This window comes from Castor canadensis, chromosome 7 (assembly GCF_047511655.1).
Source record: "Castor canadensis chromosome 7, mCasCan1.hap1v2, whole genome shotgun sequence".
NCBI lineage: Eukaryota > Metazoa > Chordata > Mammalia > Rodentia > Castoridae > Castor > Castor canadensis.
In genome coordinates, this window is record NC_133392.1 from 19,034,634 (window position 1) to 19,106,722 (window position 72,089).

A 72,089-nucleotide genomic window follows, 5' to 3' on the forward strand; every position below is an offset into this window, starting at 1 on the left:
AGTACGCACTGTATAGCTGGGTTTTTAAATGTTTATTTAATGAATACAAGAGAAGAATGTTCACCTGATTCAATTTGTGAATCCTCTATTCCCATGAAAGATATAACCTAGACATTTATATGAGATAACTGAAACTTTCCCTTTGATAGCATAGAAGACAAGTCCTTGCCTGGGCTCCTGTGTGTTCATTTGTCTTGGATTAGTCCAGTTAGAGTGATGACCAACATAACTGCTTTGTTCTACATATATAATCTGGCACTTTCTCTCTTCTTCTTCCAATTTAGTGGAAATGTTACAGAAATGGTAACATGTGCAAAAGTCCAGGTCTTGTGGATAAGTATCAAGAAGTACACCACCCAAGGTACTCTGTTGCCAAGTCTGGCAACCAAATCAGACTAACTTAAGTAGAAGGATTACCTAGAAAACCACTGGATAGCTCAAAATATTGACAAGAGTTTGGAGAATCAATCCCAGGAAATGGGCAGAAATGAGGCAGACTGGGCACTATGAAGATCCCAGGACAAGAACAATCTTTCAGAACCACTGCCACCAGTCATTACAGGGCTATATACTTGCTAGTTTGCACATAGAGTTTAAACTTCAGCACAGCTACCAGGATTAATCTCTGATTGCCTCTGTGAAAATGTGTCACATTGTTGACATTCAAAGTCCTGGGTGGGAGCATCTGATGGACCAGGTTGGTCATATAGACCTGTTCTACTCACCATAGGACTGGGGTATAGACCAGGAGCTATAATAGATATGGAGGGAAGAGGAGCCTTGATTCCAAACTACCATGCTTCTGAAAAATAGGAAGAATGCTATAATGCCCTGCAGCCAAAAATCATATCTTGTACAGGAAGTTCATCTTGTCTTTTCCCTGTCTTTTTGCTTCTCTAAGTTACTGCAGTGGCCTGTCCCAGCCAGAATAAGGCAATAATCTATTGTAAACTGACACAGAGACATGTTCTGCTCAAGAACTGAGGCTACATTTTGATGGACATAAACCATCTGGAGTGATCTGGTTATATATCCTGCTCTTATCTGATGCTGGCCTTTGAATTCTTGTCATGGTCACAGCAGAACCTGGTAACAATAATGGTAAGGACTTCCTGAGAGATGAGAAATCCATGATAGAGATATTGTACATTGATCAGTTCAAATATGCAGAATGGGATATGAGCTGTTGAAGTATTTGCACCCATCATGAGAAAACCTCTTGTTTGGTCTTAGGCACTGAACAATTTATTCCTTTCCTTCATTCATGACACAGAAGATCTGTTTTGCCAAAGGAGGAGAAGCAGCTAGGGTCCAAAGTAGCAGCCAGATGAAGAATGCTTTGAAAATAAACGTGCTATAGTTGACAAAAGCATTTATCACTTAGGAGTCAGTCAGTGCTGAGCTGGAATTACAGCCCACAAAACCTCTAGATCAATCTTGGCCTGGGCACTTAGCTTCCTTAAAGCTTAAGTTTCCTCATCTATACAGTAAGGATAATGGTTTCCCTTAAAGTGAATGATTAAGGATTAAAAATGGTCCATTTAAGCCCCCAGCCATGCACTGGCTCTGTCAGTGTTTCATCCTTTCGACTCACTTGTGCTTCCTTGATCACCAAAAAGTAGAGCAGTCAACATACCCACCCAAATGTAAAGCACAGAGTTGTTAGAAGCAGCTCAAATAAGTCAAAGTATAAATGGTATAAATTGTGAAATGGTGAAATAAAATTATCAGCATGGAGGAGAAAGGGCATCAAACCCACACAAAGGGAAGACGTAGCTCTGGCATCAGCATAATCCCTGTGTCAATGCTAATGTCGTTTAGCATTAAAGACATCTAAGATGAGGACAGGAGAGGAATACTAAAGATGAAAGAAACAATCTTTTATAATGCATATACTGTGCATCTAGCTGCCTACTTTACACATAGTATCAAATTTAAACTACATAACAGGTCCCATGAAGTAGGCACATTATAGCTCTCACTGAACAGATAATGAAATTGGGGAGCAAAGAGGCAATGAGATCCTATTAAGGTTCCTCCTAACCTCAAATTCCTTGCTTCCCAGGAAAGTGGAAGAAAATCAGCCAAAGAATTCACAATCTTTTCTACTTAAGAAAATGACCACTCTAAGGCAGGAATGGCTTTGTATCATTGCAAATGTGAAGACTGGGTCTGGTACCAAGAGTGGTTCCATCAACTCTATTGAGAACAAGCAGCAGATAGCAGAGACCATTTGAACAAACATCAAGGATCCACTGTATTCTTGTGGATGGGAAGGCGTAGGAACACTGCCTCAGCAAACCCAAGAGGCTCCATTCACGTTAGTGTCATTGAGAAAAATGAACCAACAATTAGAGATACAGCAAGAAGATAGCTGCATGTGCTTTTAATATCACACTCAGACATTGTTTAACCGGCTCACCCAAATATTATTGAATCATCAAGGATAGGAATTGACAAACTATGACTGCCAGTCATATGTTGTTGTAAATAAAGTTTTATTAGAACACGACCACATCCATCTGTTCATATGTTTTCTAAGGCTGTTTTCATGCTACAGTGTCAGAGTTGAGTAGTTTCAACAGAGACTATATGTCCTTTAAACAAAAAATATTTACCATATGACTCTTTGAAAACTTTGTTGATCCCTAAACTAGGAGAGTGTGGCCATGTTTGAATTTTCTGCTTACTATTTTCATAGGTCCTAGATACTCTGAAGTAATATATCTTCAGTCTTATTTCCCTGTAAGGCATTAGCTAGTTGTACATCTATTAGCAAATTCATTTCTGTATCTCCTTGACTGATTAAATAAATTTCCTTCCTCTAATCTACTTTAAATATATTTACCATCCTATTGGTACCCTTATTAATTAATAAGTTAAATAAAAGTTTTAATTTACTACATATATGTGTATACATATATATATATATATATATATATTTATATGCATGTACACACGTACACACACATATATATATATATATATATATTTGACATGGGGTCTCACTATGTAGCTCATGCTCCAACTCTCTCTCTCTCACTCTCACATACACACACACACACACACACATATATTTGAGACAGAATCTCACTATGTAGCCCATGCTGCAACCTACTATGCAACATTATTTCCAAGTATGCCTGTGGGTTTCCAGAGATTAGCAGGTGAGTCAGTAAACTAAAAGGGGAAGATCTGTCTTCAATGTAGTTAGGCAGCATCCAATGGTCAGGGGCTCAGATGGAACAAATAACATAAGGAAAAGAGAATTTTATCTTTATCTTCTGGGGTTGGTATACTTCTTCTCCTGTCCTTAGATATCAGAGCCCTCTGGGCTTTGGACTCCAGAACCTAATTGAGCAGCTTCCCTGGGTTTACAGGCCTTTGGCCTTGGACTGAGAGTGGCACTATTGACTTTCCAGGTTCTGAGGCCTTTGGACTTGTACTGAACCACACTACCTGCATGCCAGGGTTTTCAGCTTGCAATGGCCTGTGTGGGAATTCTCAGCCTCCATGATCATATAAGTCATTTCCCCTAATAAATTCTCTCCTTCTTGGTTCCATCTTCCTGCTGAATCCTGACTAACAGACACCACTGAGTACAACATGAATAGCGAGGGTAGCAATTCTGAATCCATACCATCTACGTGTGTTAACTTACAAAATGGGGAAATTAAGATAATAGCAATACTGGCCTCACAGAGTGGTTTTAGTGAAAAAAAAATGTATTCAGCACAATAATTGGTGCTTAATACTTACTCATTAAAAGTTAGCTCTGATTATTAGTAATGGAATTATCTTATGTGTTAGTTGTTTCTTTGGTTCTAAGTAACAGACACTGGACTTTACCAGCATTAGCAAAGAAAAACAAAAAAGGAAATGAAAGCATCTAGGAAAAGCAAAACGACTGAGCCCTAAGTTCTGTTTCCTCCACATGGGCTAAGACTCAGGTATGAAAGAGCCTATTGTGTCTAAAGACACATGTGACTTGTTTTTGCTTCCATATACCCTCTGATCAAGCAGGGAATTGGCCTCATCTATTCCCTTCAAAGCTGACTAACTTCCTCATCTTTGTGTCCCCACATGCCAAACATAATGCCAACACATGGTATATACTCAATAAAACTTTATTGACCTAAATTATCAGCATGTTAACAGGGATGGTAAGTAGATGTGACAGGCAAAAAAAAAAAGTCATAATCACCTATGAAAATAGTCAGGTGCAGCTGGAGGCCAGGTTGGGACTGGGCTCATGATTGGCAGCCTAAGGCAACTTTTCTTCTTGGTAACTATGAGATGAAGATAACATTCCAAACAGCCTAAGTTTGCAAAAGACACTGCCTGCTTTTAGTCATTGGATCTTCCTCTGCTTCTGGGGAAGCTGGGAGATAAGACCTGTTCCCCTTGAGTCCCTGGGGGCACCAAACTGGTCAGTTTTATTGCATTACAGAAGCTGCCTACCTCAATTGCCTTGACAAGGCAGGCCAGGCCTGCGTATATGTCCCAATCTCACTAATCTCTTTAGTTCCATCACCTGGACATTTTATTTAAAATTGATTTTAAAATGTCTGAGTAATTGAGGTTTATATGTAGTTGCCTCTTTGCAACAGAGGTAAGCTGAGGCTGCTTATGCCCTCATTAAAGGCTGATTAGGAATGATTGCATTACCATAGCCCTCAATTTGTGCCATTCCTAAGGGCTCCTGTTAAAGCACAGTCTGCACTTAGTGGACTTGAGTGACTGGAGAGCCAGAATGGTACAGCTTTGGGCTTTGAGTCCCTATGCATCTTCTGCAGGTGGTCAGATCTGGCAGGAAACATACCATTTTCTAGAGCTTCTTAAGGGATCCATTTCTGGGACATGTATAATCCACCAGGCTCTGTTGAAGATAAAATATTCTCCTCCTTTTTTTCCCAGAGATCTGGGACTCTCACTTGAGGGAGTTGCAGGAATAGTTTTCAGGCGAGAAGTTTGATGTATTTTGGTGCTGGGTTTTATAAACTTGGGAAAATCCTAGAGCTCCTTTTCCCTCGATTTTTTTCTCATTGTCCCATGCACACCCTATATGTATGTTGTGGGATTTGCTCCTTAACAAAAATTGGTCTTCAGATTTGTTGTAGGTAAGGCCCATCAAGGAGCAAAGGAGACCAAGAGAAAGGACTGTGATCTTAAAAGTACTCTCAATTCTTCATATTTTGGGGAATTTGGGAGGAATAGAGTATGGGAGTTGAAAGTAATATGGGGACAAAAGCACTGGCTTTGGACTTAGAAAGAATTAGGTTTACATCTTGGCTCAATCCATTAAAGGCTGAGGAGTTCATGAATAAAATCCTGACTCTTCCTTTGGTTCATTTTCTTCATATGTGAAATGGAGATATGAAAGCCTACTTCTCAGAACACACGTGAAGCCTGGGGATAATAATGTGCACAAAGGGCTGAACAGCCAATATGAGGTCACCTAGAAAGAAACCCTACTTAGACTTTAGAACTTTTTGTTTTGCTTTGGATTCTCCACTATGGATCATGACCACTGAGTTCTACAAAAGGGCATCAGAAAAATTCAGGGATAAAAAGGAAAGCCAAGAAAAGCAGGAATCAAAGACCTCCAACCTCCCTGCAGTATACTCCTTGCTTTCTGGGGCAGCCCATTTTTGTCTATTTTATGTATTTTCTATGTTATATTTCCTTTGGAAAAACCTACACAGCTTTGAAAAGAAAAATGAAGTATGACTACTCTATTAGAAAAGTCAGACCCAGCTACTTAGGAGGCAGAGGCAGGAGGATCACAACTTCAAGGCCAGCCCAGGCAAAAAGTAGTGAGACTTTGTCTCAAGAACAAAATAAAAACAAAAAGGCCAGGGGCATGACTCAAGTGGAAGAACAGTCACCTAGCATGTGGAGGGCTGGGGTTCTATGCCCAGTACCAAAAAAAAAGAAAGTACAAGAAAGAAAATTCATAGAATCCACAAGGTAATAAAGAACTCCCTTTTCTTATCACACTTCAATACCCTCTCTGTATTCCAGGTGACAGAAATTCCTTTACATGTATTGAAGAAATCTCACAATCTGTCTGAACTAGTGTATCACTATGGCTTTTGCTACAGAGAAAGGGAGAAGCATACAGATTTGGATCATGAAGGACAAAGCCTCCAGAACTTGGAGTTCTCCTCTTTTAGGCTAAGTCCCAGACTAGCAGATCTCCCCCTGTTCTTGGTCTTCACAAAGTTGTCACCTTGTACTGTTCTAGGCACTGGGCAGGAATCCAACAAGTGTAGTCAATAAAGAAGTCTCCATTCCAAGCAGAGCAGACCTTGGTCCTTGCTGACTTGTGCTACTCCGCCCTGAGAAACCCAGGCAGTGTATGTTCTGTGCTGAATGTGTCAGAGAATGAACAGTCAGGTGGATTTATTAGAGGAGGGAGGACCTTATAAAGGAGAGCATGATTGAGATGGACCCTGCCAGAGATCAGGACTTGGAATGAAAAAGAGAAGGCCAGCTATTCTTGTTAGAACCCAGAATGATAGCAAAAATGACAGGTGAGACTGAACAAAGTGTGTGAGAAGGAAGTGATGTGCATGCTGGGAGTGAATGAGATTCAAGAGAACTAGGAAAAGGTATCCCCCTGGATGGTGCTAGAAAAAGCTGGCTCCATTCTTTCCATCAGACAAATACAGTGACCATTAGGCAATGCAAACAGTGATTTTCTCCACCCAGGATTTAGCCAGTGATCTTTGTTTCTTCACAGAAATGAAAAAGAGGTAAGTAGTGGTGAAATAGTAGGCCACTATTTATTGGATACCTAATATGCACCAGACAATTTTCTAAACACTTTGTGAAAAGTAGGCTCATTTAACTCTATTGGTACATTCATAAAGAACTCTATTGGTACATTCATTTATTCATTCAAGATAAATATATACAGAATTCAATTGTTCAGGGCTCTGTAACCACAATAAATAAAAGACCTCAAATCCTCATCCTTGTAGAACTTATTTTTTCAGGGGAGAGAAGACAATAAGTACATGAATTAACATTTGACGGTGTTAAGAAATCTGAGCTAGATTTGCTTATTCTTCTCTTGGAGAAGAGGAGACTAAGGCATTAGAGCATCTGCTAAATGCCCACTGTTGTCGAGAGCCAACATGGTGGTCTTAATTTTATGCTTTTAACTGTTAGGCCACTCTGCCCTTCTCATTCTCTTGGTATCACTGGAAGTTGTCCACTTTTTCTTCTTGAAATCCCCCCATCCTTTAAGTCAAAGAACCAGCCAACACCCAATGAATACATTTAAGAAAAATAGCAAGTCTAGTGCATGCCTGAGGGTTGGCTTTGAGCTGTGTAGAGCCTGCCTTTTCCCACAGCCCTGAATACTATTCCTGTCTTTTCAGATAAAACCACATCACCACTCATCCAGTTTAGCTCAGCTTCAGGTATTAACAGATTGCTGTTTCTGGGCCACTACCATGTCACTGTGACTTAATGAACTCATTTCATGCCATTTTTCATTCTCACTTATTTGAGACTTTGAGTATTTCTTCTCCTCTTCCCCCACTTTTTCTTAAAGAAACATGCTCATAATCCAAAGCAGAAGCAAGCACAATAGGGTGCAAATCTATAGTGTTAGGAACAAAGAGTTCCCACAATACAAGCTCAGTGGTGGGAGCTAGCTTCCCTGTTAAGCATCTTTAATGAAAGTTCACTTTGAGGATTCCTACTGGCAGAAACCATGGTGGAATTTCCTCTACACGTGAAGGGGATTGACCCCCACCCCAACCCCATAATACAACTGGGACACAGAGTGCCTCTAAATTAGTCAAATGATTTTTCTAAAGTGCCACTTAAAGAAAAGGGCACTTTTTCTCTTTCTTTCAATTTATACACAGGTCTCCAAAATAAACCAGTTTGGCAGCAGCCAGGTGGTAGGCCTAATGTGCACATTACCTGTGTACGTCAGTGTTGGGAGAGAAGAATTTTGCCTATCCTCTCACTTGTTATTTTCCTTTGTTTAAAATGCAATATGCACATTGAAGTTATCTTCTTCCAGAAAACGATCACAAAAATAAACACGAAAGAAAATTCTCCCTCCTTTTAGCACTCTTTTTGGGAAAAGAATATAGACATATGTCATATATGTATATGAAAAAATGGTAAGATAATCAATATTTTAAGAGCAAAAACTTTGTGTTGGAGTCAACACAGAACATACACAAATCAATGTTACTGTCTTTGAAAACTGACCTCCTAACTGTAAGAAACAAGCCTGCAAATTGTGCAATTTATTTGTGCGTGCGTGTGTGTGTGAAGAAAGAGCATTGGATGAAATAATTGAAGTCAAAAAGGTGTTCCCAGGATCTCCCAAACTACCAGATGCACCCCTCTCAGCTGAATGCAGATGGTCCAAAGGAGGACATAAACCCAACAAAACACCCCACTTAAGCCCCTCCACATACCTTCAGAGCCACCCAAGTTGCCAACACATTTCCTCAACTACAGATGGAACAAAAGTTCAGCAACTCCTCTTCCTGCCTTTCAAAGCTTCTAGGGCACAATTCAACCTCCTTTCCTCCTTTCTGAACTTCCCTTCATGAATGCAACTTCTCAGATGATTCAGGCTTCAACTGCCCACAGTTGAAGATATCACTGTCATCCAAATTCTATGTATATTTTTCTACTTCTGTATTCTGAATCACTCCCATTATCCCCATTCCTGAAATATCTTTCCTCTTCACCTGTGTCACTTTTACCACCTATCAAAGTCACATGTGATTACACAGTGATCAAACCTTCACACCTCCTAGAACTTAAGATGAAGTCTCGCCTATGCTGTCCAGTTCTGTCCCCCTTCTCAGTGGTATCTTTGCAGCATTTATTTGTGGTTGTATCTGTGTCTCTACAGATTGTAAACCCCAAAGGACAGAGACTCTTCTTGGCTTCTCCTGTTCTCTTAGCATGTTTAGGAATACTCAAAACACATTGACTTACCTGAATTGAAAGGTCAAGGACAACCCTCAAAATGGTAGCCTTGAAAGGGCAGAATTGACCCAAAGGTCCATCAATGGGAGAGTGCATGATTAAGTAGTCCCACAAAATGAAATATACAGCAGTGAAAATAACTAAGCTACAGTTGTATGTATGACTCATGGGAATATCATATTAACATTTTAAATGTCCCAAAAGATTATGTACAGAATGAGATACTTTATATAAACCTTATAAAGCAATTTAAGTAATAGATATGTTTTATGCATACATAAATATTTAATAAGCTGGGTACTGGTGGCTTACATCTGTAATCCTAGCTACTCAGGAGACCGAGATCAGGAGAGTCACAATTCGAAGCCAGCCTGGGCAAATAGTTTGCAAGACCTTATTTCAAAAAAACCCATTACAGAAAAGGGCTGGTAGAGTGGCTCAAGATGTAGGCCCTGGGTTCAAACCCCAGAACTACACACACACACACAAAATTTAATAAAATGATATAGAAAGGGAAGCAAAAGAAAGAACACAAAATTTAGATTAGAGACAGCAAGGAATAGATTTGAGAGATATCATATATTTATTGGCAAGATCATAGCTTTTATTTTTGGCAGTAGATTTGTACATGCTTATAAATTCTTTTTAATTTAACTAATTAAATAATAAAATAAAGTGAGCCATGCATTATCCAATGATGAGTGTCATGAGCCACCGATTCTGATTAATCTGATCATATGCACCTGAGGTCTATTTAAGCAACAGAAACAAAAACAATAAAGAAAAAATAAATTCTTGGCACCTTGGCACTTAGCCATCCATGATCAATTGGAATATAGACTGTCCTATCTGTCTATGGAATATCTTCTCCTTTTGTTCTTCAGGAGAAAGGAAGAGCAGGGGTGATCTTTTTCAAATTTTCCTCCAAAGTTATCTCCCCTCATCTGGTGAACACACATAACATTCCACCATCTACCTAATATGCACATCTGCAATGCACAAGTGAACACAAGATCCCCAATAAGAAAAAAGACAGTAATTGAGACACCAAGGAGTACATTCATGCATTTATTCATTGGGCAAATATTTATGTATACTGTGCTGCACACTGCATGTAGAATGGTCTTCAAAACCTACGTGAATCTTATCCTCCTAGAGCTTAGAGACTCATGGAAAAGAAATGCAATGCACCTAGAAACACATCATGACTATGAAATTATGCACTGTGAAAAGCTCAGTGAAGAAGAACCGAGCTGCGTGCCAAGAGAGAACAGCAAGGGCATTGTCTTTTTTATTGTTTGCAGCAGTGTTTTTAAGAGAGGATAAGCAATGCAGAGAACAGCCAACATTGCTGGGCAGGGACCTGCAATTCTCCCTCTGTGTCCTGCATGGGCATGTCTGTTTGTTTAACGAGTGTATATCAGCAATGGCTCAACCAAGGCATTGGGACAGGCTTGTAAAGTTCTCTCATCAACCTTGCCAAGAAGGCTAATGTCCTTCATCTCCAGTATTCTGATTCCAGCTTCATGTAGCTAGAGAGGTGGGAGAGGAGGAGAAGGTAGAACAGCAGACTATAAGGCTGTGTCAGAGGAAGGAGCCCAGATTTGTAACGGGTTTGATGGAAGAACCAAAGCAGGGTTTTATGCAAGAAAGTACATGTTCTCATTTACATCCTTAAAATGATCACCCTGAGTATTGTAGGAAAAATGGAAAGAGCAGGGGCAGAAGTAGAAGCAGAAAAACCAATTATGTGTATAGAAGCCTAAAGAGGGGTGATGGTGTCCTGGAGTGGGATAGTATCTGTAAAGATAAAAGAAAAAGTCAGGATTGGGTTATATTTTAGAGGTAGAATCAGGAAGACTTTTCTAAAAGATTAAAAGCAAGAGTTAAGGTAAGAAAGAGAAATCAAAGATAATTTCTAAATTTTTTGCTTAAGAAATTGGTGTTTTGGGTTACCACAAACAACTTTCCTAATCTAGAACAGGGATACCCCTGAACCTGTTTGCTGTCTTTCTTGATTACTAATCCTCAGCTGCTTCTCCATCAAATTGGGACCCACTGCTACAGTTCTGTTCTTCTGCCCGAACCACTGAGAAAGAAACACGACGTACAGGGTCCTTCTCACTCCCTCCATGCCCTCCATGACCAAATAAATGCTAAGACACCTTCATGTTTCCTGGCTTAAAAAAAAAAAAGAAATTGGTGTTTTATGGTACCATTTTCTGAAATTTAAAAACTAGATTTGGGTAAAAAGAGAGGGTAAAAGGACATTGTAAAGCTGTGTATGACTTTCAGTAAGTTAAATCTGACATACTCATTAGATATTCAAATGGAAATTGAAGTAAAAGGCTGGAAATTTTATTTGGAAATTTTGGAAGTAATCAAAGACAGAGATATGGGAGTTAACTATATTTAAAGTCATGGTACTGGATGGGATTACCTAAGTGGAGAGGGCAGATAGAAAAAAGAAGACCCAGTCAGCTGGACATGGTGGTTAATGCCTATATCCCAGCTATGCAGGAGTCATGCAGGACTGAGACCCTATCTGAAAAATAACTAAAGCAAAAAAGATCTTGGGGTCATGGTTCAAAGGGTAGCAAGTGTGAGGCCTTGAGTTCAAACCCCAGTGGTGCCAAAATAGAAAAGAAAGAAAAAAAAATGAAGATAGAACCATCTGGCATGCCAGTGTTTGGAGACTGGTCATATTAGGCAAAGGCAAGAATGGACTGAAAAGATGTCCTTGAGGTAGGAAGACTTGATCTCAGCACCTAAAGGATTTCAAGTAGAGTGGTCAATTGTCAAACTATGCTGAGAGATCAAGCAAAGTGAGAAAAGAGACATGCCCACTGGTGGGTTAACATGCACACCATCAGTTTGTCTTCATGGAGTGTGAGAGCAGAAGACTCAACTGAAAGAATTCAAGAGGGAAGAGCAGATGAGGGAAGAGAACTCACTGGCAATGACACAGAGTGGGACATTTTACAAGCAACAATGTATATCTTTAATAAGTTTATGGCATTAAAAGTGTTTGTGGATTAAAACAGACTTAAGAGACATATTCAAATGCAATACATGAAAATTATTTGAATTGTTGTTCAACTAACCAACATAAAAAGACATTTGGGGGATAATTGAGAAAATGTGACTCTAAACTGGGTAATAGATGATATTAAGGAATTCTTGTTAAGTGGGTTAGGTATGAGACTGTTATAATGATTATGAAAGAAAATGCACTAATTTTTAAGAGATGAACTGAATCTTTAGGAGTGAAATGTCATGGGGTCTGATATTTGCTTTAAACTGTTAAAGAAAAATAATTTTCAAATGAAGGAAAGATGATCAAAATTCTATGACTTTTAAGCCTATACAATGCACACATAGGGACCCATTATGCAGTTTTACTTTCATGTGTGTTTGAAATTTTTCATAATAAAAGTTATAAAACATATGTAACAGTGAGAAAGTGCAGAGAAATAGAGAAGCTAGAGGAGAAGTTAAGTTGAGGGAAGTTTTAAAATTGATTTTGAAAGAGAAATACAAGCTCATTTCCACAATGACAATGACCCAAAAGAAGGAGAGACTGATGATACAGGAGAGACAAGGAACTGGCATGACTGCCAGCTCCTAGAGGAACCACAGGGGACTTGATCAAGCTCAAGAGCAGGTGCTGGCCTCTGAGCTCTAGGAAGAGATGAGAGACAGTGTTAGCACAGAGACAGGTGAGCCAGTGAATTTGGTAGTGGGGAAGAAAGTACAGACTGGTTCTGCATTCTTGGTGGCCCATGCTAGGAGCTGGTGGTCAGAGAATGAAATGCTTGAAGTAGGGAGTTCAAGAGTTTGAACATGGGAAAATGACACGGATTAGAGAAATCCAGCACTAGAGATCGAAGGGTCAAGGAAATCCAAGACACTGGGGCCTTCTAGGATGGTGACAAGAGGTAAGGGAACAGATTTCTTTACTGTAAGATTTTTTTAAAGTGTTGCATGTGGTGATTTATTTCATAACATGTTTAAGGAAAGAAGCATATGGTGCATTTCTCATATTTATTCACCTATCTCTTCTCTCAGAATACATGTATTCTGAGGCTCATAATATATGAATCTGGTCCAAGGAATATTATTGGAGAGGGAGGAGCACCAGAGCAAAGCCAAAGTCCTATCCTCACCTTCCTTCTTCCTTCATCTGAGCAGCTTAGTTCACTTGGTTAAATGAACAGCCATTCTATTTCCCAGAAAAATCTCAGCTGCTCTCCCAAAGCAATCTGGGCTGCTTTTGCGGCTTCAGAGTTTGAGATGAGTCAAATAATTTCCAAGACCAACATCTGACTTTCCCTTTCTGAAGCCAACATGAATACTGGGTTTTTGAAGATACAGCCACCATCAGTCATTCACAATTATGGAACTCTGGGCTGCTTTGTACTTAGAGACCTGGGTGCAGTTCAAATAAACAAAAAGCAACTCACTCCTTCTTCTGTTGCTGCTGCTAATGAAAAAGTTTTAAACTGAACTTTTTTTGGTTATTTGTTACTGTCATTTGCCATTCTCTGTGCCCAAGATGATGGGTTTGTCACTAAATTCACTTCTCCCTAAGACTTTCTGGGAACTGACATTCATGTGCAGTCTAGCCACTGATCAGAATAAAATTCCAGCCACCATCATTTTATGTCCAGATTAATTTTAATTATTTCTAAACAATAAGTGAGCAGTAGTCAAAACCAATGAAGAAAGAGGATGAGATAACATTACGAAGAATCAATAATTCCCTCATCCATCCCTGACTTATCTTCCTACTGTGACCTGCCACCTCCCAAATTAGAATGAATTTTGCTGCACAGTTTTTCAAGATGTCAAATTGGCTCAATATGACCATCTTTCATATCATTGTGAACTATACACTAAGGTTATATTTTTATTGGAATTCCTCTTTTTTTAATGTTTCCACCAAAGAAGAGCTATGGAAAATATCTAATAAAAATATTATACCTCACTGCACAGCTTATAACTATTAGTGTTTATCAATAATTTATGGGAAATAACACCAACAACACTGATTTGTTCAAAAGGTTTTGTTTTTCTAACATTATGAGAGAACATCGTCATTTAAAAAGCAAAACATCTGTCTGTCTGTCTGTATACCTATCTTGTTAAGTTATTAGGTGTATGAGAGTTGGGTGTCCATGGCACGAGCCTGTAATCCTAGCTACTCAGGAGGCAGAGATCAGGAGGATCTTGGTTCAAAGCCAGCCCGAGGCAAATAGTTCACGAGACCCTATCTTGGAAAAAAAAACACACACAAAAATAGGGCTAGTGGAGTGGATCAAGGTGTAGGCTCTGAATTCAAACCCAAATACTGCAAAAAAAAAAAAAAAAGAGTGTATGCAAAACGATACTGAACACAGAATTAAGCACAATGCTCTTGAAATCTGGTATTACAATAAGTACAATAGACTTCAGTGTGAAAACAAAGATCTATGGAAAGATCTACTTAGATTTCTCCACAGGGAATATTCTAAATTGGGCTCTTTAAAAATCAACTTTATTGATGTAAAATTTATAAACAATAAAAATCCCACATTTAAAATATGCTATTTAATGAGCTTTGAGAAATATTTAGCTATGCGACCACCACCACTATTGGGACATGAAACATTTCCACCACCTTGGACAATGGCTTGGGATGTCTTTCCCACCTCCACAGGAAGCTCCTGTTCTGAATTCTGTCCTCACTCTTTTGCCTGCTGGTTTTGTATGCTTTTTACTTTATGGAATTAAATAATACACAGTGTCTTGTGCCTAAGCTTCATCAGCTCATCATGATTTTTTGAACTTCACCTGTTTTCTTAATTTTTATGATTAAGTCCATGACCCATTTTGAATTTCTTCAGAAGTTGTGAGGGACTGACTGAGGTCATTTCCCCCATCCCAAATGAATAACACAGTTTTCTTCCTAGCTAGAAAATTTTAGTGTCTTTGTTGAAGATCAGTTGAGCATATGGATGGTCTATTTCTAGAAACTCAGTGGTTTTCCATTCATCTAAGTGTGTATTCACCAATGTCACATTGCCTCGATTACTGCAGAGTTGTAGTAAGCCTTGAAATCAGGAAATGTAGGTTTTCCAACTCATTTTTTCTAAAAATCGTTTTGGATTTTTTTATATCTTTCATAGTGTCAAATGATTTTTAGAATCAGCTTGTTGACTGAGGGGAAAAAAAACTAAGAATTATGATTGCGACTTTGTTGAATCTGTACATCAATTTGTAGACAATTGATAATTCAGCCATATTGTTTTATCCAATCCATGAACATGATGTATCTTTCCATTTATTTAAATCTTCCTTAATTTCCATGTTTTTGCAATCTTAGCATTGAGCTTTTGTACATATTTTACAGTATTATAAATGCAATTTTAAAAATTTTATTTTCTAATTATTTACTGTCAGCATATATATTTTGATTCTGAACCCTATGACCACACTAAATTCACTCATTTTTTCACATACCTATTTTATAAAATTATTAAGTGTTCTTTACATAGACATTTGTGTTATATGTTAACAAAAGCAGTTTTATTTCTGCCTTCTAATATCTATACTTTAAACTGGTGAGAGTCTACAATGTTGAATAAAAATGATAAAAGTAAACATCTTGTCCTGTCTCTAAACTTAGAGAGAAACCATTCAGTATTTCACCATTTTTGTACGGTATCTATTTTCAAACATGACCTAAGTCAGGTTGATTTTGCCCCTTGATACACCATGTTTTCATTCATATTGATTGCAAAATATTCTCTACTTAGGGTTTCTTTAACACACCGGTTACTTAGCAGATATTTACAGATATTAGGTGATTTTTCTAGATATTATATTGATATAAATTATTAAGCTAATTTTGTAGTGGTCAGATACTATATTTTAAAAGATTTATGTCTTTCAGAAATTGCTGAGACTTGTTTTATGCCCAAGTATATGGTTAATGTGAACACTGCATGGATATTTGTAAAGAATGCACTTTCTACAATTGAGTATATCTCTGTAAGTCTTTTACTTGGGTCAAATTGATTTACAGTGTTTTTTAGATTTTTTTTATAACTATAGCATTATACTACTAAGAAAGGTATGTTAAAATCTCCAGCTATGATGATGGATTGATTTGTCCATTTATCTTCATGAGTTTTGCCATTTTTATTAGCTGCATGTATTTAAAATTACAGTGTCTTCCTAGTGAATTGTACCTTTTATCATTATGAAATGTCAATTTCCATCCATTGTTCTATGGTATTTATTATTCTCTGTATATAGAATCTGGGATGTCAGGCTTTTCTGTATCTTTCAGCATTTAAAAATGCCATTCCATTGTCTTCCTACTTTCATTGTTTCTAATGAGGTGTACAATCATCCTTAGTTCTCCTGAAGGATTGAGCTTTGTTTGTCTTCAAGATGTTTTGTTTCTTAACAACAGAATGAATGCTGGTGAGGATGCAGGGAAAATTGAACCCTCACACACTATCAGTGAGAATGTAAACTATGCAACCACTATGAAAAATTATTATGGTGGTTCCTCAAAAAACTAAAAGTAGACCTGGTTCTTTATGACCTTATCATACCACTCTTGGGCAGATATTCAAAGAAGTATAAATCAGCAGACAGGAGAGATACCTGCACACTATGTTTATGGCAGCTCTCTTTACAGTAGCCAAATTGTGGAATCAGTTGAGATTCTCAACAACAGATGAATAGATAAAGAAAATATGGTATATAAATACCATGGAATATTACTCAGCCATAAAGAAAAATGAAATTAGGTCACTTGCAGGAAAATGGAAGGAACTGAAGACCATAATGCTGAGTGAGATAAGCCAAGCTCAAAAGCCCAAATATTCTCACTCATTTGTGGAACCTAGACCTAAAGTGATGATGACAATGGTGTATGAATGTATGTGGAGACTGTCTGTGGGGCATCAGTGGAAGGGGGGAGGGGGAAAGGAATGATACTGAGGAATGAAGAGGATGGAAGTACACTACATATATACCTATAAAGACATTATAGTGAAACCCACCAAACTCTTTGAAAGAGGGGGTAGAGGGGGATGAGAATGTAATGGAGAAGGTGAACTTATTTAAGGTACATTGTACACATGCATGGAATTATCACAATGAATTCCCCTTGTATGATTAATGTATAATAAATGAAAAATAAAATAAAATAATTTGAAGATATTTTGTTTCACTTCAAATTTCTGTTATTTGAGTCTTTGTTTCTTTGGTGTGATTTTCTTTGTATTTATTCTGTGTATGTTTTTAATCATATACAGGAAATACTTGGCCAATAATTTTCAAAATTTTTTCCTTTTGCTTCTTGCCCTTTTTTTTCTTCTAAGAATCCAACTGCATTTGATGGTGCTCTCAGTTGTGTTAGGCAGACTTTTCACCACTATGTCAAAATACATGAATGAAAGAATTTAAAGAGGAAACAGATTTATTTTACCTAACAATTTCAGGGTTTCAGTCCATCTTGGCAGGGAGAGCATAGAAGATCAGAGCAGCTCGCATTATGGTTACCAGGAAGGAGAGAGAGAGAGAGAGAGAGAGGGAATACTTGTCTAACAGATTTTCTCTTTTGCCCTGTTTATTTCAGCAGGACCCAGGACTATGTGATGGTGTTGTCCACATTTGGGGCAGGTCTTCCCCTTCTAGTTAATTCTTTCTGGAAGCATCCTCACAGACACAGCCAGAGGGGTACTGTACTAATCTCCTAGAAGTTTCTCAACTCAATCAAGTTGGCAATCAAGATTACCCATCACATCAATATTGTCTCAAAAGTTGTTGGTGCTATGTTCATTTTATTTCAGTCTTTTATTTTAGACTCTGTTTAGGCAGGGCTAGAGTTGTCTTATTCTTAGTGTGGTCCTTCCTTTTAAGGTAAGGACTGTCTGATGACTTAACTAGATGCTGGAGTGTTAATGAGGTCCCTCTACTCTAGCTAGACTTGATCTTCAACCTCCCCTTGCACTAATCTCTCATTCTCAATCCATGTAGCAGTCACTTTCCCTTATGTTTCCATACAATCTCACCCTGTACTTGTTCAGCCTTCAATCAAGGATACCAAGGAACTCCCACAAACCCCCATGTTCACCTTTCTCCTCTCTGGTGTTTCTTCCTCTAGAATTGGTTCATTTAACAAGCCTGAACTCTGAGTTTTGTCTTCTTTGCACAGTAGAACAGCTGTTCTCTGCCTGGAATATAGCTTACTGTGTTAAGGTCAGAAAATTATATCCTCATGGAGAGCTGGGTGATCTTGGAGCTCACCTTGCAGGTTTTCCTTATCTTGGAGATTTCAGTCTTCCTGCCTATTGTTCATGTCTAAAAACAGCTGTCTTATATGTTTTATTCCATTTATTTTGCATTTTTTATGATAGGAAAACTGATCTTCCAAGTGGAAATTTCATCCAATTTTTGTGTGTGTGTGTTAAAGCCACTGAGTCTGAAGAAGGTATTTCAAACATTGTTGTGCGTTTACAATTTACTTCTTCAAATTGTTTTAGTATAAACTCTAAAAATGCATAAGATGAAGTGGTGAAAGTTTTCTTAGCATTAGAAGGAAAATTGGGAAGCATTTTTTATTTGCTTCTGCAAAGTGGCTGTGTTTCCACATTCGTATGCCTTATGCTTTGAGGCAAGATAGCCTATAAATGTCCTATATAGTGACTCATTTTTTTTCAGTTGTCAAACTTTTCTAGAAGTTCTAAGATTGCATTATTCTAAACAGACCGGATGTACTATTTCTACAACTTTTTCTGGAGTTTCAATAGCATTTTCTCTCTTTGATGGTACAAGCTTCTCTTTCTTAAGGCCAGTGCTTCTTCCTAAATTTTAAATCCAGAATGTCATAGAAGGGATGAGTAGTTATTTCTTTTGATCATATTGTTTGAATAAAAAATACCAATATTCTTAAGTATCTTTCAAAACATAAGAGGAAAGCCAACACTCTGACAAGAGTTTCCTTGTGCAGTGTGTGTGTGTGTGTGTGTGTGTGTGTGTGTGTGTGTGTGTGTGTGTGTATGTGTATGTATAAGTCCCACAGCATGCATTGATGGGCATGTATCAGGACATGTCCTTTAGGATGGTTTCATCCAGAAGCTAATTAGACTCTCAGCTAACTATTAGTCATTACACAATGGAGGGAAAACCAGAAAAAGTCAAGAGAAGCTGGGCACGATCATCAGGCCAGATGGTCAAACCGGAAGGTTGAGCCACCTGAACACACTGTGTTATTTTATTGGCCATTAAGCAAAGTGAAAATTTGCAGTAATATCTAACAACATGTTTTTGTTCTCCCTCATTTACAACCACCAGGCCTAAAATGTGTCAAGCAAAATTTCAATTTAGAATGAAGACTCTGCTCCAGGAAATGTCACTAAAGGTTTTTGAAGCAGCTGTCACTGCCACTGCAGTTTTATGAGAGCAAGATTACAGAATTCATGAAGCGTTCCCCACCTGATCAGATGTGTTTGTTATATGTGATATCTCTAGTGCTAGACTTTTTTCTACTTTACCTCCAGGAAGGAAACCATGGACATTTCCACCAATACCATCTTTGCTGAAGAATTATATGAAAGAAGTCACTCGAAGCTTTCATATCACATAGGTCTGAAATAGAACCCAAAGCTCACCCCCACCTTTGGAACTGCCACTGATGTCTGTGCAGGCACCAGAAAGACAATCTTGGGTCTTAAGTTATATATCCTAAATCTTCCTGAAGTCTTTCTCTTTCCTCGGCATAGAGAACACTCATACTCTTGCATTCTTTTCATGTTGATGTTCCCAAGAGGATGCTATGCATTAGCTTCAGAACTGCTGGGAAATGTCAAGAGGGCTCCTAGGATCTGAATATCATCAATGCTTGTTCTGCTCACCATGCAGTGTGTTTTGATCTTCCTTGCTTCCAGTACTACTGCTTTTCAGCTGCCCCTTCTCCTCACTTGAGAACTGCATGGGACTTTACCAGCTTGTCATCTCAGTCACTTTCATGTTCAAAGTGAATCTGTAGTCCCCTTTAAGTGGCTTTGGGTCCTAACATTGGAGGAACTTCTAATAAGTCTGAAAGACTGGAAAGTTTTCCTTGTTTTACACTTTCAGTTTATAGCCTTGGAAATGTAAAGCTCAGTCCAAAGACCAAGAGATTCCAAGTGTCAAATTGTCAAACGAAAGAACTTTCTTAAAGTATCAGCCAATTCTTCCTCCAAAATGTAACATGACTAAGTATATGAGTTTGGTATCTGGCTAGAGTTCTACCTGGGTGCGTCACTTAGGCTATCATCTCTGCCACTATGTTTTTTTTTTCTTTTATTATTCATATGTGCATACAAGGCTTGGTTCATTTCTCCCCCCTGCCCCCGCCCCCTCCCTTACCACCCACTCCACCCCCCTCAATACCCAGCAAAAACTATTTTGCCCTTATTTCTAATTTTGTTGTAGAGAGAGTATAAGCAATAATAGGAAGGAACAAGGGTTTTTGCTGGTTGAGATAAGGATAGCTATACAGGGCATTGACTCACACTGATTTCCTGTGAGTGGGTGTCACCTTCTAGGTTAATTCTTTTTGATCTAACCTTTTCTCTAGTTCCTGGTCCCCTTTTCCTATTGGCCTCAGTTGCTTTAAGGTATCTGCTTTAGTTTCTCTGCGTTAAGGGCAACAAATGCTAGCTAGTTTTTTAGGTGTCTTACCTATCCTCACCACTTACTTGTGTGCTCTCACTTTTATCATGTGCTCATAGTCCAATCCCCTTGTTGTGTTTGCCCTTGATCTAATGTCCGCATATGAGGGAGAACATACGATTTTTGGTCTTTTGGGTCAGGCTAACCTCACTCAGAATGATGTTCTCCAATTCCATCCATTTACCAGCAAATGATAACATTTCATTCTTCTTCATGGCTGCATAAAATTCCATTGTGTATAGATACCACATTTTCTTAATCCATTCGTCAGTGGTGGGGCATCTTGGCTGTTTCCATAACTTGGCTATTGTGAATAGTGCCGCAATAAACATGGGTGTGCAGGTGCCTCTGGAGTAACCTGTGTCACAGTCTTTTGGGTATATCCCCAAGAGTGGTATTACTGGATCAAATGGTAGATCCATGTCTAGCTTTTTAAGTAGCCTCCAAATTTTTTTCCAGAGTGGTTGTACTAGTCTACATTCCCACCAACAGTGTAAGAGGGTTCCTTTTTCCCCACATCCTCGCCAACACCTGTTGTTGGTGGTGTTGCTGATGATGGCTATTCTAACAGGGGTGAGATGGAATCTTAGCATGGTGTTAATTTGCATTTCCTTTATTGCTAGAGATGGTGAGCATTTTTTCATGTGTTTTCTGGCCATTTGAATTTCTTCTTTTGAGAAAGTTCTGTTTAGTTCACTTGCCCATTTCTTTATTGGTTCATTAGTTTTGGGAGAATTTAGTTTTTTAAGTTCCCTATATATTCTGGTTATCAGTCCTTTGTCTGATGTGTAGCTGGCAAATATTTTCTCCCACTCTGTGGGTGTTCTCTTCAGTTTAGAGACCATTTCTTTTGATGAACAGAAGCTTTTTAGTTTTATGAGGTCCCATTTATCTATGCTATCTCTTAGTTGCTGTGCTGCTGGGGTTTCATTGAGAAAGTTCTTACCTATACCTTCTAACTCCAGAGTATTTCCTACTCTTTCTTGTATCAACTTAAGAGTTTGGGGTCTGATATTAAGATCCTTGATCCATTTTGAGTTAATCTTGGTATAGGGTGATATACATGGATCTAGTTTCAGTTTTTTGCAGACTGCTAACCAGTTTTCCCAGCAGTTTTTGTTGAAGAGGCTGCTATTTCTCCATCGTATATTTTTAGCTCCTTTGTCAAAGATAAGCTGCTTATACTTGTGTGGCTTCATATCTGGGTCCTCTATTCTGTTCCACTGGTCTTCATGTCTGTTTTTGTGCCAGTACCATGCTGTTTTTATTGTTATTGCTTTGTAATATAGTTTGAAGTCAGGTATTGTGATACCTCCTGCATTGTTCTTTTGACTGAGTATTGCCTTGGCTATTCATGGCCTCTTGTGTTTCCATATAAATTTCACAGTAGATTTTTCAATCTCTTTAATGAATGTCATTGGAATTTTGATGGGAATTGCATTAAACATGTAGATTACTTTTGGGAGTATCGACATTTTTACTATGTTGATTCTACCAATCCATGAGCATGGGAGATCTCTCCACTTTCTATAGTCTTCCTCAATCTCTTTCTTCAGAAGTGTATAGTTTTCCTTGTAGAGGTCTTTCACATCTTTTGTTAGGTTTACACCTAGGTATTTGATTTTTTTTTTGAGGCTATTGTAAATGGAATTGTTTTCATACATTCTTTTTCAGTTTGCTCATTGCTAGTGTATAGAAATGCTAATGATTTTTCTATGTTGATTTTATATCCTGCTACCTTGCTATAGCTATTGATGATGTCTAGAAGCTTCTGAGTAGAGTTTTTGGGTCTTTAAAGTATAGGATCATGTCATCTGCAAATAGGGATATTTTGACAGTTTCTTTACCTATTTGTATTCCTTTTATTCCTTCTTCTTGCCTAATTGCTCTGGCTAGGAATTCCAGTACTATGTTGAATAGGAGTGGAGATAGTGGGCATCCTTGTCTGGTTCCTGATTTTAGAGGGAATGGTTTCAGTTTTTCTCCATTAAGTATAATGTTGGCTGTAGGTTTGTCATATATAGCTTTTATAATGTTGAGGAACTTTCCTTCTATTCCTAGTTTTCTTAGAGCTTTTATCATGAAATGATGTTGGATCTTATCAAAGGCTTTTTCTGCATCTATTGAGATGATCAAGTGGTTTTTGTCTTTGCTTCTGTTAATGTGGTTTATTACATTTATTGATTTTCGTATGTTGAACCACCCCTGCATCCCTGGGATGAAGCCTACTTGGTCGTGGTGAATAATCTTTTTGATGTGTTGCTGAATTCGGTTTGCCATTATTTTGTTGAGGATTTTTGCATCAATGTTCATTAAGGAGATTGGCCTACAGTTCTCCTTTTTGGAGGTGTCTTTGCCTGGTTTTGGGATAAGTGTAATACTGGCTTCATAAAATGTGTTTGGCAGTTTTCCTTCCCTTTCTATTTCGTGGAACAGTTTAAGGAGTGTTGGTATCAGTTCTTCTTTAAAGGTCTGATAGAATTCAGCAGAGAATCCATCAGGACTTTTCTTTTTGGGGAGACTCTTGATTGCTGCTTCAATTTCATTTTGTGTTATAGGTCTATTCAGGTGATTAATTTCCTCTTGGTTCAGTTTTGGATGATCATATGTGTCTAGAAATCTGTCCATTTCTTTTAGATTTTCAAATTTATTTGAATATAGGTTCTCAAAGTAGTCTCTGATGATTTCCTGGACTTCCATGGTGTTTGTTGTTATCTCCCCTTTTGCATTCCTAATTCTACTAATTTGGGTTTTTTCTCTTCTCATTTTAGTCAGATTTGCCAGGGGTCTATCGATCTTGTTTATTTTTTCAAAGAACCAACTTTTTGTTTCATTAATTCTTTGTATGGTTTTTTTGGTTTCTATTTCGTTTATTTCAGCTCTTATTTTTATTATTTCTCTCCTTCTATTTGTTTTGGGATTTGCTTGTTCTTGTTTTTCTAGGAGTTTGAGATGTATCATTAGGTCATTGATTTGGGATCTTTCAATCTTTTTAATATATGCAATCATGGCTATAAACTTTCCTCTCAAGACTGCCTTAGCTGTGTTCCATAGGTTCCGGTAGGTTGTGTTTTCATTTTCATTGACTTCCAGGAACATTTTAATTTCCTCTTTTATTGCATCGATGATCCATTCTTCATTAAGCAATGAGTTGTTCAGTTTCCAGCTGTTTGCATGTTTTTTGTCTTTACTTTTGTTGTTGAGTTCTACTTTTACTGCATTGTGGTCAGATAGTATGCACAGTATTATTTCTATTTTCTTATATTTGCTGAGGCTTGCTTTGTGCCCTGGTATATAATATATTTTGGAGATGGTTCCATGGGCTGCTGAGAAGAATGTATATTGTGTAGAAGTTGGATGAAATGTTCTGTAGACATCAAGTAGGTCCATTTGATCTATTGTATATTTTAGATCTTGGATTTCTTTATTGAGTTTTTGTTTGGATGACCTATCTATTGATGATAATGGGGTGTTAAAGTCTCCCACAACCACTGTGTTGGTGTTTATATATGCTTTTAGGTCTTTCAGGGTATGTTTGATGAAATTGGGTGTGTTGACATTGGGTGTGTACAGATTAATGATTATTATTTCCTTTTGGTCTATTTCCCCTTTTATTAGTATGGAATGTCCTTCTTTATCTTGTTTGATCAATGTAGGTTTGAAGTCTACTTTGTCAGAGATAAGTATTGCTACTCCTGCTTGTTTTGGGGGGCCATTGGCTTGGTAAATCTTCTTCCAGCCTTTCATCCTAAGCATATGCTTATTTCTGTCGGTGAGATGAGTCTCCTGTAAGCAACAAATTGTTGGATCTTCTTTTTTAATCCATTTTGTCAAACGGTGTCTTTTGATGGGTGAATTAAGTCCATTAACATTAAGCGATAGTACTGATAGGTATGTGGTGATTCCTGCCATTTAGTTGTCTTAGTTGTTTGAAGGTTTGATTGTGTGTACCTAACTTGATGTTACTCTCTACTGTCTTGCTTTGTCTTATCCTGTGGTTTGGTGCTGCCTGCCTTTTCATGGTTAAGTTGGGTGTCACTTTCTGTGTGCAGGATCCCTTGCAGAATCTTTTGTAATGGTGGCTTTGTGGTCACATATTGTTTTAGTTTCTGCTTATCATGGAAGACTTTTATTGCTCCACCTATTTTGAATGATAGCTTTGCTGGGTAGAGTATCCTGGGGTTGAAGTTATTTTCATTCAGTGCCCAGAAGATCTCACCCCATGCTGTTCTTGCTTTTAATGTTTCTGTTGAGAAGTCTGCTGTGATTTTGATGGGTTTACCTTTGTATGTTACTTGTTTTTTCTCTCTTACAGCCTTCAATATTCTTTCTTTAGTTTCTGAACTTGTTGTTTAATGATGATATGTCGTAGAGTAGTTCTATTTTGATCTGGTTTGTTTGGTGTCCTGGAGGCCTCTTGCATCTGTATGGGAATATCTTTCTCTAGATTTGGGAAATTTTCCATTATTATTTTGTTGAATATATTACGCATTCCCTCGCTTGCACCTCTTCTCCTTCTTCGATGCCCATGATTCTCAAGTTTGGTCTTTTGATGGAGTCAGTGAGTTCTTGCATTTTGTTTTCACAGGTCTTGAGTTGTTTAATTAATAGTTCTTCGGTCTTTCCTTTAATTACCATTTCATCTTCAAGTTCTGAGATTCTGTCTTCTGTTTGTTCTGTTCTGCTGGATTGGCCTTCCGTTTTGTTTTGCAGTTCTGTTTCGTTCTTTTTTCCGAGTTTTTCCATATCCTGACAGTTTTCCTCTTTAATGTTGTCTATTTTTGTCCTGAGTTCATTTATCCATTTATTCATTGTGTTCTCTCTTTCATTTTGGTGTTTATACAGTGCTTCTATGGTTTCCTTTATTTCTTCTTTTGCTTTTTCAAATTCTCTATTTTTGTTGTCTTGGAATTTCTTGAGTGTCTCCTGTACATTTTGGTTGACCCTATCCAGTATCATCTCTATAAAATTCTCATTGAGTACTTGTAGCATGTCTTCTTTTAAATTATTCTTGTGGGCTTCATTGGGTCCTTTGGCATAGTTTATCTTCATTTTGTTGGAGTCTGGATCTGAGTTTCTGTTCTCTTCATTCCCCTCTGGTTCCTGTACTAATTTTTTGCTGTGGGGAAACTGGTTTCCCTGTTTCTTCTGTCTTCCCGTCATTGTCTTTGGTGTTGTTACTGTCCCTGTACTGTGTGCAATTAAGTATTTTGTAGCTTGTAATAATAACAATGGTAATATTTAGAATGGAAGGGTGAGCTGAGATGGAAAGCAAGAAGTTAAAAAAAGGGGAAAACAAATATACAGACAAGAGGGAGAAAGCAGAACAAGGTATCTGACAAGAGAGTTTCAAAGGTATAAACAGGGAGTGTTAGTGTACTAATCGACAGTAAGCTGAACAGACATTAGAGAGACAGAGGGAGGATTGAAAATCAAAGATAAAAAAATAAAAAATAAGTAAATGAAAGAAATATCTATATATAAAAATGAATTAAAATAAAATGGAAAATAGAAAATTAAAAAAAAAAAAACCAAAAAACTTCCAAGTTTATATGCAATGCAGTTTCAGTCTTAATAATTTGGGTGTCCATCTCAATCTCCAGTCCTGGAGTTGGTGCCTCAGATGTTGTTCTGTAGTTGTCTCATCAAAGGGGATGCATAAAGTAGAACAAAACTACACACTCACACACAGACACACACACACACACACACACACACACACACACACACACACAAAGCCCCACCAAGTGTCCCCAGTTCAAATGCAATACAGTTTCAGTAAGTTTTTCAGCTTGCAGGTGTAATTCGGTTGTTCTCTCATCAAAGGTAGGGAGAAAAAGAAAAAAAAGCGTCTGGAGACAGTTCTGAGAGTGGTATCTGCAACTGTGGCTTGCCTGCCTGCTGCTCTCAGCCTGTAGCTGGCTGCGTTATTTATGCAGATCTCTGGGGTGAGCTAGCACTCACCTGGTCCCACAGGCTTTGTTTGCTCAGAGTTCTCCTGTGCGGGAGCCTCTGCTACAGGCTTTCCCCTTTCCAAGCACTGGGAAAGGTGACACTGCCCCCGCGTTGTCAGGCCTGCGTGTTTATTTACAGTTCACGTGGGAAGTGGGTCTTCCCTCCTCTCCTGTGGAGTTTTTCTCCCTCCTCCACTCTCACAAGCATCCCCACTCCTGGTTGCTGGGCGCGCGCCCCGCTCCCGCCAGAGGCTCTCCGGCCCACCCGGCTTGTTTATTTACAGTCCCGGGAAGGATTCCCTTCCCCCAATCTTCAGCGCTCAGGGCGCCCCACCCTCTTTCCTGCGTGCCTTAATTGTTCTTATTGCTTATTACTCAGTTTCTCTTTTTTTCCCTGGGTGGATGTCAGTCTGTCCAGGGTGCTATGCTGCTCTGGCCCAGGCTTGTCTGTGGGAGAACCGCAGTACTGCGAAGCTCACCTGGTCCGCGTCTTCCCAAGCCGTATGGGCGCTGGCCACTGGCGGCCCCGGGGGCCCTCCTTGTTTCTCCATTTAACGTGATGTGGAGATTCTCTGCGCCAGCTGGAGGTGTGGAGGGGTCAAAGTTATGCCTTTTCTCAGTGATTATGCCTGCAAAGTGTGTCTCCAGCATCTCTCCAAGATTTCACTATAGGAGGGTCGCTTTCTGCTTCCTACCTCTAGCTGCCATCTTGGAATCTCCCTCTGCCACTATGTTTTTATCAATAGAAATCTCAGTTGAAAATAATTGAATTAGTAAGTGGGCAAATGCATTGGACAGACAGTTCTCAAGAGAAGAAGTACAGATGGCAAATAAATACATGAGTAAATGTTCAATATCTTTAGCCATAAAGGAAATGCAAATCAAAGTGACATTATGATTCTATCTCACCCCAGTCATAATTGCTAGCATCAAGAAAACAACAACAAATGCTGACAAGGATGCAGGGAAAAGGAAGCCTCATACACTGTTGATGAGAATGTAAATTAGTGCAGCCACTGTGGAAATAAGTATGGAGGTACTTCAAAAAACCAAAAACATAACCACCTGCTATACTGATCTTGGATTTATACCCGAAGGAATACAATTTATCACACACTAGAGATACCTGCACATATTTGCTTATCACAGCAGTATTCACAATATCCAAATTATGAAATCAGCCTATGTGCCCATAAACAAATGAGTAGATAAAGAGAATGTGGTATACATATACCACAAAATATTATTTAGGCATAAAGAACAAATTGGGTCATTTGCAGGAAAATGGGGAAACTGGAGATCATCGTGTGCAGTGAAATAAACTAGACAGATGCAATATGTTTTCTCTCACATGGAGAAGCTAGATCTAAAGGCAAAAAAAAAAAAAAGAAAAGAAAATGAACACGAACATAAATGGGAACCATGGAGGGAACCAGTAGGAGGTAGCAGGGGGACAAGAAAGGGCACAGGAGGGAGATATGATTGAAGAACATGGAATGCATGTATGAAAAAGTCATAGACTCATTTTTTTAAAAATTGCAAGAAAGGTTTCTTCTTGAAAGGGTGGTGGTGGGATAAGAAAGAATAGTAGAGGGGGCAAATATGATCAAAGTATACTAAATGCATGTATGGAAGTATCATAATAAACCTCTGCATTATACAATTAATATGCACTAATAAAAATATAGGAAAAAATTCTGGTTTGAACAGAGAATGATGAAATGAATACCTAACTATAAATTCAGCCCACACCTGTAATACCAGCTACTCAGGAGGCAAAGACAGGAGGACTGCAAGGCCTGAGGACAGGGCAAAGTTAGCAGGAGATCCTATCAGAAAAAACAAAAGCAAAAGATAAGTGATAGACTGCTTACCTAGAAAGCATGAGGCCCTGAGTTCAATCCTTAGCACTGCAAAGTAAATAAATTAATTAAATTTTTAAAAATCACTTGCCATGTTGAACTATGAAATGATTTTTCATACTAGTGCCATCTTCATTTTCTATATTAAAGTTTGTGCTTAAGTTCTGTAAGCATTCTGGTCTAGATAGTGTGATACTCTTTGGAGTGACACCAAGATGAATGAGATGGTGCCCTACCCTGTAGTAGGGAGTCCACACAGAACTCAGTGGTCAAAACAGTCAGAGTACTCATCTGTCTTTAAGTAGATCCTTTTGGCTGTATAAGAAATGAATCCTCAGACAGGAAAGCCCTCTGCTAGACCACATCCATTTTGAACAGGCAGGTGTTTCAGACCTCCCCACCTCCACTCCAGGAACTCCATGCCCTAAACAGGTTTTACAACATCTGTCCCTTGGAGGTGGGGTGGTCTTGAAAATTTGCTTGAATTCAATTTTTAGTACAAAGTTAAATTGAGTACCTCTTTGCCTTCTAATTCTCTTCTAGCATTGTGCCGACTGACCAATTTACTCCAAAGCAGGGACTTATCTCTGCTTTCTCAGAAAATAGAGGCCAACAAAGGATGCTCCGAATCCTGAGGATTCCACAGGCCCCTTCACTAGGGAAAACAATGTAGATTAAGAAATTTCAAGTCCTCGCCAGATGTTAGTGATAGGCACTATGGTTAAGTGTAGAAATGAATTTTTCATGAAGCTCAAAAAGCTTAAGCCCAAAGATCCCTTACTTCATGACCTTGGGAGGGGTCCTACCAATGTCCCATAATCACTCTGTATTCTTCCCTCCAAAAGGCTACCCAAATTTTGTGTGTTTCTCTTCCCACAAAACCTGAATCTATACTTGAACATATGTAAAAACAAATCAATGAGATAGGTTTTGTCCTTAAGCAGTTTAATTTTTAGTGAATGAAAGGAGAAAAATAATATAAATTTTTTATAAATTCAACAAAATATGGCATTTTCCAATTGTTCATCTTTTTTTGGTGAGTTTTAATCTAATGCTTAGAGATGTGGTTACAATTATCAATGCTTAATTTAAATTACAATAGACATTTAAATTAAATATTACCTAATACATGAATCTGGAAATAATTCTTTTTTTCAATGCTCAAATTTCATGGAACAATTTTACTCAAACTTTTCTCTTGCAACTTTGACGTCAGTGTCTTAATCATCACTAGAACCCCTTTTTGAATCATCAACCAAAGTTTTCTTGCACACTATGTTCACTGCTGACTAAGTCATTTCAGCTACAGAACTTTTTGTGCATAATTCTGTCACTGGAAATTTTATCTCATGCCACAAGGACCCACTAGCATAATATATGAATATGTTTTCATTTATTCTGTAGATCTATATTTGAAATTCCTACAGTTATAATGATTATGTATCTTTTGAAATTACTTTTTAAAAAATTATAATGATATCCACCATCTGCAATATGAAGTCTTTCCTTCTGTGAATACTTACTCACTGAGTTGAATTCCTGATTCTTGCAGATGAACTTTCTAAACTTCTAGCATGAAGGTTCTTTCAAGTTAACATAGTGATTGTCAGCCATAGCTGAATGTTGGGATCACCCAGAGAGCATTAAAAAGATATTGATGCTTGGGTTCATCCCCAGAGATTCTGATTTAATGGGCTGGGAATGCAGTCTGGGCACTGGGATTTTTGAAAGTTCTCTAGGTGATCCTAATGTGCCACCAAGTTTTATATCCATTGTCTTCCCCAAGCAATCCTTTATCATTCAAAATAAAGTAACCAGGAGCACAGATGTCTTAACATGAAAAAGTTCATAAGGGCTCAGATATGCTGCCTTTGTTCTAAGTGATAATTTAGAGAAATATGAATACCACTTATATAGGTATACTTGTATATATGCACAATATATGCATGAAATATATTAAGTATGTTTAACAAATATTTAATATATGTGCATATGTTTGTAAAATGAGGGACAGTTCCTACTTTAAAAGTTATACTTGCTCATTAAATGCAGGTTAAAGAAGAACAGACTTCTTGTTTCATTTGAGGAGTCAAAGACTGAATGGAGTCTGGTATGACTTTGGGAGAAGTCAACGTCATTGGATTCACCTGAATAAAGAGTGTATATATATATATATATATATGTACATATATACATATACATATACATATGAATGTATGTATATATATAAAGCAAGCCATGTGTCCAGCTACTAGAGGTTATTAACTCTTCAAGATTTCTTGACTAAAAGTGTTTATTTAGCACGGAAGGATAGACCAACATCTGGAAATGATCATACAAGCATCCAGTATGCTATTTTCTGCTTAACCATGACATAAATGCAATTTCCTGCCTGGACAGGTCTGAGCTCATGGGTAATGTCTTCCTCTGACTGTTGGGTTATTTGGCATTTTTCTCTTTTTCTTCCCCTTTGTTTTGGTTTGTAAGATCAGTTGTTTAGCAAATTGATAAAAACAGAAGAGTTGATCCTAAATATTGCACAGTAAAAGTTACAATAGCCATAGTCACTCTAAATCTGACAGCAGATGTTCCTAGTTGAAATTCATTTAGAAAGAAGAAAAAATGAAAACAAATGCTATGTATCGATTTTCTTTGAGACAAGAAATAAGGATAAAAGTGGATATAGTTCATGATGAATCTTGATTTTCAACCCAATTGGCTTTGTCAGCAAAAAATACAAAAATAATCATAATTTTTATGGGTTCACTTTTTCAAGAAGTGAAAGAAAGCCTATAATATAAAAGTAATGAGTGTTTGCAAAGCATTTTCCTTTTCTTAAAGTCTCTATCCAGTCTTTCATGATATTCTTACTAGTTTGTGAGATGATCATTCAAATATTATTACTCTCATTTCTGGGAAGACATAGAGGTCATAGAAGTTGAGTGACCAAAAAAAAGAAGTTGAGTGACTTTCCCAAGGTCATCAAGCAGGAAAAAAACCTATCAACTTTCAGTTCTGTGCTTTTCTGCCACCCAAAATAGATCCCTACAACTCATGCTCTCCTTCAAGCAGGAATGCCAATTTAATGGGTACTCAGAAAGGTCACCTGTCAAAATGATGAGAAAATGTTGGAAAGGATTTTGTCAATAAATTAAGAAGTTTTTTATGTTAAAATTTTTATGCACTTATAAAGGAAATTTCAGGAAATACAGAAGACAAAAGAAACTTAACATCATTATAATTCTATTAATAATACACTTTCACTCAACTTTTTATATATCTTTTAGTCTTTTACTTTTGATTTACAATAATTGTTTAATGTGGAATACTATACTGTTTCACTTTTAAGATAGTACAAGTTTTTCTCTTTGTTTTTACACAGAGTACACAGCTCTCTAATAGTAGCTCGTATTTATGAAACGTGGACCACCATATTATTCTCACAGTGCTACAGTCTTTATTAGATACCAGGATGACCTTATTCAGAAAGGGTTTTTGTATCCATTTTACAGATAAAGAAACAAGCAGAAGAGGACCTTACCCCCTGGGACCTATGAGCCCCTAACATACTACAAAATCTTCATAATCAAGTGGGTGTCCTTTGGGTTATTCAAACATTCACACACAGTTGAACACTTAGAGTTTTATGGTGTTGCCTATTCTAATCAACTCTAAAAATAGTATCTTTGGACTTCTAATGCTTTCCCAAAATGTTTCTTAGGACAAACCTTAGAATTCCTAGGTTGAGGAACATTTTAGTGTGATTTCACTGCCCCACACTCTATGCTCCCAATTGGAAGTCAGAATATTCATCCTACAGTGTTTTGCCTACATTAAAGTTTAGGTTAATATTTCCTTACAGGTGAAAAAATATTAACTATTTATCTTAAAAGAAAATATTCTGGCACATTTTGGAAGACCTAAGTTGACAGCACTTCACTTTCCCCCATATACATACTTTCATCTTCTTTACTTAAGAATTTTCTCAGGCTGGGGAAGTGGCTCCAGTGGTAAAGTGCTTGCAGAGCAAACATTGAGGCCCTGAGTTCAAACCCTGGTACACACACACCCACAGAATCTTTAAAAACAATTTATTTTTCTCTCTGTCTCTCAACATGGTGGGCACAAATTGTTCAATAGCCTATAATCTGCAATATAGCCTTTTGATGCAACTTGGGGCAATTATGTACACAGTGTCACCTCCAGTCTCCAAGACCTTAATTTTAGTTGACACAAAAGAATAACAAAACAATTGTCTAGGGAACCACGTGTTCAGAGCAGGGCAAGATCAAAGCTTCCCCATACACTCTTCACTCTTCCCTGTCTCTGTAACAAGCGCAAATTTTCTTTCCTCCCATTCTCCTTCCAAAACAGCTGAGTCATGTTACTGAATAATTAGGAAGCAGATGCCAAGTAGTTTTAGAGATTTCTTTTTTTTTTTTTAATTAGGGTGAGTGGGAGAGAGAGGTGTGTATATCACATACATTAAGTTCCTGGGAAACTCCATAGTATAACAGCAGCTTTTCACCCTAAGAAGTTATTAGATTAGTAGCTCAGGAGATTTTCCTAGAGGCATGTAGCCTTTAAGAAGTGCAGATTAGGCCAATTCAATTGCAAATTGGAAAGTGTCTATTACACCACAGGAGAAAAAGGGTTGTTTGGGAGGTTTTCCTGACTGTCTTCATTACTGAAAGCACACTAAGTAGGACCATTATGATGATTTAGCATCCCAGGGCAGCCTGGGAAAGGTAAGCACCCTGTGCCTCAGCAAGGGCATGGTTTTGCACACATGGAATGGCAGCTGAAAAAGAGGAATTACTTCAATGCAGACTGATGTCAGTAATTTTGCAGTCATTTGGATAGTTACAGGGAGGGGAGGAGGACTGAGTCACTAAGAGTAGAAATGAAAGGTAGGGACCAAAAAGAGAGCCCAGGATCTGTTGCTGCTTTGGGGGTTGAAGGAGCATGTATAGAGCAGATTACAGTCACGGGTGATGGCCAGAGTCAAAAGGAAAGGAGATATGTAGAATTTTGGGCAAGGTACAAAAGAGATGGAGCCTAGAGGGTGAGCCTTAGTATGGTGGGGATCCCAGGTGTGCACCACAGTGTTTGGCACAAGTTCATGACCTCCGTAATTCCTCTACCCTTCATTCCTTGGTTTATAAACTTTTATTCATCCTTCAAGCATCACATGTCTTAAATCTCTCTTTCTCAAAGAACCCTTTCTTGACCCCCAATGGACAGATTTGCTTCCCCACATAAGCCTCTCTGTGGATACTGTATGTACTTCCATGTCTGTCCAGAGGTTTTCATTGTCTTTCATCCCTTCTAGACTGCAAGCCCCTGAGTGCCAGTTTCATATGCTGCTGTATCCCCAGGCTTGCACAGTGCCTGATGCACAGGGCTTTAAAAATACTTGCTAAGTAGGTAGAGGGGTTGATACAACTCAGAAATTCCCTCTAACCTGAGCACAAGATTGTGAGTAGCCCAAGGGGAAGTCTGTGGGGCTCATTTCCACTCCTTGGGTCCTGGTTTGTGCCTGGAACTGGCAGAGCTCAGTGAGGTTCACTGCATCAACCAGAACTTGTGAAAGCCAGGGCCAGACACAGGCAAGTGGCAAACTCAGGCAGTTGATTCTACCTTCTTTCCCTTTTGTTTTAAAATTCAAAACCCAGGTTCTTCCCAAAGACAGAGGATTTGAGAAGTTCTTGAGACAGTTCTGATGAAGTCTATAAAAAGGGGAATTGGGAAGTGACCTACCAAAATATTTTAGAATAGGCATCTTTATAAAAATAACCTTTCCCTTAGCAAAGCTTTGCCCAGATTGATTTTGCACAACTCTCTGTCTTGCAGAAAAAAAACTGTACTGCAAAAATTGTTTTGTGGGTGTGTACATTCTAACATATTTGTTTGATGATATAATTAAAGACCAATTGATATTCATCGTTTCTAGGCTAAAGCCTAGATTTTAGTTGGTGACTTGATCAATATTATAGAGAGAACTCAGGATAATCTAGAGAAAAACAAAACTTGGTTCAGGGTAATCAATTCACATCACGGGAGAGCTGAAATTTTTAGCACTTTGTTTAACAAAGAAGAGCCCTCATATCTTCACAAAATTTAATATGACTCAGACCTGAGTTAATAATCTACACATTAGCCAAGGTTTGGATGTGAGATACAACATCTGTTATCCCTTAGCATAATTTTATACTCAGAAATGTGCCTAATTAGTTAAAGGATGAGTAGTCTGGCATTGATATTTCCAAGGAAAAATCCTGAAAGGGAAGTAAGACGTTTGCTTTGAAGGAGAAAGATCTAATTATATAATGTAAGAAAAATACTTAGGGCTCCTTTAGGTATGAGCCATAATCCTGTGTGCTTGGATTTTTATTGTTTCAATTTTTAATTAACTTATTATTGTTAATAATAGAATTAATCAGTTTGGATGATCTTATAGAAATTCAAACAAATAATTCTACAAAAAGATTTCCTTCTTCATGCCAATCTCATAAAATTTTAGTTGTCTTGAGACATTTAGTTGTTTTGAATTTGTCACTATAACGAGAATACCTCAATGATTACTTTCTCTGTACATATGGGAATAATTTTTGAGGGAAAATACTTAGATTTAAAATCATCAAATAAAAGAATATGCAAATTAAATTTTAATAAACACTGAAATTTCTCTCCAAAAGAGACTTCATCAATTCCAATAAAAGTATCTAGAAATTTTCACCATCACCTTCTTCCACCATCCTCCTTCTTCCTCATCTTTCTAATTTATGAGGAAAAACTGATATTTCATTGTTGTTTAATTGGTATTTCTCTGATTATTTAAGTCATTTTGGCCAATTGTGTTTCTTTTTCTATGACTACACTGCTCCCATTCTTTACCCATTTTTATTGTTTTTTCCTTCAACAGAAACTCTTTAAATATTTTAAATAGTGAACTTCTAGACAGGAAGAATATATTTGCAATGCCTATGTTATTGTCTTTTAACTTTAGCAAATATTTTGTTAGATAATTTGCAGAATCAAATTAATCAATTTCTGAGTTTAACTTAAAATCTTCCTTGCTCTAATATGTACCTATGTATCTTTTATTCTTTTCTATATCTTTTTCTTTCTTTCTTTTTTTTTGCAGTACTAGGGTTTGAACTCAGGGCCTACACCTTGAGCCACTCCACTAGTCCTTTGCTGAGGCTGGCTTCAAACTGTATCCTCCTGATCCCTGCTAGGATTATAGGCATGAGCCACCAGCTCTTGGCTCTTTTTCTTTTATATTAATGCTCTTTATACTTTTATCTTTAATTTGTCTGGAATTTATTTTCGCTCATTGTTTTAAATATAGATTTTTTTTTCAGCTGGATATCCAATCACACCAAACTCTTTCTTTAGTTATATGCAATATTATCTCTAGGATATACTTGTTCTTGGTTTATTTCTAGTTCTTTTGACTTCTGCCAATCTTTAAAAAAAAATTTCACTCCAATACCATATCTTATTACTATAACTTTATAATGTACATTAATGTGTAAGAAGATATGTTCCCAACATTTGTTCCATTTATTTCAAGTTTCCTATTCCTATGCCTTTTCTAGTCTGGCAATGATTCTAGGACTAATTTCTCGAGTTCCTTGAAAATTTGATTGATATTGCATGAAATTTTTGAATTAATCGATAAAGAATTTATTGGTTCTTCTCAATAACAAATATGTTGATATCTATTTTATCAAATCATCTTTGTGTCCACCTCTGTAAATATTATAGTTTTCTTAATACTAATATTAGGAAATTATATTTTACAACTTTCACTGGTATACAGAAAGAACATAGACAAATACATAGATAAAATTTGTGCAATTTTCTGGGTTTTCTTACATTCTAACAAAAATTTTGAAGACAATTGTCTGAAAAACAGCTTAAATTTTCATAAAGATCCAAATATTATCAGCTATTTGTATTTCTAGCTGTCATTACTTATTTTCCATGTCTTACTGCATTGTCCATCACCTCCATTATAATGTTGAATAGCAGCAATCCTAATAGCAATACTCCTTGTGTTCCTGATTTTAACAGAATTGCTTCTAGAATGTCAACATTAAATGATAGGTGTACTAAGGACATATAAGTTTCTATATAGCTTGTGTACAAGTAGAAGTAAACGTTCATGTGTATGTGGGTAAAGCAGCTTCTGTTTCATAGGCAGTTTGGAGAATACTTAATTTTAGAAAGTTTTCCAATTTTAATTCACATTCTTTTAAGGAGCCTTCGAGAGCATTGTGTTGACAGCCCTAATTTTAACGTATTCTATACTCTTTGATGTTCTCAATTGTTTTTCCATTAACCCACAGATTAAACAAAAATCCTTCACTTTTGATCAAACTAATTCAGAATTGACCTTGCTTGTGTCAACCCTTTTATGCCTCAATTCTGCTCCATCTGGTCACATCTGCACAAAGTGCCTGATGTTGTCCTTACTTGACCACCTCTGGGAACTGAAAACCCTTCTTTATTGTTACAGTAACTTGACTTTGGGCCTTTTCAAGATCTCACATGAAATATGTCCAGATGGACCTGATGGCAATTTCCTGACTCTAGAGTTGTTGATCTCCCAGACTTCTACTCTGCATGCCTCACCAGTCTAGGTAGTTAGTTTTGATGTGTACCTGACCTATTGTTTCAGGTAATTTATTCATCACAGATTTAAAATCACTTATTCTATACCCTGGCACTGTATGAGGATATTTAGTGGTTAACAAAGGCATAAAAGATACCGCCTTTTTCTACAATTATAATTGCTTCACAAATGTAAGAAAGAATTATTTCTGGGGGTTGTAAATTTCTTTCAGGAAAAGACTACATGAATTAGGTCCTATAGACCTAATTAGAAGGTCTGGAAATATGTTTCATTTTGGACTGATTCACCATCACTAGTACATTCATTGTAGCTCTAATCAGAATTGGGATACATATTACCACATGTCTCTCTCTATTGAAGCCCTGTCTATAAATCACTTCCTCATTAAGTCATTTACTCTTAGCATTTTTTCACTCATGTTCCTGATAGAAAATTCATTCTCCCCATATAAATAGCCCCCACCTCTCCAATTTCTTATCTTTCTTATCTTCTTATCTTATATATACCATATGTACATACACACACACACACAGAGACACACATACATACAGAGAGGTTTCAAACATGCCAATCCTGTCTTCAGAACATTAATGACTCCCTGTTGTCCACAATTAAAATCCAAACTTTTGACACTGATGGTTAAGAACCTGAGCCTGAGTGACTTTTCCTATCTTTTACCAGGCAGCTGGTTTTCTGTAATTCAATCACATGGAAAGGTTCTTACCTTTGACCACATTGTTGCAGCTACTGAAATATTCTCATTATTATCCTTAGTATTCTAAGACCTAACTCTAATACCAATTTTTTCTGTATTATTTCCATCTCTCATTAATTCTGCCTTTTACTAGATTTTCCAGTCCACTTAAACTATGTATGACAATGAAATTATACTGCTATTTTATTTATAAGTAGCCATTACTACCACTCTTCTCTATTTGCATTATATTTTAAGCTCTCTGAGAAGGTATTGTTAATAGCATAACTTCTATTCTTGTCTTAGGATAAACACAGTGCCTGGAACATAGGAATTTGTGAATTCCTTCCTAATTGAATCATATCATGCATATAAAGTGAGGTCATCAAAGGTCATACAATTCTACCTTAGATTATAGTCATTTCCATTCATAATACTTTGCATCCATGGTCCAAAGAAAAGCCAGCTTTTCCTACAGATGTGCCTAGATCTGTCCTGGCTTTTTTGTTTTTTGTTTTTGTTTTTGTTTTGTTTTACATTTTTCTCTTTCCTAGGATATTTACCACACTTCCTTGCTTTATCTTTAGGAATGACACAACTTCCTTTGTCAGAATTCTAACTTAAATTTAAAACACAAAATTATTCATCAGAAAAATCAATTGCATTTCTTTTCCTTTCACATATTAATAGTATCATAAGATACTAGAAGAAGGTAAACATCTTGTAAAGACAGCAGCTCACACCACCTTTATTTGAGTGTTATCCTGGATGCTACTCACAGATGGTAGCAGAGGATGGGCACTATCTGACCATTACATAGCTTTTATCCCTTTCTTTTTTTATATTTATTTTATTTACTTTTTTATTCACTTATTCACATGTGCATACACTGTTTGGGTCATTTCTCCCCCCGGCCCCTCCCCCCTCGCTTCCCTGACCCCCTCCAACTCTATCCCCCTCCCCCTCGCTTCCCTGACCCCCTCCCACCTTATCCTCCTCCCCCCTCGCTTCCCTTTCTTTCTAACTGTACCTCAACCTCAGAGGATCCCACAGCCACAAATTCATGCTCTTAGATACCAACAAGAGGGAAATGGTTAAAAGGGAAATCCAAGTTCATCACTGCTCTTTAAGTACTTATGAACAAAAGTTAGAAAGAAATTCACAGCATAAGTACATTTAGAGAAGGCTAAGAGCAGCAGAAAACCAGATGACACATTCTGGAAAGTGAGCAATCAGGGTTCTATTCAGTCCTCTTCCTCTACCCCTTGCATTGGAATATTTTCCCCTTTGAAACTTCTGCACATTTGCACAGGTGTATTGAATTCCCACTGATCCACAGCAAAAAAGAAAGAAAATGCTCATCTGTCAATAACATTCAGAGATTTCAGCAAATTCTTTAAATGTAAGAATTAAAAAGAATCAGCTAAGGATTATCTCTAGCTAACAGGACAATGAGGATGCTTTTCAGCTACAAATAATCTATCGATTTAGCTATAAAGTATTTGTTGAGAAAAAATTATGCTTCACTCTGTGCCAAGTAATGGGAAGGTTTATGCTTAGGCCAGGAGTCAGCAAACTTTCTATAAAGGAATAAATAGTAAATATTACATGCTTTACAAGATGTACAATCTCCATCACAACGACTCAACTATGCCTGTAGTTAGAAAGAAGCCATAGATATTGTGTAAACAAATGAGCATGTCTGTGTTCCACTAAAACTTTGTTAACAAAACAGGTAGCCTACCTGCAGCCACAATTAAGCCTGAACTAGACTACAGGTTCTTTGAATACCTATCTTGCTTAGTAACCATGGCATCTCCACGGTCTAGCTTAGTTCCTGACTTTGGAACATTTTATTTAATCATTTTATTGATAATCATTTGTCAACAAAATGATTAAATAATTTTTAAAAAGCATTTTTCTGGTCTCCAAACAACTTCCTATCTAATTTTTGCATAGAACAAGAGGAAAGTATATATTAAAGAAAGTTCAAAGTCGGGTACTGGTGGTTCACACCTGTAATCCTAGCTACTCAGGATGCAGAGATTAAGAGGATGACAGTTCAAAGCCAGCCTGAACAAATAGTTCACAAGACCCCATCTTGAAAAAAACCTTTCACAAAAAAAGGGCTGGTGGAGTGGCTAGAGGTATAGACTCTGATTTCAAAACCCAGCTTCAAAAAAGAAAAGGTCCAAGTATTATGGATTAAAAATTAGCTCTTAGATGCAGTATCAACTCTGTCTACCAACTCTAATGAAGGTTTAAATTTGAACTTATTTAATGTCTCCAAATCCTGGAGGAGTCAGTCTTTCAATTAAGATTGTGTTTAGTGTTTTGGTTAGGTTATAAAACCACTCTACTTAATGGCTTTTCAGGTTGTTTTGTGAAGCTCAGCTCATGTCAGGAAATTATAAAAGGCCCCATGAAGTTCACAAGAAAAAAAACACACTGAGTTTGACTGGATGCCCAAGTTTCACTCCTTTCACTTTTGCCTATCACTTTGGCATTGTGTTTTGCTCTCATGGCAGGAAAAATGAGTCAGACCCATTCCCAATATCAGCGAACCTTTAGGAAGGCTCCCAGGAAGGACTAAATAAGGGGGAAATAGCAAGGAAGGACTCACATTCAGAAAGACAAGGTTATTGGATGTGGAATTCTCTCCCTAGCCAACAGAAAGCATCTGGATTTTAGTTTAGGACAAAGTAATGCCTGGTATATGATTTAGAGTCCTAAAATAAAGCAGATGATACACTGAGGATAAGTCAGATAGTTTATTTACAAAGGGGTTATTCACACAGTTGTGGCCAGAGGATGGGGAACCACAGGGAGTGGTGCAACACCGCCAAGGACAATAAGAACAGAGACATTGTCACCCCCTCAAAACCAAAGGAAAGAAGAGTTTTGAGAACACTGAAAGAGAGTCATTTTACAGCAAACCACTAATGGATGCAGTTACCTTGTGTGGAGGAAAGTGAAGGTAGTGGAAAGTGACCTCACAGGGAGACAAGGACAAAAGGAACTTCCCATACTCATGTCCCACTTCCCTATTACACCTGCCAGACTCCTGATTAGCTTATACAAACCAGAGGCCAGAGACAAAAGAAAGCCTGTCTATGTGGCCCTCACAGACCAATCTCCTAGGGCTGAAGGTGATTAGAAATGGTTGAAAGCAAATCTAAAGGGACAGATAGAAGATGTCTGGCACAACTGCAGCCCAAAGGGCCTGAAAGCTCATTTATGCCAAGGCTGTCCTCTGTGAGGGTTGTTGGGTGCATCAGGGTAGCATCAGATTGATTATTCACACACTCCCATTTTTCTCCTGAATGAGATTTCACCACTGTCTACAAGGAAATGAATTGAACAATTTTCTCTTCTCTGCAGTATAAGGAGATCTCTTGCCAACCACTCTCATTTAGCAGATGGTAGGTGATACCAGGAGGCCTGTTTGGCTTCTCCTAAGATAAACAGCCAGAGGGAGAGGGCACTGGAGTCAGGATATTTGGTTTTAGCTCTTTCTCTACCCCTAAGTGACCAAGTAACTTCAGGGGGAACACTTCTTTTGAGTCTCAGTTTCACTTTACTAATCTAAAAAAAAAAAAAGTCATTAGAACTGATGACCTATGATCAGTATTTTTAACCCAAAATTTTGTTTAAATTATTTTTATTAAATTGTTTGAGAAATTTGTTTGTGCACAAGAGTATTTTTCTCAAAATAATGACTTCCTCTTACTAAGCACTCACTACCCACAAGGCACTTAAGCATTGTGCTTAGTTCTTAGCTTGCTCTCTCTCTCTCTCTCTCTCTCCTCTTCTCTCTTCCATTTTCTTCCTAGGAAATCTGATTGAATGCCCACAACAACCTATGAAGCACATGAGTCTTTCCTACTTTACCATTGGGTGAATTATCCAAGGCTCGTGGTTAGAAAGGTACAGAACAAGGACTCTCACTTTCTTCAATCCTCAAGGTCATGCCCTATTTTCCTCCTCTTGTCTTAGCCCTTAGGTCAGAGACACATAGCTAAAGATACCAAATACATATTAACTGCTCAAACACAGCAGACCTTGGGGCAACATGGAAGGGCCATGTCCTAGAAGAGGAAGGTTGGGAGTTTGGGTATTCAGGTTCCCACTAGTAGTTCACAGAATAGGAGAAGGATAATCCTGGACTGAAGAATAAAGTCCACCCTGGAGACACAGGAGACTCTTGGAGCAGACCCAAAGGCCAAAGAGGACTTGAAGTTAAGCAAGAATACATTCTGTCTCCTTGAAGATGGCTTTTCCTGCTAACCTTTTTAAATCCTTGTTGAACCAACTGATAAAAGAAACATTGCCCCTATCTCTCTAGCAGCTACAGAAAGGTCTTGAAGAGAAGCTGTCCATGCTAAGGAGAGAACCCATTCAGACTTTCTGAAGATCACAGGCAGTAGAAGACTGACATTCTTAACTTCTTGTGATCTGATATATCTAAGCCAATTGAGCCACCAGAGCCCCAGGCTGGGATTGCTGCTGGTAGCTCTGCTGCCATCTGGAGAGCCTCTTTGCCAGGCCCTGGCTGCCCTTTGAAAGCTCAGCTGCTGTGTTGCTGATCTCAAAGGCAAAAGCTTAAAGAGAAATGGTAAGGCCAAGATGTCTGATCTATGAAGCTCCCCAAATATTCTGAGACCAAAAAGAGCTTTGCTGACCCTCCTCTGAGCTTTTGGGGTTAAGGTAGTATAATTCTATAAGCCAGCATGAATTCCTCTGCTGAACTGGCCAGTGGATGTCACCTACCATGAGACACTGAGGACACAGCAGACCTGAAAGGAAAGGATTTTCTGGCATCTCTCTGCAAGGGCAATGGGAATTTTAGAGTTCATCAACTCTTACATTGGGATGTATTATTCTCTTTGCAGAAAGCAAGCCGGGCTTATTTCCTCTTTGCTGGCAGGAGCCATACCAACAGAAAACCTTGGCAGCCCTGTTTGACCTGGATCGTGGATGTGAAATGCTCAGCATGGCCTAGCAAGACCTCTGGATTCCACTTTGTTCTGCCAGAGGCCTTCTCTTCATGCCCCATCAATCCATAAAATCCCTTTCTTATTGCCTGGCTGCAGGGTGGCTTTAGCTGAGCTTGTCTTGGAGTGCCTTGAAACTGCAGTCTGCTATAACTGCTGTTGCCAGAAATCTCAGCCTCATATTGGAGGCACAGTAGACTCTGTGGCTTCCTTTATAGACACCAGAATGGAAAGGGATCCTTGACCTTTCTGTTGTTGATCTGGACAAACAGGAAGCTCTTTCTAAGCATCCCAACAGTGAAGAATCAGGTGATACAATATGGAAGTCTCTTGATTTGACCTCAGAGTCTCTACTGATATGTCAGTAAGAAATAGGTTTTGCTTCTGATGGTTCACTAATTCCTCCAGCTTCCTACCAATGAGAGTTACTTTGTGATACCAAGGAACTTCATTTCCTCTTTAAACTTTGGCACCTGGTTCTTTGGATAGCGTTCATGCATAGGATTTCTCTGAGATACAAAGAACCCAATAAGTCATTAAAACTTACAGGGCTTGGCAGTGTCAGAGCAGGGCAACAGGGGAAGAAATGAGTCTGGATACAGCACCTGCTCTATGGTGGTGGGTATAGGACAAAGCACTATATACACACTTTCCCTAACTCATACTTGAAGTAGACTCTGGCCTCCCTCATTATTGCTGCCATTCATGAGTTCCAACCTTCAAGAAGTTTGCAGCCTGATGTGCTTTCATAACACCACCTGACTTGAATTGCTTTCACACATTTTTTGAAGAACTGCTTCTTTCATAATCCCTTCTTCTGAAAGCTTTCTTCTTAAGAAGTGAAACCTGTAGTGACTTACTCTTGCACTTTCTTTCTTCCTGCCAAAGCAAGTTTTAACAAAAACTTGTAAAATTCAACATTAACCAGGTTCCTTCCAGTTTTTCCTTAAGCCAGTTTTGGACATCTGCTCTGTGAAAGGCAGCAATGGACACTCCAGAGAAGAGGTCCCATCCACTAGAAAATCAGCAAGCAGAGGAAAAGGTCCCAGAAATTCTACTCCTACAAGAACTCTTGGATATGAGGACCTGAAGAAAGACAGTTTCGAGATAGGCAACATAGCATGATTGTGGTTTTTTAAAAAAGTGAAACGACCCAAGTATATACCAACAGTAGAATGAACACAAAATGAAAGGCAATCACATACTTATTACTATCCAGTAATGACAATGAGTGAACTCTTAAGACCAGAATGAAGATGAACCGTGAAACATAACATAGTCAAAGAAATGTTGCATGACAATGCAGATGATACATCCATTACATAGCATTGAAATCTGAAAAACTGGATAAAATAGCATTGGGTATTGAATATGTAGGTTGTAAAACTAAAAGGAAAAGACAGATTCACATACTCATCAGGATGATTGTTCCTTAGGGTTTGGGGACAAGGAAAAAGATGTGACTGAGAAGGGACACACAGGACCTTCTTTGGTAAAATACTCTGTCTTCACTTGGAGAGGTGGGTACCAAGGGGTCTGTCATCTTCTTTAAAGTCTATACCTAGTTTCACAGGTACTTTTCTATGTGTGTGGCTATCTCCTCCCCTAGAGTGTAAAACCTTTGAAGGCAGGGTTTTCCTATTTTGTGTATTGCCAACTCACCAACACCAATAATGCAGCATAGCATATAGCTGACATTCAATACATATTTTGAACAAATGAATGAATTTATTAATAAATATCTCACAGTAAAAAACTTACTAAGTTAATGTGTAAAATGTTAAAATAATAGGCAGGAATGCTTTTGCAGTGAGGTCCACAAAATGCTTATGAGAGACACAAATAGAGTGAAGTGGGGGAGGGGTATTCACTGTGACCAGTGTCATTTGGAGAAGATGTGAACCAAACATTGAGAATGGGAAAGAGTGTTTGATTTTCACCACAACTCATTAAGGCAGCTATCATTTTTACTTCCATTTTACAAATGAGGTCTGTGGCTTTCATAGAGCTAGTAAGTGGATTTATATCCAGGTCTGTCTGACTCTACTACATCTATGAGCAGAGGCAGGGATGTGCAGGGAATGGTCCACTAAGGATGTGGGAAGTGACCCTTGTTGGGCTGGGCTTCCCAAATTCAGATGTAACGACTAAGATCACCATCCAGATGACCCATTGTTCCATGTTCAAATTTGCATTTGATGCCTGTGTATCTGCTGAGGTCCATAGGATCCAATTCAGGTCTCTGTGGAATTATCTGCTCTTCAAAGAGAACTCTCTTGTGTGTTCCAGAGGATAATTCATTATCATCACCATCATCATCATCATCAAAGTAACAATGGCAGCATATATCCAGGACCAAACTGTGTATTAAGTGCTTCGTATGCACTACTGAATTTGAATAAGAGCAGTATGACGAATTAATATCCCCATTGCACTGATCAGCAATTTTAGGGTCTTGCCCAAGATGATATAAACTCTAGTTGGTGTGTATAGGACTCAAGTCTACCTTGAGGGGCTGCAGAACCTAAGCTCCAAACTACCTCGTCCACTTTTCTGGGGCATAAAAACACAGGAAGAATCAGGGATTACCTGGGAAAGTGTCAAGAGAGGGCAGGATAGGACTGTCTGTCAAGCTGAGGATTCTGGTTCTAGATCTAGCTGGGTGTCCTTTGGCCACCTCACTGAGATCTATTCCTCTATTTCCCTTCCACCTGCTCCCATGTGCCTCCTAGACACCTCATGATAATTTGAGTAGTGCTTCTGCAAGTCCACAGATTAGCAAGTACCAGCCTTAAGGTCATGCCTCTCTATGCAGGATTAACAAGAATGTATATTAAATTCTCCCCTGTGAATCCACGCTTTCCCTTTTGCATTTAGTTGAAATGCAGACACATTTTCATCTTTGTTTCACCTTGAGCTTCTGTTGGCAGTAATTCCCACATCCTTAGATTTCAGCTCCTTTGTTCCTTTTTCCTCCACACCACTGTAAGGCTTATGCAGGGAATCAATCCTCCAACACACACACACACACACACACACACACACACACACACACACGCACTTGCGTGAGCTCGCATTCACTACCCAGAAGGTGAGTTCGCAACTTTAAAAGATCTATTTTTATATTTAGAATGAAATGAAAGAGCAAATGATCACTTCCCAAATTCATTTTATTTGTAAGTTTGGATTTTCTTAAATCAACACTCTTCTAAATCAGCCTGCATGTGTGTTATGAGAAATAATGTAATTAGAAAAAGAAATCCCTCATGACACAAAACTCCTTGACCCTCTTATGACTACATCTTTTAAACCTGAAATGCTACCTCCAATTAAATTGTTCCAACTTAGATATCAGAAACAGAACCCAGATAGAGTTAATTTTAGTCCGTTCCATATTGTATTCATCTGGTCCCCATATTGGGCTCAGACCACATTGGGTCTCTAGCCCCGCCTCCTTGTGCACTCAGAAATCTCACCATTTTCTAGTGGGTTTCTCTGATGTGGGTGGAAGGCACTGAGCATGAGCAACTACCCCCTTCTGGCAATTATTTCTGTGGTTTGCTCTGTGCTCTGTCATTGCTAGAATGTGGAACATGGGTGAAAAGAAAACATACTAGATTGGCCTCATCCTGCCTCTTCCAAATGCCACAGAGGCTTACAAAGATGTTTTTGGTATCACATTTCAAGAAAATTGCCAAGAGGAGACCTTCAGAAAAATAGCCAAGAGACTTAACACTATGATCACCAGGAAAGCTATAAAAACCAAAGAAAATCAAAAGAGAAGGTCAGTGAGCACAAGCAGGTCTCAAGGTAATATTGAATGAAGATTTAAAATATTAAAAAGGGATGATCAAAAACACAGGAATCATTTCTGAAAACAAACAAAACTCAAAATAGGAACTATGATCTAGTAAAAAGAGCATTCTTCTAATATCGAATGTTTATAATACATAGTATCTGTGGTGCAGGATTTTGTAATGCGGTTTCCACTGCCCTATACACCACTCCCCATGCATATACACAAAATAAGAGAGATTTGACTTTGCACAAAGATTTGTCTCTTACCCTTGTTATCTCTAGAATCTCCACTTTAGTTGGTTGAATCTTAGATACTTAGTGGTATAAGATTGGAAGTTAGATGATGCTAATCATATTTCTTTGACTCCTCCTCCTCCTTCTACTACTACTACTAATTACTATTTACTGTTACTGCTAAAATAATAATAATAATATCATAGTGAAGGTTATTAAGTGCTTACTGTATAACAGGCACTGCTCTAAGTCTCATAAGTATGAAGTCATTCATAGAACCTTTCTCATAAAATTAAATGCTCACCTATATACAAGAAAACTGAGACACAGTCTAAGTAACAGGTCCACATGTATACAGCTAGCAAGTGATAGAACAGTAGAGAATCTGGGGGAGAAATACAAAGACTTAGGCAACTAAGCTCAATTACTTCATATAATGTAGGCCTGGGAGTGATGAGAAAGAAGAAGAGAGAAAAGACAAGAGGGCTGTGTTTTGAGAAAGATATTTAGGGGATACTGAGATAATAACAGGAGGAAATGAATGATGGAGACAACAAAGGAGTTTCAAAAACATTGCTATAGTTTATGAATTGGATCAACTTTGATGTTTTAGGGTAAAAATTGACCTTCCTTACTAATACTCTACATGTTGGACTAAGTTCTTTGATCAGAACTCTGTAAACACTGGGACATAAAGGACCCTGCTTTTATATGAGCTGCACACCTAAATTGCTCCATGATTTCCTACATATCGTCTCATCAGATAAGCACAATAGTCTTGCGAGGGTAAAATGTAGTGAGGATGTATGTTTGTGGAGAGGAGGCAGGGAGGAGTGAGGTATCTCCAAATAGCTTAGAATTATGGAGGATGTCCGCTCCACAATTGACAGTATATAAAGGATTAGTCACTTTAACAAATATTGAGTATCTACTATGTGACAGGCACTGCTGTACGTAATGGGATATGGCAGTGAATGATGTAAACATTTTTAGAGCTTATATTCTGGATAAATAAAGAGTAAGTTGAACAAGTTACCTACCTTCTCTGTAATTTGGCTTCTTCAAATGCTATAACAGTGTTTATATCTTAGGTTTTAGGTACACATTAAATAAGGCAAACCTGTGAGATGTCTACCATGATGAGTATCCCTTATTGCTTGTTAATAGTGCTGTAGTGACTCCACTTTGGAAGTTGCTGAGCTAGAAGAGTCAGAGGTACTCATTAAATTGGTAGTGAAAGCGGCTAACATTTATGACAAGAATCAGCTTGGTGTTCATCAGAAGCCTGAAGTACTTTGGTTGAGGTCTAGTGAGACTCTGAGCACAGATGGCAAGTGCCCTCCAGAGAGATCAGACTGTGGTCATTGGTACATTTGTCTGTATTCAATATACTTATTTAATTTTCTTAGCAGAAAGAAACATCAATAATCATTATCAACCATTAACTGCATGCCAGTGCTAAAGCCATGTTCTAGAAAATACAAGGACAATAAGAGGCCAAATTTAGTTCCATGCCACAGGGAGTTCACCACCTAGTTGGGATGTGAGATCAAAATGAACTTGAATCAAAAATCCCAAAGCAGCACAAGGCAAGGAGATGCCTTGAAATGTCCTCTATCTCTACAAAAAAACACCAGGAAAAATGTTAACCTGGAGATAAGGCAGAGTCAATAAGACAGTTCAATGCACATATTTTTTGGTGGACCTCCTATATGTTAGCTACCAAAATACACATTTTGATGTGCTCTTTATACATGGTCCTTGGTCATAAATTCATAAGCCCATTTTTCAGATGAGAAAATTGTTTCAGAGAACCTAAGTGACTTCTTGAAAATCACCTGGTTATTCAGAGACTGTCCACAGAAACAAGTTTGTGTCGGACCATAAACCTTTTGTCATTTGCCCTATTATAAAGTGTCAATGTAAGGTAAGAGTCAAGGGTGTTGTGGAATCCTGGGACAGAACTGGGATTTAAACTCTTATCCCTACCTATGTGGTTAACAAATTATTTTGCTTTTTTGTGCTTCTTTTCCCAGTTATAAAATGTACTTTTTGTCCATTTCTCTCTCACAGCATCATTGAAAATGAAATGACCTAATACTTGTTTAGCAGCCCATAGTGGCACTCAATAAATGTGGCTTTTATATCAAATATAATGTTACCATTACTTTCTTCTCCCACCCATTCTCCCCAGGGATGCTGCTCTAAGGCAGCTCTTTAGAGCTGATGACTGGAGCCATTAGGCAGAGAAGTTATCATTATGGTGAATATGTGGCCAAATGCCTGATTCCAGGTTTCCAAGGGCCTAGCTGATCCTACCACCACCACCACTCAGTTACATTGTTGTCATTAAGAGATATGTTGCTCAGGAAGTCAGTTTTTCTTCACTGTGACAAATACCTGAGAGAAACAACTTAAAGGAGGAAAGACTTATTTTGGCTCCTGGTTTCAGAGCTTACAATCCATGGACTGCTGGCTCCATTGGTTCTGGGCCAAACATCATGGTGAAGCCAAACACCGTGGCGTAAGAGTGCGGCACCCTCACCTCATGAGGGCAAAAAAGCAGAAAAACAGCTAGAAGGAGCCAGGGACAAGATACCCTTCAAAGGCACACCCCCTAGTGACCTCTTCCTCCTACTAAGCCCCACCTCCCAAAGTTTCCAGTGTCTCCCAAAATAGTACCATTAGCTGAGGACCAAGCCGCCAACACATGAGCCTTTTGCGGGGATACTTCATATCTAAACCATGACATTCAGCGTGAGCTTTTCTGAAAGCTAATGGTCGTTAGAGCACGGGCTCTCTACTCTGCCCATATGCCCTGGTGCTCACCATTGTCCAACTCTGTTCTGCTCACGGCTTGCGCTGGCTATAGAACATGAGAGACTACTGCACACAATGGGCCCAATGTAAGCGGGTGTCATCACCAGCTTCCTCACTGCTTGGAATGAGACGGTTCCAAAGTGTCTTCCACCATTTGCTGTCCTTTTCTGGTTTCCTTCCCTTCCTGTGCTACTTCCCCCTTTCCTACTTGTACTTCCTGAGGGCACCAAGCCCTAGTGTCAGGGCGAGTCAGCTAGAGACAGCTGGACTCCCAAGAGCTCTCCAACCCAGGGTGCAAGTAGGCACCCCATCATTCCTCTTTATCTCTTCCCAATGGGATGTACAATGACAGCATTCTTGCTTCTGAAGAGAGCTTATTACCAAAATGTCCAGACTTCTTGTAACAGGAATTGGAATTAAATCACTGCCACCAAGAGCTTATCAGTTTCTCCCAGATGCCTTGTACGTATTCCCACCCTAACTTCACAACCACACTGCCCAGTGGCTCTGTGTGGGGTCCTTGCTCCTTCAGCTACCTTGCAGCTCTTCTCAGGAAAGGATGGGAGGAAGCAGTCTATTTCTATCATGTCTCTAAACTAAGGAGTGTTAAGCTGAAGAGTTGGAATAAAACAGATTTCCTGGCTCAGCAAAGATTTATGGTAAACCTTTTTATGAAATGACCCACTGAAAAGGAGAGCTTCACCGCTGCATTTTAAGAACCATTTTAGAGGAGAGAGGAGTCATATTTTTCTCACTAGCTGACTGCAAGTACTTAGGGAAGACTCCCATGCTACCAACTGAACTTAGCAAAATGCAAAGCAGCACTCTGGAAAGACCCATCAGGTGGTTCATTGATCCATTTAGGAAATGTGTTGAGTACCATGTGCCCTGGTAAGCACTAGTCCAGGCAATAGTGACAGAGTCACGAAACAAACAAACAGCACTCAAAAAACCATCCAGGAGTCTCTGCCCTCATGAAGCTTGCATTCTGCACCACTTATCTATTGCTACAAAATAAGCGGCACCAAAACTTAATGGCTTAAACAACAACCATATGTGCTACATTCGATCAGCAATTTCAGTCGGGCTTATCTGGGTTGCTCACGTACTTGTCCCACCGGAGGTCACTCAAGCAACTACTCTCTACTTACCTCACATAGAGTCACTCACAGCTATCTGGTGCTCAGTGGGGCCACCTGGTCTGTGATGGCCTGACTTCCATCTGGCAGGTGGTACTAGCTATTGCCTGGCTGGTTGGTCTAGGCGGTTCCACCTGGGAAAGCTTACCTCTGTTCCACATTGCCTTTCTCTCTCTTAGACACTGGCCTCCAAGGTTCTACAATGTCATGTCTGCAGTGTTCTGTTGGGCAAAGTGACTCTCAAAGCCAGCCCAAATGCAAGGGTGCTTCATCTGTTGATGGAAAAATGCTTCAAATACACATTGTGAAATGGCAAGTGTACAGTTTTAGGAGGAATTGGTGGGCTTTCCCCTTAATCAATTGTTCCTCTAGGAGTTGAGTCAAATATCAAATGTATAATACACTTTAGTCAGACCATTTTTACATAAATGAGTCTGAAAAATGCAGACCAATTAAGGAGGACAAGAGCTTGAGAATCTACATAGTTAACCAGATCCCCATGGGTTCCATGTTGTAGCTGGACATGAATCATCGGTTAACGTGCTCTGCAGAAACAGTAAAGCACGGTAGCATTCTCAAGTGATCGGGGGTGGGGGGGGCTAGGTAAGATGTGGGGGTCAAGGAAAGACCCTCAAAAGAGGAAATGGTGAGTGAAGATCGAAATGAAGAGGGGAAGAAAAAGCAAGCAGCAATGCTCTGGGGCCAGAGGTGGGCAAAGGAGGCTGGGCTGGCAAGAGCAGGGGTGCTAGGAGGCATGTTGGAAGAAAGTTCTAGGTCAAGTAGGCAGCAGTGCTTTGGAGGATTGTTCTGCTGATTTTCCCAGGAGTCAGGGTCTTGCCATTTTCTGTCACTTTAGGCTATGTAGAGAAATCCAGCAGCAAAGAACTGCCTGAATAGACTGTCTGTGGAAGGGCACATAATTTCTATTTTTATTTTTTTATCCATTTATTCACATGTGCACACATTGTTTTGGACATTTCTCCCCTCTGCCCCCCACCCTCACCCTTTCTTCCCCACCCGCCTTCGCTTCCAGGCAGAACTTGTTCTGCCCTTATTTCTCATTTTGTTGAAGAGAAGACATAAGCATAATAAGAAAGACAAAGCGTTTTTGCTAGTTGAGATGAGGATAGCTATACAGAGAGATTCCTAGCGTTGCTTCCATGTACAAATGTGTTACAAGCCAAGTTGATTCATCTCTAACTGACCTTTACACTGGTTCCTGATCCCCTTCTCATGTTGACCTCTGTTGCTTTGAGGTTTCTGTATTAGTTCCTCTGCAGTGGGGAAAATCAAACACTTTCATGTTTTGGGTTTTCTACCTATTCCTATATGTCCCATGTGTGCTCTCCCCTTGTCATGTGATCCAAGTCCATCCACATTGCTGCATTTGCCCTAGATCTAAAGTCCACATATGAGGGAGAACATACGATTTTTGGTCTTCTGAGCCTGGCTGACCTCCCTCAGAATGATGTTCTCCAGTTCCATCCATTTACTTGTGAATGATAAGATTTCATTCTTCTTCATGGCTGAGTAAAATTTCATTGTGTACAAGTACCACATTTTATTGATCCATTCATCAGTAGTGGGGCATCTTGGTTGTTTCCATAACTTGGCTATTGTGAGTAGTGCTGCAATAAACATGGGTGTGCAGGTGCCTCTGGAGTAACCTGTGTCACATTCCTTTGGGTATATCCCCAAGAGTGGGATTGCTGGATCATATGGCAGGTCTATGTTTAGATTTTTAAGAAGCCTCCAAATTTTTTTGCAGAGTGGTTGTACCAGCTTGCATTCCCACCAGCAGTGTACCAGGGTTCCTTTTACTCCACATCCTCGCCAACATCTGGTGTTGGTGGTGTTGCTAATGATGGCTATTCTACCGGGGTGAGGTGGAATCTTAGTGTGGTTTTGATTTGCATTTCCTTTATGGCTAGAGATGGTGAGCATTTTTTCATGTGTTTTTTGGCCATTTGAATTTTTTCTGAGACAGTTCTGTTTAGTTCAGTTGCCCATTTTTTAATTGTTTCATTGATTTTAGGAGCGTTTAGTTTCTTAAGTTCCCTGTATATTCTGGTTATCGGTCCTTTAGCTGATGTATAGCTGGCAAATGTTTTCTCCCACTCTGCAGGTGGTCTCCAGTTTACAGACCATTTCTTTTATTGTGCAGAAGCTTTTTAATTTTATGAAATCCCATTTGTCCATTCTTTCTCTTAGTTGCTGGGCTGCTGGGGTTCTATTGAGGAAGTCCTTGCCTATACCTATTAGTTCCAGAGTGTTTCCTGTTCCTTCCTGTAGTAACTTCAGAGTTTCAAGTCTGATATTAAGGTCCTTGATCCATTTTGAGTTGATACTAGTATAGGGTGATAAACATGGATCTAGTTTCAGTTTCTTGAAGACGGATAACCACTTTTCCCAGCAACATTTGTTGAAGAGCCTGTCTTTTCACCATAGTATATTTTTGTCACCTTTGTCAAGATGGGTATAGTTGTGTGGATTCATATCCAGGTCCTCTATTCTGTTCCACTGTTCATGTCTGTTTTTGTGCCAGTACCATGCTGTTTTTATTGCTATTGCTTTGTAATATAGTTTGAAGTCAGGTATTGTGATACCTCCAGCATTGCTCTTTTTGCTGAGTATTGCCTTGGCTATTCACGGTTTCTTGTGTTTCCAAATGAACTTTAGGGTAGATTTTTCAATATCTGTGATGAATGTCATTGGATTTTGATGGGAATTACATTAAACATGTAGGTTGCTTTTGGTAGTATCACAATTTTTACTATGTTGATTCTACCAATCCATGAACACGGGAGATCTCTCCACCTTCTGTAGTCTTCCTCAATCTCTTTCTTCAGGGGTTTGCAGTTCCCCTTGTAGAGGTCATTCACATCCTTTGTTAAATTTATTCCTAGGTATTTGATTTTTTTGAGGCTATTGTAAATGGAATTGTTTCCATATATTCCTTCTCAGTTTGTTTGTTATTGGTGTATAGAAAAGCTAATGATTTTTGTAAGTTGGTTTTATATCCTGCCACAATGCTGTAGCTATTTATGGTGTCTAGGAGGTTTTGGATAGTTTTTTGGGTCTTTAAGGTATAGGATCATATCGTCTGTACATAGGGATATTTTGACAGTTTGTTTACCTGTTTGTATTCCTTTTATTTCTTCTTCTTGCCTAATTTCTCTAGCTAGGAATTCTACTACTATGATGAATAGGAGTGGGGATAGTGGGCACCCTAGTCTCATTCCTGATTTTAAGGGAAATGGTTTCAATTTTTCACCATTAAGTATGAGGTTGGCTGTAGGTTTGTCATACATAGCCTTTACAATGTTGAGGTACATTCCTTCTATTCCTAGTTTTCTTAGAGCTTTTATCATGAAGTGGTGTTGGAGCCTGTCGAAGGCTTTTCCTGCATCTATTGAGATGATCAAGTGGTTTTCATCTTTGCTTCTGTTAATGTGCAGTATTACATTTATAGATTTGCATATGTTGAACCTCCCCTGCATCCCTGGGATGAAGCTGACTTGGTCACGGTGGATGATTTTTCAGATGTGTTGTTGGATTCAGTTTGCCATTATTTTATGAAGATTTTTGCATCAAAGACAAGTGTAGAGAAAAAGAACACTGAGAGACAGAGGTGGTTCCTAACCCCACCCTAGTCCCACAGAGGTTCTGTACCGACACGTGTGTACCAAGAAAGCAAGTGCTGGAAATGCCCAGCATTAGAAATGTCCAGGGCATACACCCTTTATGAAAATGTCTTGCTCAACAGTAGTGTAGGGGAGGCAGTTAGAAAGACTGTCATCAAGAAAACAAAAAAATAAAAACCAGTGCTGGTGAAGATGTAGGAGAAAAAGGATCCCTTATCCACTGTTGGTGCAAATGTGAATTAGTCCAGCCACTATGGAAATCAGCATGGAATTTTCTCAAAAACTAAAATTAGAACTAGTGAATGACCCAGTTATACCTCTCCTGGGTATAAAAGGACTCTATGTCAGCATACAATAGAGATACCTGCATAACCATGTTTATCAGCCAAACCATGAAATCATCCTAGGTGCACACAAAAGATAACAAAAATGTGGTCTAAGCCAGTTGTGGTAGCACATGTCTGTAATTCCAGCTATTTGAGGCTAGGGATAAAAGGAACATAGTTTGAGGCCAGCCTTCACAAGAACATCAGTGAAACCCTATCTCAAAAACCAAGCCAGGCAGAGTACACATGCCTGTAATCCTAGATCCTGGAGAAGCAGAAATAGGAAGTTTATGGTACAAAACTGGCCCTTGCAAAGGCTCCAGACCCTATCTAAACAACAAATTAAAGCAAAAAGGGGGGCTGAGGGCATGGCTCAAGTGGTAGAGTGCTTGCCTAGCAAGCACAAGGCCCTGAGTTCAAACCCCAGTATCACCAAAAAAAAAAAGGTGATTATAAAGCAAAAAGGGCTAGGGCCATGACTCACGTGGTAAGAGTCACGTGGTAAGAGTGCTTGTAGTCTACATACCAAACAGGGTAGTATACAGCCATAAAGAAGAATGAAATTATGTCATTTGCAAGAAAACAGGCAGAGCTGGAGATCATCACTTTAAGTGAAATAAGCCAGACTCAGAAAGAGAAGTACTGCATGTTTTCTTCATATGTGGACTCTAGAAGAAGAATTTTTTTAAAAGATCATACAAGTAGAACAGAGACTATTAGGGAAAGCAAAGGGGATAAGGAGAAGGGAACCAAGGGAAGGTACTGAGGGGATGAATATCAGCAAAGAACATTATATGCATGTATGAAAACATCATAATGAAACCCATTATTTTGTTCAATTATATATGTTAATAAAATGCAAAAAAAAGGTGGAAGGGAGGCAAAATTTTACCTCTACCAATTTAGAGTTGGCCATGCTTGAGGATTAAGTTGACCTAGGGCAGATTAATAGGAGAAAAACCTACAAAAACATTTTTCAAATGAAGCCTCAAAGAAGTAACAAAACCTACATGCTTTTAGGCTAGCAGAACAGAGAGAAGCAACTGGGAAAGGGTAACTCTGAGGGGAGACAAAAGGAAGATAAGAACTATTTTAACAAGCTCCACTGGTCCAGAATTCCCTCAGTCTCAACTTCTTGACCTTGATAAGAAGAACATTACTTTCCTTTTGTAGAGGAAAGACATCCTTCCATATGGCTGGGATTTTATCTTCTGCTTTGAGGAAGAAACAAGGGAAGGTCAGAGCATCCTTCTTGTGCCTGCTGCTTTTCTTTTTTTTAAAGTGCCTTGGACTCAAAATAATACTTATGCCAATGTGACATATTTTGGGGTGGCATGTTCTGTCACCCTTCAAGTCACTGGACAAAATACCTGGCTGGGAGACTCCTCCACTCTTCCATGGTTTATTGATGGTGCTTTCTGGTACTGCATAGAGTTTTCCCTTTCCACTGAAACTACAGGGTGGGAGTTGGGGGCATCAGTGGTGAGCTCTCCATTTTATAGGAGCAAACAGGAACCATGACAGCCAGAAGCCTGTCCCCTACCTAATTAGTAGCTGAGGGAAGAAAGGATTATGGCTCCTACTTTACTTGCTCATTCTCCCTCTTCCTGCCCTTCTCTGCCAATCCCTCCCTCCCCTGCCCTGCGGATGTTCTGCACTCTGTCCTTGTCAATGCACACGGACCCTCAGAGGGACCTCTGCAGGGGTATAGTTAACCACTCACCCCTTAACCAGAGAAGTGTCTAATTTACTACCCAGGTTATGGATACTCTGAAAGAAACAACCCAGTGTAGAACTCTTACCTCACACAGCACTCTCCGTGACCTCACTGGACCTAACTGTCTGTCACCTTATAGAACCATCTTAGTAATTACATTGTGATATGATCCAATTCCCAGTGACAGTGCCCCTGGCAAGAAGAATAACTCTGGAGTAGACAAAAATTAAGATTCAAACTGGGATCCCCAAACTCACCAAGAGCTGGTTACCAAGTGAAAAATTGTCACGGTCCCCCACTCCAGAAACTGTATTGCTAGAGATTCTACCAGTCTCTTTCTTGCTTATAGACAGTGGAGCCAGTCAGCAAGCTGAAAGTTTTCACTGCCCTAAGGGCTTCAGGCCCACAGCCTCTCCTGCAGGAGACTGTAGCCATTATTAGGCAAAATTCCAGAACCCTTTCCAACAGATTCCAATAGACTCTGAGTCAGAATCTATGGCATTGGGAGCTAGGATTGCTTATTTTAAACAAGCTCCCCAGGTAGTATTGTTACAGGATAAAAACCACAAATTTAACTAAAAACTGAAATGCAAATCTCAACTCCCAGGGGTCAAGTGAATTTCTTTCTCATCAGCCTGGTAGGAAATCCCAGGCCTCAATCCCTTTTCCAGAACCTGTGACCACACAGGAGGCCCCAGAATGAAACTGTGACACTCCACTCTGGCAAAAAGAGGACATTTCTGCAAAGAAGCACTTTTAATAAACTCTGAAAAACAATTCGCTCTGCATCCCATACTGCAGGCATCAGCTTCCTGGCTCTCTGTGCATAGCAAGATCTGGAGAACCACCCCAACACACTCACACGCGCACACACACATGCACACATGCACACACACAAGCATACATGCAAACACACACATGCACGCGCTCACACACACATGCACGCACCAGTCTTAACTTCTTTGAACCCCCTCCTCACACTTGGGCCTTGATAGAAATCAATATTGTTGTTTCAGAACATAGTTTTGAAACATTTCTCACAGGTAAGCAGGTGTTGCACAAGATAGTTCTGTTGGAGATCCAGACTGGGACCAGATGGTGTGTGGCACTGCAATGTGGGAGCAAGGGAGGAGAGGGCCAGGACACAGGGGGACCATGGGAAACCTCACTCTAGCTCTGGGCGGCAGTCTTACTTTCTTTTTTTCTCCCTCTCCTCTTTGTTGCCTTTTTCTGTCTTTTCTTTCTCTTCCTTCCTTCACACTCTTCCCTTTGACTTCCCTCTCTCTTTTTCTCTTTTTTTCTCATATTCCCTCCTCCCCTTCCCTTTTCTTTCTTTTCCCTTTGTCTCTCCTTTTTTCCTATCTGCTGTTCTGTTCTTTCTTTAGTTTTTTCTCCTTTCCTCCTCCCCTCACCTTGGCCTTCATTGTCACAACACTGATGTAGCAGCTGTATACTCTGTGTGCAGCACTGGGGCACTGCTGAAAAGAGAGAATGATCCTGTGGATGACCTCTAGGAGATCCAACTCATGGGGAAAATCCAAGGAACAGGCAGTTTGGTTAAGAGTGATGAAGTAGAAACACCTATGACTGCCATGTAACCCACGCTGTGTTTCAAGGTAGTACTGTCCAAGCAGACACTCTAGACAAGGATACAGCAGACCAGCAGAAGGCTATAGAAAGGGGTCCTGGTCCATTTTTCTATTGCTAGAACTGAAAGATAACCACAGCCTGGGTCATTTATAAAGAATAGATATTTATTTACTCACAGTTCTGAAGGTAGAGAAGATATGGAAGGCATCTATTGAAGGCCTTCTTGCTGTATCACATCCTAACATGGGAGAGGGCATCACATGGCAAGACAAAACCAAACTTTTCTTGAGATAACCCATTGACGCATTAATCCATTAATCCATGAATGAACTAACCCATTCATGACATGTAACCCTCACACACTCATTTCTTGGAAGTTTTACCTCCAAATACCATTTACATAGGAATTTGGAAATAAGTTTACAATCCAATAAACTTGGGGCATACATTCAAACTATAACAGGAAGGTAGAGAGTACTCCAGGAAGGAACAAATTCTCAAAGAAAAAACATGACATCTATGAGGGTCCCAGAATATATGCATGTAAAAAAATGGATTTGCTGGGTATTGAGGGGGTGGGGGGGAGAGGGGAGGAGGTGGAGTGGGTGGTAAGGGAGGGGGTGGGGGCATGGGAAAAAAAAACTAAAATAAAACCCAGTAATTCTCTTAGTCTCAAAAGAAAAAAATGGATTTTAGTATTAGATAGACTTGGGCTCAAGTACTGATTCTGACACAGTGTGACCTTGATCAAAGGAGGAAACCTCTCTCAGCTTCACTCTCTTCATCAACTCCTGATACATAGCCTTGGCATATAAATTGAGCAAGGCAAGGAATATAAATTACTCCACCCCACTGATAAAAGAGAGGTTATTTTCTCTTGTAGGGCACAATGGCGATTGGGTAGAATGGGGAAAGAAGATTTACACTTCCTGTTTTCCCATATTCTTTAAATTCTCTAGAATTAAGATGTTTTCAATTATAAAACAGAAGGGAAGAGGCTTTATTAAGGATGAAAAATGGCTGTAATATTTATTTTGAATATCAGAATGTATGCTCTCGGAATAATTAAATAAAATGTGACTATGCAGTTACATCAGCTATGTCCTTCCGAAGGACCCTCGGTCGATAAGCAAAGGCCAACTGCTGCCCTGGGCCATAGGCATTCCTTTTACACAATGAGTATCCTATATGTACAGTAATGTTGTTCTGGGTTCTCCTACTGTTAATTTTCCTCATGGTATATTAGCAAAAGTTTAGAATAAGGACAGTAAAATAGGAATTTAAGTAGAAGCATTTTGGTTTTTTTGGTTTTGTTGTTGTTTGGTTTTGGTTTGCTTATTAAGGGATACAAGGCCATTCTCAGGTTCTAGTTAGTCTGAGGTTCACCAGACCTGGGATCTGGGATCCCTTCCCCAACCTTATATCCTTACCGAGCCCATCTGCTATCTCTGCCTTTGGATTAACCCCTTTTCCCAACAGTCATTCATGTCCTTGGGCTGGACTGCAAGAAAATATTTGTTCCCCAGATTTCCAGTCAACATTTACCTAGTGATGCCTCATTAGCATTTAGAGAACAACCCTCAGGATAGATATTGGGAATCATCCTTTATCCTTCCATTCGGAAAGAGGAGGCGTTTTGATATATTGCCTTCTTTTTAGTTTGGTTCCCAGTGTGATTCAAAGGCTCATGAAACAGTCAGATGAGCTTAAAAGACATTTTCATAGTTTCCTGGTAATTATAACTCATTTACCTGGTCAGGGACATGATTCTCAGCTGAGACAAAGATGGCTTCAAGACTCCAGCGATGCCTTCATTATCCTTCAGAACTAAAACCAAAAGGAAAACTAAAGGTTGAATCTCAACATCTCCTTCCTTACTGTGGACCCCAAATGTTTGAAATTGCAATATAGTTGATTCAATATTGTCCATAAGAGTTCTTTAAAAAATATAGTATAAGTGGGATTCTGAAATATTTTTAAATTAATGTACAGTGTTATCTTTGCCAGAGATGTTTTTGAAATAATTGTACTTTATCTATTTTAAATAGAAGAATCTATTTGCAAACAGAGTCAATGAGAGAAAGGGCTCTCCCAGTCTTTAAAATCTGCACTATCAGGAAAGGGAAGAAGAAAAGTTCTTTTGGTCTCCAATGGGGACAGCTGGTGAGATACATGTTAATGATTTGTGATGGCCTGCCCCTAGGTACAGAGATATGGCTGGCAGACTTTACAGACCCAAAGGCTTGGCTAAATGCCAAGGGACCCAGAGGATTGTCCTGCTCAACCACTCACAAAACAGATGAGAAAAATGGCTCAGTAAAGATAGTGGCTTTTTCAAGTTACTCAGCACTTAAGTGACAATGCTGAGATGAGCACATGTGAGACATGGTCTTCTACAAAGGACTTCCTTCAGCACATAATATCTGTGACTGACTTTCATTTTACTAATTCACAAGGGCTCAGCTGTGAAAGTAAATGACATTGTCCACATCCACAAAAAGTTGCAATTTTTCTAACGGTTCTAAAATAATATTGTTACTATTTTTAAGTGGGTCTACTGACCTAAAGCAAAAACTCTGGGCTGCATCTAATAAAACTCCTTTCTTTTCTACAAAGAAATAAGCTTAATTTGCAACTGCTGTGTCCTGGACATTGACTGAGAACTGTGGGAGATGGTCACTTTAGACATGTGAAGCTGATGGAGAAAGAAGGCCCTTCTCTTTATCATAGATCAGAAATAGGAGGCCATAAACTGTGTGCACATGCATGAGTTGTGTGTGTGTGTGTGTGTGTGTGTGTGAGAGAGAGAGAGAGAGAGAGAGAGAAAGAGAGAGAGAGAGAGATTATGGCACATATCTAACATATGCATATAAAAATCATGGACTTTGATATTAGATTTGTGTTCAAGTATTGACAGACATTTAAAGTGTGATCCTAACTAAAGGAGATCATCTCTCCCAACCTCACTTTCTTCATCAATCCCTGATATGCTACCTTGGCATGTACATTGGGCAAGGGAGGGAGTATTAAGTGCCTCCACCCAAAGGATAAAATAGAGGTCATTTTCTTTTTTAGGGCACAATGGCTATTCGATAGAGTGGGGAGAAAGAAGGTCTATTCTTCCTATTTTCCAATTTTCTTTAAGTTCTGTAGAATTAAGATGTTTTGAATTATAAAAAAGAAAGGAGGAGACAGGAAGGAGACTTTATTAAGGATGAAAAATGGCTACAATTTTGATTTTGAAAGCAAATTTCTTGACAGAATGTGAGTATGTTTCCAGAATAACTAACAGGAAAGCCAGCACAGAGGAAATTAATTACTATGGGTACAATTGCCTTCCAATGGTGACCTTGAGGCTGATACACAATGAGGTCTTCATTTCTCACCACAACTGTACAAGGCTCTTGTGAAGAAGCTGCTCTCTGCCCTGGGAGACTAGGGAGAAGGCTCTGTCCATCATAATAGCGTCTTCTTGAGATGGGAGTAAATATTTGTTAAAACTCCTCTGTTCAACCTCTCCTAGTTGCTCTTGCTGATGCACATTTAAATATCAATATTATAAATTGGGTACAACTTATTCTATATTACAGAGGGGGAAATAAATTCTATGAATTTAACTTGCCCAAAGAGACACATTTGGAAGTAGAGATCATCGTGCAGTTAGATCTGTGCTCTTCCCTCTCTGAGAATACCTGTCACAGGGCAGAGGGAAACTTGAAAAACTGAGGACTAGGATCCCACTTTATGGATCCTAGGTGTTATTAGAACCACCACATAGTAGCTTAATGACTTTGGTAAGTTACTTAACTCATGTGAGACTCAGTTTCCATGAGTATAAAAATTTGTGATTTTTGAAGACATCACTTCCATCTCACAGGGTGCTTCTCCCCCCACCCTCACTCAGAATGCTTCTAGATCCTAACTTCTTTGGTAGGCAGAAAATCTGGGGGAGAGGCAGTCATGAGAGAGCATATGAAACACAACTCCATACTATTTCTCTTGTTCAGAGAAACAAGAGACTATAAATAAGACTCCTGTCTTATCCACTAGCCTGGATAGGCCCACATTTCAGTGGCTTAATGTCAGGATATCATGCTGGTTGGCTGGCTTCTCAGAGCATGGAAAGAAAGAGTGAAAGTGAGGATGTCCTTGGTAAAGACATGTGAACAGACATAGGAGAAAGAACACAAAGAAAGTCTGTGTCTCATGTTAAAGCCCATCAGACAGCACCTACCACAGGCATTGAACAGTTGAGGAGACAACACGACTTGGCAATTGATGATAGCCGGGCTTCATCTTCAGCTACTGCAAGACTATTGTCAGGCACATGAACAGAGAGTCCGTGACAGCAAAGACAGAGGTTGTAAGAGATTCAGAGTGATGGTGTTGCACTAGAGCACCCCTGTAATTCCTTCTCGTGGTACTTCCTGTCTGTGCTGCACCTTCCATAACAGTCATTTAACCTCATCTTTTTCCCAGAGATAGAGATTGAGGCAAGTAATAAATGTCTAAAATGGACACTTCTCCATGTCTCTTTGAATAATTGAAGGAGACTTTATGAAGGGAAATATGGTGTCTTACTTATTCCAGCAAGCCCCAAAAGTCTCAATCTGGAAGCAGGAAAGAATAATTGGATCCACATCTTTGCAGAAAAGTAAGAATTCTGCAGCTAACAAGTGCTGAAGTAGTTACTTCCTTCCTGTTTGGGCTTAAGAATGTCTGAGAACTAATGATGTCTTCAGAGATGAGGGTATGTGCACAGACCCACAATACCTTGTTAATTAAGCAGACGGATCTGCATATCACCCTGTTAGGAACACCACACAGGAAAATACAACCTATTCCACCTGAACTTGTGAGATCTGAAGCCCCAATTCTCTTTTCCCATACTATGATGCTTTTAAGTATCTCCACTTCTGAGTATTTCCTAGGAAACTACTGCAGACACAAGGACACAGAATTGGGAAATTGTAGGATGAAAGAGGAGGAGAGAGGAAATTGAGTTGCTACTTACCTCACATTAACAGGCATGGCAATCCTGATTGGAAAGTTAGAGGAAAGGTATGAATTCAAGGGCAGAGAAACTGAGGGAAAGACCCAAGCCCCTTTGTAAATGGGTTACCTGGAAAGCTACTTTTTCATTGAGTCTTTGGAAAAGTTATATTTAGCACATGTGTTCCTTTCCTGTGTTGTCTTTTCCTTTTTTTTAAAAGTACACATTTTATTGGGAATACTATATATATATATCTGTCATATATATCATATATATCATATCTGATATATATATATCAGAACATGTATACCTAAGTACATAGACCAATGGATCTCTAAATGAACATTCTACATCTATAATTCCAAGATTATATTGGACTCTTTATCCAATTTTTCAGTTACTGCCCATCTCTTCCTTAAAGGCAACTACTGACCTGGTTTCTGAGTAGAATAGAGAAGTATATGCAAACCAATGTTCCCACAGAGAACACAAAGAACTTTACAGATTTCAAAGTTATTTAAAGGCATCAGAGAGCCACAGAAACAATGAGTGAGAATGAAATTCTGTGGGGGAAAACATTGCAAAGATGAGCTAGGATTTAGCTGCCCTAGACATTTGTCTGATTCTGGCATAGACCAGAGACAGAGTTTGGGCTTTGCCCAGACAGACCATGTTGCTGAGGCCAGTGCAAAGAACATAGTACATCAGAACTGGTAGCAGATGAAAGAATCTAACCCCACTTTTCCTTTTGTATCAGGATCTCAGTATTCATTAATTCAGTGTCCATACAAACTCAAAAGAATGGAGTGACTTAAGTGGAATGTCTTCAAACCGATGACATTTTCTCAAGGTATTTGCTAAATTTGGAAGCTGCACAGAGCAGAAAGAGAAAGGGCCAAGCCTGAACTCAGAAAAGCACAATGGGATTTCACTTAGCCTTTCAGTGCTTAGAAGACATAGAATAATTATGAGGAAGTGCCCTGAGAACCACAGAGATGAGTCCTCAATATTTGATACTTTAAATAATATTGGAAATATTATTTTAAATCTTTTCTTTGATTATTTATTGTTAGTATATAAAATACTGCAGACAGTTTATATTAACTTTATGCCTACTTAATTTGCCAAATTCACTTTCCTGTAGACTCTTTTGGATTTTCTATATTGACTTTCAGTACAATGTTGGATAAAAGAAATAATAGTAGGCATACTTGTCTCATTCTTATCATGGAAGCAAGATTTTGATATTTTACAATGTACTATAATGCTTAATGTAAAGTTTATATAATTAGGTTTATCTCATTATAGAACTACTTTTTTATTCTTGGTTGTTAAGAAATTTTACAATGAGCAGAAAGGAGAATATTGGATTAGAGACACCAACACTTTTCTTCATCCCCATGAATCTAAACCAAAACATCAGGTGCATGGCTGCAGGGAGAGGTAGGTGACTTGGAAAGGTCAGGGAGGCCAACAGTAAACAGCAAACAGCTAGTGACCAGGGAAATCCAGAAATATTTAATTTTGTATTTATAAAAGAAACAAAGGACCCTAACATAGGGCACTAGGCAAAGCAATAAGGAAGGGAAAGAATCCCCACAAGCGGGTTACAAAAGATAAAAGAGAAAAGGAAAGCCTCCAAGAAATCCCACAGGCACACAAGCTGGCACTCTGCAAAAAATAAAGTTTAAGATTGAAGTCCTGTATTCTGCACAGCTAGAAGACATCAGAGAAGGGGCCCCTGGCACTTCCTAATTCACCCTCTGTTGCCATGAAGGGGAGTAATCTTAGACCAGATCATACAGACAAAGCTTGAAGCTAGGGAGAGCAGACACCCTGCATTTTTATATCTGAAAAACTCAAATGCTGTGGAGAAAAGTATCCTGTTTATTGAGGCATTGTGGGAACAAAATACCAAGGGCCAAGCAGAATGAGGAAGGAGGAATTGAGCTCATATGGTGTTCCCATATGTGGGAAATTCAAACCATGATCCCTGGAAGAGACAACCATTTGGTAAGGGCCACAAAAGGAGACGTCCAGTCAAAAGTAGCCTAACCTAAAGTAGAAAACTTGCTCTTAACCCTGTCTCAGCCTGTTATGCATCTTTGAATAAAATTCACCATTTTCTCCCCTTTTGATGACATTCTAATAAATTTTTGCTTCTCTTACTGTCCATCTTGATTAATTCTTTTACCAACCCAGAGCTTGCAGATCCACATTGGCTAAGCAAGTGACCACCCTGAGAATCAGTGCAGACCCAGAAAGTTAGTTGGTGCTTGGACTCATTCACAGATACAGAACTACTTGGGTAGAAAGTGCAAGACTCAATCTGAAAACCACCATGTCACAAAGAGGACCACAAGTGAATATATTAAGGGAGTTGTAACCTAAACTCTGAGGACTAAAGGAAAACACTCACTGCATCTACAGAACTCAACCCCTAAACATCACTTTCTAAACTAACCTGTTTGGACTTCAGTGAGAATAAACAACTGCCCCACCCACAAAATTAGGCCTGGGGCATGAGGGGAACCTCTTCCTCCTCAGCAAAGAATAAATGAGAACCATTTTTTAAATTGCTTTTGTGTCTTTGTTTTCCCTTTATATTTATTTTCTTGTATTCTTGCTCACTTTAATTTCTTATACCTTCATGCAATATATTTCTTCCCTCTTTCCTATCTTGGTTCTGCTTTCTTTTTTCCGTTACCCACTCCTTCTTTTCATTACTTAATTATTAATACTTAGAGATTTAATGATTTCTAAGCTCCTATTTTATTCATTATGTATTCATGTTCCTTTCTTTAATAACATTATTTGGAGTGTAGTTGATGTTTTCAATTGTGTCTTTCTTTTTACTACATTTAAATATCTGGTTTGTTTTTGAGTTGTTTTTATTATTATTGTCTCCTATCTCTAGTCTGAGCAGTAGTAGGAATATAATCTCAAGAGAAAGCTGCTAAGAAGACCTTCCATAAAATAAAAATTTATAAAAACTAAAAAAGCCATCTCAAGAAATGTGCAAGTTGCAGCATAGACATACATGAAATATGAAAAAGGCAGTATGAGTCCTACAAGAGCTCATAAGATCTCAATAATTAAATCCAATAATACTGAAATGGCTGAAATGCTAAAGAATTTAAAAATATATATTTAAAAATGATCAGTGACCTCAAAGAGTATTCAAACAAACAGATGAATGAAATAAGAAAGATAATTCAAGACATGGAGAAGAAAATGAATGGGAAAATCAGCAAGGAAAACATCACCAATAGACTAGATAGAGCAGAAGAAAGAATATCAGGGATTGAAGACAAAGTCAAGAAAATATATTACAACAGCAATAAAGCAGGGAGGGGATGCATGACCACAGTTTTCAAGAAGTTTGAGACATGACCAAAAGACCAAACCCAAGAATCGATGGGAGGAAGAAAGAGCTGAGATAAAAACTAAAGGCACAGAAACCCTGTTCAATGAAATTATAGCAGAAAACTTCCCACATTTAGGGAAAGATATGGACATCCAAGTAGACATGACCAGAAAAGAACCTCTCCACATCACATTATTGTTAAGATGCCAAGACTACAGATCAAAGAAAGGATATAAAAGTCTAAAGGAGGAAAATGACAACTTACTTACAAAGACAAACACATTAGAATTACATTAGACCACTCAGCAGAAAACCTAAAAACTAGTAAAGCATGAAAAGATATATTTAAAGCCTTGAAATTAAATAATTGATAACCAAGATTTCTATATCCAATAAAGCTATCTTGTAAACTTCATGGAGAAATAAAGACCTTCCAGGATAAGTACAAACTGAAGCAATTCATAATCCTTAAGCCAGCATTGGAGAAGACACTTAAAGCAATCCTGCACTCAGATGAGAATGATAGTTACAAACAAGAGAGCTCAAGAAAGAATAAATTTCGTAAGAGGAAAAGATAAACACATGATTAATAGGAAAGAATAAAATATGTTCAACTCAGTAACCAGAAAACTCCTAAAATGAATAAGGGAGGAAAAAAAGAGCAAATAACCAAGAAAAAACTCATTAAAATCACAGGAACTCACAAATACTTTTCAGTAATAAACCTTAATGTAAATAGTCTTAACCATTTCTAATTCAAGATGAGGAGATGATTATATTAAAAACAGGATCCATCTGATTGTTGTCTACAAGAAGCATATTCCACTAACAAAGACACACAGAGACTGAAAGTAAAAAAAAAAAAAAAAAAAAAAACAGAAAATAATGCAACAAGCAAATGGAAGCAAATAGCAAGCAGTATCTGACAAAGCAAATGTTAAGCCAAAATTAGTCAGAAGGAATAAAGAAGATCACTCCACATTAATAAAGGGAAAAAAATCCATCAATAAGATATAACGACTATAAAATATAAGTGCACCAAATGGTGATACAACCAATTTCATATAATAAACACTACTGGACAAAAAGGCAGATAGGTTCAGATACAATTATAGTAGGTGCTTTTAATTCCCCATGCTCATAAATAGATAGATCATTCAGACAAAAAAAGTCAACAAAGTTCAGAGTTAAACTGCACCATATGGACTTAACAGACACAGAGTATTCCAACCAACAGCTGTAGAAAACATATTCTTCTCGGTAGCCCATCCAACAGCTGTAGCAAACATATTCTTCTCAGTAGCCCATGGAAAATTTTGGCCAAAATAGATTATATTTTAGGCCATAAAGCAAGTCTTAACAAATACAAAAAGATCAAAATAATTTCTTTTGTCATAATATATCATAGTGTAAAAAAATTAAAAATAAACAATGAGAGAAATTACAGATAAACAGGCAAATGGAGATTGAACAATACACTTTTGAGTGGCCAGGGGTCCATTGAGTTTTTCTGCTGAGTGGTCTAATGTAATTCTAATGTGTTTGTCTTTGTAAGTAAGTTGTCATTTTCCTCCTTTAGACTTTTATATCCTTTCTTTGATCTGTAGTCTTGGCATCTTAACAATAATGTGATGTGGAGAGGTTCTTTTCTGGTCATGTCTACTTGGATGTCCATATCTTTCCCTAAATGTGGGAAGTTTTCTGCTATAATTTCATTGAACAGGGTTTCTGTGCCTTTAGTTTTTATCTCAGCTCTTTCTTCCTCCCATCGATTCTTGGGTTTGGTCTTTTTTCCGTTACCCACTCCTTCTTTTCATTACTTAATTATTAATACTTAGAGATTTAATGATTTCTAAGCTCCTATTTTATTCATTATGTATTCATGTTCCTTTCTTTAATAACATTATTTGGAGTGTAGTTGATGTTTTCAATTGTGTCTTTCTTTTTACTACATTTAAATATCTGGTTTGTTTTTGAGTTGTTTTTATTATTATTGTCTCCTATCTCTAGTCTGAGCAGTAGTAGGAATATAATCTCAAGAGAAAGCTGCTAAGAAGACCTTCCATAAAATAAAAATTTATAAAAACTAAAAAGCCATCTCAAGAAATGTGCAAGTTGCAGCATAGACATACATGAAATATGAAAAAGGCAGTATGAGTCCTACAAGAGCTCATAAGATCTCAATAATTAAATCCAATAATACTGAAATGGCTGAAATGCTAAAGAATTTAAAAATATATATTTAAAAATGATCAGTGACCTCAAAGAGTATTCAAACAAACAGATGAATGAAATAAGAAAGATAATTCAAGACATGGAGAAGAAAATGAATGGGAAAATCAGCAAGGAAAACATCACCAATAGACTAGATAGAGCAGAAGAAAGAATATCAGGGATTGAAGACAAAGTCAAGAAAATATATTACAACAGCAATAAAGCAGGGAGGGGATGCATGACCACAGTTTTCAAGAAGTTTGAGACATGACCATGAAAAGATATATTTAAAGCCTTGAAATTAAATAATTGATAACCAAGATTTCTATATCCAATAAAGCTATCTTGTAAACTTCATGGAGAAATAAAGACCTTCCAGGATAAGTACAAACTGAAGCAATTCATAATCCTTAAGCCAGCATTGGAGAAGACACTTAAAGCAATCCTGCACTCAGGATTTCAACAACATTTTAAAAAGTCATATACCATGATCAAGTTCATTTCATTCCAGGAATGCAAGGAAGGTTCAACATATATAAATCAATAAATGAAATACAGCACATAAATAGAATAGGAACAAAACTCACATGAGAATCTCAATAGATTCAGATAAAGCCCAACATGGTGATAAAAGCCCAAGGGATGATAAAATTCAACATCCTTTTATAATAAAACTCTTAAAGAAACTAGGAACAGACGAAATATACCTCAACATAATCAAAGATATAGATGACAAACCTATTTTGGACACTGAACAATGGGAAAAACTGAAAACATTTCCTCTAAAATCAGGAACAAGAAAAGTGTATCTACTCTCTCCACTCATAATGTTTGACTCTTAGCCAGAGCAATACAGCAAGAGAAATAAATAAAAGAGATACAAAAGGAAATTAAAAAGTCAAATTATCCATACTTGCAGATGATAAGATCCTATGTTTAAAAAACTCTAAAGACTCCACCAAGAAACTCTTAGATCTGATAAACACTTTCAGCAAAGTAGCATTATACAAAATAAATATGCAAAAACCAGTAGTTTTTCTATATACCAATTACACACATGCTGATAAAGAAATAAGGAAAACAATCTGATTTATAATAGCCTCAATGCTACTCCCTGGAAATAACACTAACCAAGAAGGTGAAAGACCTTTACAATGAAAACTAATATTTGAAGAAGAAACTGAAGAAGACCCTGGAAGATGAAAAGACCTCCCATCTTTATGGATGGGCAGAATTAGTACTGTGACAGTAGAGGTATAGATTCAATGCAATCCCCATCAAAATTCCAATGACATTCTTCACAGAAATAGAAAAAATTTCTAAAATTTATATGGAAGAACAAAATATCCTGACTAGCCACAGCAATCCTGAGGAAAAAAAGCAAAGCTAGAGGTATCCCAATAACTGACTTCTAATTATATTACAGAGGTATAGCAACAAATGCAGCATGGTACTGGTGCAACAGATATGTAGACCAATGGAATAGATTGGAGGATCCACAATAATCCCAGTTAGCTACATCCATTTGATTCTTAACAAAGGTGCCAAAACGTATGTTGGAGAAAAGATAGCCTCTTCAACAAATGATATTGGGGAAATTGGATATTCACAAGTAGAAGACTGAAAATTGATCCCTATTTCTCACTCTGTAGAAAAATCAATTCAAAATATATTAAAGATCTTAATGTAAAACCTGAAAACTTATAACCATAGGCAATGTCTTTCTATATAGGACTCCAATAGCTCAGGAAATAAGAGCAAGAGCTCTTATTTCCTGAGCTATTGGAGTGACAAATGAGATGGCATCAAGTTAAAAAGCTTTTGTACAGCAAAGGAAACAAACACCAGAGTGGAGAGACTGCCTACAGAATAGGAGAAGACCTTTGTCAGCTCTCATCTACTAAGAGATTAATATGCAGAATATATATAAGAACTCAAAAAAATTAAACACCAAAAGAACAAATAATCCAATCAATAAATAGACCAATGAATTGTACAGTTATCAAAATAGGAACTACAAATGGCCAATAAACATGTGAAAAATGTTCAGCATCTTAGGCATAAGTGAATAAGTCAGTCAGAAAGACAAGTATTGCATGTTTTTGCCTCGATGTGGAATCTAGATTTTAAAGAAGACATGAAAGAAGAAGGGGAACTATTTGAGGTGGGACCAGGAGGAGTAGAAAGAAGGATGAGAGAGGGTGATGGGAATGAATATGATTGAAGTACATGGTATGCAAATATGAAATTTTCATAATGAAACCCATTATTTTATACAATTAATTAAAATGTTTTAATTTGCTATGAATGAGGACTGATTTTATAAATGAAATTATGGTTTTTGCTCCCTTCTGTTACTTTCGTAAAGAAAACCAATCACCTGTCATCTCTCTCTCTGTCTCTCTCTCTCACTCACTCACTTTCTCTCTCCTTCTCTCTCTCTCTCTCTCTCTCACACATCACACAATTTACATCACTAATGTTGATTTGCTAATTCTCATTTTCATTTTAGACTTTCATTTATGTTCCTTTGTAGTCCTTCCTGTGTCACATTCGCATCAAATGTATGCTATTGTCATAAAACAAATTTTTGAAGCATTCCTTTTGTTTTTAACTTTCTATCAGCAGACTTTCTATTGTTTCTCATCAAAGATTAGAGAGAAGTTACAAGTCACTTGGCCTAGAGGTTTCTTTGGGAGGAGCTCTTATCCTTTAAATAATATACAAACACTCAGATTCTTTATTTCTTATAGTACCAATTTTTTTCTTTTTTATTAGCATATTATTGTTGTTCTAGGGGTACATTGTACATTTACAAAAGTGCTTAGACTATATCACCCCCTCCATCACTCTCTTCTAAACCCTCTTTTCCCTTCTTAGAATAGTTTCAGCAGGTCTCATTGTTCCATGTTCCTCCATATTCACCCTCCTACACCGTCTCCTTACATCCTCCCTTCTCCCACTGGTACCAACTCCCAGTCAGGACCTGTTTTACTTTCCTGTCCTTCCTTTTTTAAAAAAGACATCTGTGTTTGTTTAAAATAGTTTTACAAGAACTTTCATTATAACATTTCCATATATATATACATCTGTATCACGAATTGGCTCATCCCCTCCATTTTTCTCCTTTCTACCTTCGTTCCTTCTTATGGTGATTTCAACAGGTTTAAATATCCTATATTCATTTTTGCATAGAAAGTACATCAACCATATTCTCTTTCTTTACTTCCTTCTTTTACCCTCCCCCTGCCGTTAGTGCCCTCCCTTTAGTGTGACCTGTTTTTCATTCTTGTTCTTCGTTGTTTAGATGTGTTTGTTGTTCAGTATGAATTTTGCCTTGGTATTATATCTGTATATGCATTGCGCCTAATGAAATACATCACATCTGTGTAGAAACAGACACAACGGAAC